The sequence below is a fragment of the Mus musculus genome, chromosome 13 (assembly GCF_000001635.26).
Source record: "Mus musculus strain C57BL/6J chromosome 13, GRCm38.p6 C57BL/6J".
Lineage (NCBI taxonomy): Eukaryota > Metazoa > Chordata > Mammalia > Rodentia > Muridae > Mus > Mus musculus.
This window is the reverse complement of record NC_000079.6, coordinates 15,353,986-15,426,074: the sequence shown is the minus strand read 5'-3', so window position 1 is coordinate 15,426,074 and position 72,089 is coordinate 15,353,986. Positions and strand designations below refer to the sequence as shown.

General features: G+C 40.0%; 1 long non-coding RNA gene across 1 annotated transcript; it reads right to left on the bottom strand.

The window, feature by feature from the left end:
• Positions 1-12,974: 12,974 nt before the first annotated feature.
• Gm20043 lies at positions 12,975-50,451 on the bottom strand. The gene is made up of 7 exons (XR_105531.1): positions 50,301-50,451; positions 43,387-43,531; positions 31,266-31,408; positions 20,837-20,951; positions 19,485-20,165; positions 19,126-19,179; positions 12,975-14,250 (listed from the first exon to the last, which is right to left on the bottom strand). It is a non-coding gene; the product is annotated as a predicted gene, 20043 (long non-coding RNA).
• Positions 50,452-72,089: the final 21,638 nt, after the last annotated feature.

Sequence of the window (72,089 nt, the reverse complement as noted above, 5' to 3'; positions counted from 1 at the left end):
TATATTACGGAGCATAGCACTTAGTCTCAGGAGCGAGATACCTCCACAGAATTTGGTCGACGGGTCCCAGAGGCCTTGAAACAATATATACTTGTCAATTCTCTGTATTATTCTCTCACTGGAACTGGAGGGGTAGATCATGTCGCAGAAGATTCCACACACTTTGTTGTAAGATAGAGAAAAAGAGAGCAAGAGTTAAGCTGGAAACATCCTTCCTGCTCTCTAGTGGGTTGCTGTGAAATGCCATCCTCTAGACTTGATACAATCATTGTAGTAGTTAGTGTACAACAACTGCAGTTACAGTACATGGCCCAACCAAAACTGGCTCTGCCAGCAGTCAGTCATGGAAGGGAGAGGGGCTCTTGGGGCTCTATCTGTTAGACCTGAACTATTGGCAATCATTATCTCTTTTGGAAGGGAGGAATCACTGTCTTTAATTGTGTACCCATCACTGAACCAGCCATCCTCAATAGATAATTCTAAACTAATGCTGGTAAAGATTCCCTTGCTTAAACTGTGACTCAAACATAATCACACACATGTACATGTATATATGCTCACACATATGTGTGTATACATGCACACATACATATGTACACACAATCACACTTATCACATACCTGCACACACATATACAATGCACAAAAATGGTAAATAGTAACTTTCTTACTGCTGTGATAAAATCCCATGACTAAAGCAACTTTGATAAGAAAGCATGTTATTGGGCTCATGGTTCCAGAGGGTTAGGATCAGTAATGGGTGATGGTAGATGAAAGGCATGGTGGCAGGAACAAGTGAGAGCTCACAGCATGTACCATGGATGGGAAACAGAGCGCACACTAGGGAGTGTTTGAAACCTCAAAGCTTATTCCCTTAGTGGCATGCCTCCTCCAGTAAGACCAAACCTCCAAACAGTTCTACTAACTGGGAACCAAGAATTCAAGTATATGAGTCTATGAGGACTATTCTCAAACCTCCACAAATGCTGATGAAGATTAGAGAGATCTGTGGGCAGTAGGGATCATGGAACAAGAACGGTGTAGAGAAGTGAGAAGGTAGGTAGTGAGAGAGTAGTTATTGTACATTGAGTACTATGTGAAATTGTCTAAAAACCATAGAAGACTATGCAGTAAAATAAAATGAAGATAAATCCCTAAATAACATAACTTGAAACTTTATTTAAAAACTTATGTGTAGATTTTAATATATATTAAATATATATGTATATAGATAAAATGGAAATATAGAAGAAATAAGTTTACAAAATGGTAACAGGATAGTTAAACCATCTTTATTCTTATTAAGTCTTTTTTTATTTTTATAACTGAATGAGGTGGCACACACCTGTAAGCCCAGCACTTGGAAGGCAGACACAGGCAGGTCTTGAGTTTAGGGCCAACCAGGACTACAGAGTAAGTTCCAGGACAGCCGGGGTTACATAGAGAGACTGTTTCTCAAAAAAAAAAAAAAAAAAAAAAAAAAAAAAGAAAGAAAAGAAAAGAAAGAAAGCAAAAAAGGTTTTTTATTACATTATTATATTGCCTTATAATTAAAACATACCTTCCCCCCATTAATGGCATAATATTTAGTGCATAAACCTGGATAATGGAGAAAAATTTGAAGAATACAATTACCTTCTCTACTGCTGTCTGCATTTTAACTCACATCGTCCCACTCTCTGTGTGAGCTGCACAGTGCACACAGGACTCATATGAATACACACCATTTTAACTCACATTGCTATATTCCTCTCTGCCCTGCACGTGACACACAGAACTTCTGTGCATCAGCTGGCATTGTCCTGCCTTCAGTTTCCCTCCCTGTAAGTGTCTTAGGCTATATCAGGTTTTGTATTCCATCTTTATCCTTGATCTTTTGATGAAAGATTATTCTCCCTTTCCTGTGAGCTTTCCATTCCTGTCTTATTTGAAACGTTCCTGTGCTCCTTGGCGGTAGCAATCTTCAGAGTTGAGCCGTGGCTCTAACATTTTAGCTACTTCTCTTTTTCTGCTTGAGGGCTATCCTCCCACAGATCCCACGCCTCTACTTAATTGGCTTCTCTTTAATTACCTTTTAATTAAGCGAGACCCACCTAGGCTTTGGTCACCTGCACCTATCTCTAAGCCTGTGGAGATTTCTTCCGATGGAAAGCAGCTGAGGTCAATGAACTTCTTCTCCTGAGAGGCACTTTTTACTCGGTTCTTCTGGATTCAATAGGAATAGTCACCCACTCTCTGTCAGTTTCCCCAGAATTAAGGAAACATTTAAATTCTATAAATATAGAAACTGTCTCCCACAGATACACAGGTTACACTCGCAGCACAGGGAACTCCTAAGACTCATGACTGCCTCAGTTACAGCCAGTAGGAGTTTACCTGAAAAGAAATAGACAAACACACAGACATGGTATATTATCTTTGGCTTCTTCTGTTGATTAGCACACAAATGAGCCTGCATGCATTGTTTCTGTCATTGATTCACATGGTAGAGGATCAGCTATAAATTGAGGTATTTCTTCCGTTTAGTGCCAGAACTGAACTAAGCACAAGATCCCTTGTGATATACTGGGGGAATTCTAGTCATAAAGCAGATATTGTTCTTCAGTGAGATGAAACCTTTAGACACGTGCAGAAAAAGTGTGCCAATAATCAGACAGACACTATTTGCCTGGAAAGTGCAAATCTTTGTCTCATATTTGTGCTTGGAAGTGAGAGCTGAATAGCTGTTCTTTTCTCTTTTTCATTGAATCTAAACTACTGAGGCTCCACTAGGAGAAGATGGTGTGAGAAGTCTATGTTTTTCCTACCTATTTTGTGAGAGAACTTACATTTCATATGGTAAATGATGCAGAAAATGTTTTGCTTCTCAACCCACTTCCCAGTACATATGTTTGTTGAAGAGTTTTAGGAATGTCTCTAATTTTTAGAAAATTAAAAATTTTTCTGAACATTTATTTATGAGCCATTTTTGTGTGCTGTTTTAACTCTTCTTTATTGTTTACTATAAAAGAATGGTGGGATGAACAATAAAACCTGAAAGTCTCTAATATCTTATTAAAGGTTAAAAATGACTGCTTTCTGAACTTTCTGACTTCTTAAACTTTCTTAAATTATATAAACACTCACAGATATACCTAAAAATTATCTCCCGTCAGGAATTTTTATGAAATTCAAGATTAATGAGAAGGGACTTGAGAACAAGGATTGGTGATTTCTCCACCTACCCCTTCATCCATTTGTCAAGACACAATATTTCTGTTCAAAAAAAAAACAGTTGACAGAAATAAGGATGTAAATTTTTTGTCTCTTCCTGACTTAGGGCCAATATTTCACTTAAGCACACCACTGCTTAAAGCCATCTCTATACTATGAGTGTCTTTATCTGATAGACATTTTTCTATTCAAAATTTCCTAAAGTTCCACAGGAGTAGCAAGCATAATAGGGGCAAAATCAATTCCAGGGAGATACTTAAAAGATAGCACATGGTTACTTTAAGAAGAAAAGAGATTACCATTGTTGTTGTTGTTATTATTATTATTACTGCTACTACTATTAGTGTGCATACTCATGAAACGGGGTGGGGGCTCGCATGCCATGGTATGCCTGTCGGGGTCAGAGGACAGCCGCGTGGCGTTGGTTCCCTCTGTCTGCATTTACACAGCTTCTGGGATTTGAACCTGGGTTGTCAGAGTTGAGCAACAATTGTTTCTACCTGGTAAATCATCTTGCTAGGCTCCAAAGGCTGTTTATTTAATTCATAGTTTGGAGCCCTCTAGTGAGGGCCTCATTCCTCCAGTGAGGGCCTCACGACAGCCAGTCTTACAATGGCTGGAACAGAACGTGTATAGAAAAGATCATATGGTAACACAGGTAATTCAGGAGCCATCTTGCTTGGTTTTTATATAACAATCTATTCTTATAAAAAGTATCCTGCTTCTGTGAGAACTACATTACTCCCTTCCCAGAGATGTGCCTGCATGACCTAATCACCTTTGACTAGACTTTACTCCTTAAAGACTCCGCTGCTTCCCAAAACTGCCACAGCAGGGACTAATGCATCTAGCCATGAACCTTCAGAGATGTCCTCAAGCCACATTCTCAGCAGATGGATTTTTTTTTTATATGCCCGTGATTCATAATATCAGAGAAGCAGCTGTAGGGCTGAGTGATTCTTGAGTTTGGTGTCAGAGCTGAACTGAAAACAAATGCCTCTTACAAATGGACAGGAAGCTCTGCCGGGGAAACAGATCTTTCACTGAAAGCATAAAAATTGATTAAACCATTACCTGGACTATTTATGGAAAAATCTTCAAGGTAGCATAATGCTGTATTGAGGCTTTAAAATAAAAAAGAGCATGTTTCATTTCATTTAAAATATCAAAAAAGAAGAGGGAATACCAAAGCCGAGGCAGAACGCAGCATGCTGCGACAGAAAAGAGCAGGCAAGAACAAGAATGCCAGAGCTATGCCTGTGACTCAGCCTGGAACAGAGGCAAAGCATTAAAACTGGACCTCTGAGGTGGGACGCTCGCTGCTGCTCGGAGCATCCTGTGCCGAGGGCAGAACAACTTCTTCCGAGGAATGAAAATTCCTACGCTCCTTCAGCCAACAGGGAAGCTTGCTCTGATTAAAGTTATTCAGAAGTAAATTCTCTGTGGAGTCAGATGACCAGCCTGAGGAGTTAGGAGATTTCCTTTGCAGGGAAGACAGAGCTATGCATGCATGTTTGTTGACAACTTGTTTATGAAGTTTATGGGCAGAAATAGTTTGGACGGGTCTCCATGTACACACAGCTTTAGTTATCTGGCATCTGCATGGACTGATTTACTCTAGAGAACAATGTGATTTTGGTAATCTAGAGCACTACCCATTTATTATTCTCTCTCCAACTCTGTCTTTTTAAAGACGTTTGTTAAAAAAAAAAAAAAAAAAAAACTAGACATTCTACCACTGCTAGCTTTAAAATAAAATATAATTTTGGGATAGCAAAAAAATTAAAGAATGATAAACTACAGAATTAAACTTGGGAGAAACATGTAAGAACTGTTTATTATTAACTAAAGAGATGGCTTAGCAGTTAAGAGCCAATACTGCTCTTGTCCAGGACCTGGGATCCATTCCCAGCATCTACATTAGGTGTCTCACAATTACCTATAACTCCATTCCTAGGAGATCCTATGCCTTCTAGCATCCAGGGGTACCTTCATGCATGTGGGACACAGAGATTTATACACACACACACATATATATACACACAGGAAAATAAATACATCCATCTTTTCAAATGTTACATTTTATCAAAATAATTTATTTACTGGATGGATTAAAGCAAACACTTTCTGTGCAAGGTTTTATGTTATAAATTAATGCTCCATGAACTTTAAAAAGCCTAACAACTAATTCATAATTATCTTGAGAGTACAAACAATGAGACATGCAGGGCTGTACTGTGAGGTGCTGGCTGGTTTCTGCACGTGCCTCAGTGATAAAGAACAAGGCATGGGGACAAGAGTCATGGCTCGGCAGTTAGGGGAAGGTGCTTTCCTTCAAAGGACTTGAGTTTGCTGCCCAGCACCCACAACTGGTAGTTCACAACTGAATGTAATTCTAGTTCCAGAAGATAGAAGAACCTTTTCATTGCACGCATGGTGTACACAAACTTGTGCAGGCACATAAACAATCAAGAAATAAATCCTGAAATCATGAGTTATGTATAAATTTAGTACATGTTAAAGCTCAATCACTGGAAATTTTATGTCAGAAATCTTGTTTGAGGCAACATGTCTCACCATACTATAGGATTAACCAGCCAACCTATAACCAATGCGTTAATGACAGATTAAATAGTAATTTATATTTATAAAAGTAAAACTAGCAGCATTTAAAAATTACAGCTGATTCAAAGTAGCAAAAAACAAACTAATACCCCTATCGCTCCCAACTGGAAAAATTTCCCATCTGTGTGTGCGTGCATAAGGGGCCTTTGTAGTGTCAGAACCTGTGTTAGCAACCACATTTTTAAAAGAATGCTGATCTAGAATCTTTGATGAAGTTAATGAGCTTGTTGGTGTTAGTCTATGAATGCCAAACTGTAGTCATATTTCATATGTTAGGAAACTACAAATAGAACATTGGGTGCCAAGGCTCTGTGGAATCATCAATCAGTCATCCCCAGGAATTTACAAATGGACACTTACATGGGACCCTAAAAGCAGTACTTCAAGAACAATAAAGCTGGAATGCCCTTGGTGTAGGAGGCTTAGAAGACTTTGTTGGCCTGTCAGTAGTTTTTCCTAGAGCCAACATTTAAGGCAAAGAAAACCTGACCCCCAGGGGAAATGACATAGAATTGTGTAAAACACAAGTTGAACATTACTCTTTAAATAACCACATTTGGAAGAAGCATTTTTAAATGAAAATTATGCTGAAGATGTGCACTAATCATTTCTGTGCCTTTTAACTAGCATATTCTCCCAACAATTATGTGGTCTTTGTCATCACTATTAATATCAGTTGTTGCAAGACACTGCAATAAAATGATACCCACAGGGTTTCCTGAGAGTTGAATACTTGTGCCTAAATTACATAATCTGCTCCTTGACTGGAGTTTTAATAGTCTGTTTTAGTCTTTCTTCCCTTCTGTCAGCTTGTCCTTCCTTCAACCTATCTTGTCCAGCCTTTTAAATTGCTGCTGTTAATACAAACTTAAGAATACTATCTTTTAAAGAACTATAATAGTCCAATACATGTTTTAAATATGTGGGGATTTTTTTGTAGGCAGAAAGTTTAATATTTTAATTTTCTAAATGTACTACAGGAAATGTACTACTTTCTTAGATTTTGTGACATTTTTTTGTTGCACCAAAAATAATTTTTGAAGTTACATATTTAATCTATTGTAGGTTATCCTTGATATTACTAACAACAACACAGTGCTTTTCATTTTCTGGTATTCTTCAGTTCGTAAACATTTTATCCATTCTCTTTATACAACCCTTGTCAAATTTCTCACAGGAAGGTAGAACTAATAGATACATATTATTTACTTATTCATATAATTAATTAATACTGCTGGCCTGGATACCACACATTATAGAAAAGAGAAATATGTGAGATAACATGACATGGACATAATAAATCTTATAAAACAATTCTAGAGCTCTTTGCATAGTTGTATTCCATATTATATGGTCCCTAGGTAACTTTATTACTTAACTTTCTACGTTAATTTTCTGATGTAGGTACTTCCATTAAGCTCCAACTTAGACACATGCAAGGTCAAAGGCCACTTATACAATCAAGGCCAGGTTGCTCAACCTGAGAAGCCATTGATAGGGTAGGATAATGGGCCAGAATCGATCACCATATAGTGCATGTTTCTTATGTATACCGTTTCACTTGGTTTTTTATTTTTACCTTTGACCTTTGATAATCCCAAATAGAGAAAAGGACTTCTTCCCACTCTTTTTCTTGGTGTTAAGAAGACTTTTTAGCTACTATGGAGGACATGTGGCCCCCTTCCAATGAGTAACCCCTAAAATTCTCCATGACCTTTATTTCATATTCTGTAAGATCTGTATAGCCTGCTTGGACTCCCCCAGAATATTTCTAGAAGGTCTTTGATTTCCACGTCTTATCAACTTTTCTCTTGAAAAATAATTTTCCTTTAAAGACATACATGCTGACTTCCTGTCCAGATGTATCTATATTGGAATTTGGGGATGAATTTGGCTTCTTCAATATGCTCATTCCTCCAGTGATAGGGGCCAAGGACCCTCTTCAAAGCTGGAAGTAAACTGAGTTCGACTCATGCAACAAGAGTTTGGAAGGACCCTGGGGAACTGACCCTTCAAAGGCATCTCTGTCTCTTGGAGAATGAATTACTGGGAACGTTGCAGGACTTACCCTAGGGGTTGATCTCCCTGCTTCTCTCCCGTGCAGGTATGGAATGTTCAAGAAAAGAGGAACTCTGCCTAAAAGCATACTTTGTGATGAAGCTATGTGGAGCATGTGGGAATTGAAATAGCACTCAAATGGTATTGGGCAAGGAGGTTTTCAGATAGTACAGGAAGTAAGATTAGCAATGAACGCTGGGTTTAGAAGAAAGAAATCAGCCACAAGTTGCTGCTGCCTTCATGTATTGACTACTCAAAGTCAAAGAAATTTTAAAAAGTAATGATAATTAATGGCTGTCTGAATTGCCATAAAATATGGAGTACAAATAATCATTGTTTTAGAATTTAATTAAAAATGTATACTTAAATATAATATTTTCTGTTCTCTTGGTTTTGCTTTTCCCTTCCTGGCTCTTGGGTCTTGAACTTGGGCCTTTCCTATGCTCACCAAGTGCTTGACAACTGAGCTGCCCCGTCAGCTGATGCAGGTATTTCTCAGTGCTGTGCTGACGGCTAACACATGAGTGTTCATTCGTTTACGTCTCAAAATGACACTGTGAAGTATTATTATTTTGCCCTGGTAATGTACACAACAGTTAAAGAATTTGCCTGTGTTATTTCTCTAATGACAGAATAAAATGTAACCCTGGCTGCTAGTTCCTGAACTTCAATTTCAAGCAGGGCACTTCTTCCCTTCCACTCAGAGAAATCATCTCATAGTCTGTTTCTTTCAAAAGTGTTTCCTTTGCTTTCTGTCTTTTCAGAACAAGCCCATTTTCAACGCTGTTTTACTTAAAGTGGAGAGAGAGAGAGAGAGAGAGAGAGAGAGAGAGGAAAAGAAAGAAAGAGACCCTTTAATCTCTCTCTCTCTCTCTTTTTCCTGAAAGTAAGGCAGGCTTTTCAGTCAGAAAGTGCAAGAGGGAGGAAGAGGTCAGGACATTAGGATAACCTCCTCTGGGTCCCTGGGGACCCTACAACTGCAGGATAGCAAAGGTGTTATTTCCATTGCCAAGGAAAGAACAATAAGATGACCCTGTTCTGTTATTCCTTGACAAATATCAGAACCACATTCCTCTATGTGGCATTGACTAATGATAACCCATAAAATCTTAATGTACAAAAAAGGGCCACACAATGCTGGGCTTGGTGGTTCTGATTTTTAATTCTAGCACATGGGAGGCAGGGGCACGTGGATCTCTGTGGGTTTGAGACCAGCCTGGTCTATGTAGTGAGTTCCAGGCTGACCAGGGCTATGTAGTGAGGCCTGTCTCAACAAATGAACAAAGAGACTAACTATATCAGACACAGGACAGAGATCCTTAGGACAGCCAGGGAACTCTGCCTGATCTGACAGTGACACATTTCACTACATATATAGTGACACATATCACTACATATATGTCCAAACCCATACAAACTTCAACCCCAAAGGGGAATGTTGGCGGTCCTGCATGATAAGGATGTGTCAGTATCGGCTCAGCTGTTGCAGTAAGTATAGCACTCAGGTGTTGAATGTTGCTGATAAGTGGATGAAAGTGGCTATAAGTGGATGAAACCGAAAGAACAGAAGTTCCTCTTGCCTTCTTGCCTGCAGGGAAGCCATTCTTCTGTTCCCCATATCTACCATGTCCAGGCCCCTTCCTTAGAATCACCTTCAGACCAGATCAAGCATCTCACTATGACTCTGCTTGTGTTCAAGTGACCCTCACTTTACTAGATAAAAACAATACTTGAGAATATGAGACGGATGCCGGCAATTTGCATATGCCAAAGAGAAACTGTAAATTTCAGCTTCTACGGAGAAGGTAGAAATTTATGTGTAGAGAAAATGATGGTACACGGTGTGTATAAAGAAATTTTACTCCTGTGATGACTTTTAAGCATTGACTAGCCTTTTGAAAGTTGCCCCTCATGGATGAAAGTGAGTACTGTGTAGAAGTTGGCATATTCATTTTATCTTGCTATGAACATAAATCTACTCTGATAATCATATCTATTATAAAAATATAAAATATAAATATAATATAAATAAAATATAAAGAAGTAGCATTTTAAAAAGCCAAGCACAATCAACTACAGACTGAATGATGGAATTTTATGAAACAACCAGTATAAGTGAATCCAACAAGACTGAGTGCAGTTCATTAGGAGAGGGGTGGAAAGCAGGTGTACTTAATTGGTACAGGATTTCTTGTTTTTTTATTTTTATTATTATTAGGTATTTTCTTCATTTACAATTCAAATGCTATCCCAAAAGTCCCTATACCCTCCCCCGATCCTGCTCTCCAACCCACCCACTCCTGCTTCCCAGCCCTGGCATTCCCCTGTATCGGGGCATATAATCTTTGCAAGACCAAGGGCCTCTCCTCCTAATGATGGCCGATTAGGCCATCTTCTGCTACATATGCAGCTAGAGACGCGAGCTCAGGGGGTGCAAAGTGGTTCAAATTTCAGCAGCCGCTGGAGAAATTACACAGCATTGTAAATGTGCTAAATACCACTGAATGGTGTACTGAAAAAGAGGAATTTAGTGAATTTTGTTTCCTGTTAATTTTTTCTCATTTTAAAACAATGCAGTAACACAGTACACGATAAAGAAATACCACTTTGAAATTTTAGGATGAAGAATGCCTTTAAAGATGATTTATTTTGAACAGTTTAAAAAAGAAACACTTTTGCTAAGTTTTGACCTGAAAACTTGTGCTTTCAGAAGCAGTTTTGGAGGGATGGGATGGATTTGGGTATTTTCTGAGGGGTGGATGAAGGGGTTACATAAAGTGAAAGATGATTGAGACATAGAGGGGTTGAAATGAAATCAAAGTCACAAAATTTAAATCTAGTTAAAAGTGGTCAAAGCTGGACTGACAATGTGGACAAGAGGATCATTGACAGAAAAGAAGGAGTTAAAACCTTTCCCCTGGAGTTCAAAGAGATAGAATGCACAAGGCAAGGCCAGGGATGTGATACAAGAGGGAGAAAATGATAGAACTCAGAACAAAAGCAACAACCAGAGCGCAATGGGAAGACAAGGCCTAGAAACTGAAGATCTCATGGAACATGGATGAAGACAAGAGTTTGAAAGCATGTCTTGCAATATTTTTATTGAAACAAAACAAAGAAAATATTAAGTACAATTTCTCAACAGCACATACTGGTTGTCTGCAAAGGAGTAAAACTAAGGCTAGGAACTGATTTCTTTAAAGCACATTCTCTAAGAAGACATTGGAAGCAGTTATACAGAATTTGAAGAAAAATCTATCCTGACGCAAGCATACTTTCCCTGTCAGTTTATCACATATGTGACGCAATAAAAAGACATCCTAACATAAGCAAGAGCCCATAAAACATAACCCATACCTTTTTTCTTGAAGTTGGTAGAGGAAAATTGTGCAGACACCATGGAAACAGCTTGGCAGTTTCCTATCAACTACCCATACCATGGCCATATGACCTAGCAATTACATTCTTGGCATTGATCCCAGAGAAATGAAAACATATACAAACCTTGTAGGTGAATGTTCATATTAGCACAGTTAAAGACCTCAACTATGTACAGCTGGACATCCTTAAAGATGTATACTTTTATACTGTAGTACATCTCTACTATGGAATATTACTCAATAATAGAAAAACTGAACCTTGGTGTTTAACTCAGTGTTAGAACATTACTTAGGATGGTAGGCACATATACAACTAATATATTAATATCAATCTTCAAAGAATTATACTGAGTGAAAAAGATTCTCAGAGGTCGTATACTCAGTAATTCCATGCATACAGCATTCTTAGTTTGAAAATCAAAACGGATTTGCCAATTCTTTGTGGATCCAAGTTGTAAGGCACCTGCCACCTCATCACCACCTTTATTTCTCAGGAGAAATTGGCAATGACTTCTGTGGACACTGCAGCCTGCACAACTCCCCCACCTCATGGATGGCAGACCCCAAATACGTGCCTTTGTTCCAATTATTGGGCTGAGGGTCCAGGAAGATAATTTTGGTAGACAACCTTCTAATCACCTTTCCCCCCCAGGCCTTAATCGGGCAGTGTGAGGATTCCTCCATAGGATTCTATTTTCTGATACCACAGGTGATTTCACATAGCTTCCTGCACCCAGGTTGACCAGAGTCCCTACAGAGGGCACCATGAGAAGTGGTTAGGAGCCCTCACTTTAGTCCAGTCGTGCAAATTTCCATTAGGCTGCTTAATGCGCTCTTTGGAGACTGTATATTAGTTACATGTTCATTGCTATGAGAAAAATACTTAACAGAAACCACATGAGGGAGCAAAGATTTGTTTTTGTTGACGGTTTCAGAAAATATAGTCTGCCTCAGCAGAGAAGGCATGGCTGAGGCAGGAGAGTGTGTCACTACATTTCATATTGTGACCAACCAGGAAGCAGAGAACAAACATCACCGGAAACCAAAAGCATGTCCCAAATGCTCTACCACTTCCCAGTCGAGTGTCATTATTTAGGGATGAAGTATCAAAACTGATGACGCCCTTTGGGGTGCATTTCAAACTCAAACCATAACAGAGCAAAATGAAATATACTTTCTACCTTCAATTTGAATGGCTTAACCCATTCTCTGTGGTGGGATACTTAATGTAGCACCAATCTTACCTTGCTAAATACCCTCATATCTTGCCTATCTGACTGCTCATATTCTTCTGCTGTAGACTAGTTCATAAATGTCTCTAAATGTCCATGTGTTCAGGCCTTAGTCTTGAACTTGAATAGCCTTGAATAGACAATAGCACTATGACCGGGTAATAAAAACCTTTCTGGAAGTGTGACCTTAGAAGAAATGTGGGACCTTGGCCTCTTCCTCACTCTTTCACACTTTGGTTGTGAGGTGAGCAGTTTTGACCCACCATGCATGTGATAGGGTCCCACAGTCGCAAAAGCACTAGGGACAACTAAACACTGACTGAAGTCCCAATCTATGAGTAGTTGTGAGTACATCTTACAGTAGTTGGGATCTGACTGACATAGAGATCTTTTTATTAAAAGTCTATTTGATGATATACAATTTTTTATCTCCATGGGAAGCCTTTTCATTTTTTATTTTTCTTTTTCACTTTCTTTAAGTGCACCCTGTGTTTTCACCCAGTTTCTAACAATAAGCACATACAAGGACCATCACTGAATTTAAGATCTCTCCACACTTTCTCTCCTAGTAAAGGGAGCTGCTTCAGGAAGGGGACTTTGTTTTTGTCTGTGTTCTTGCAGAGGATTGCTGCATTACTGTTTTTTCCATGAATGGATGGTCTGTGTAGCTCTTCTTCCGAGCTCCATGCCCATTAAGCCAAGTGGCTCTCAGGTTTTGGCAGGCATAAGACTCACTTGGAGAGCTTGTTAAAGGGTAGATGCCTGGACTGCTGCATCAGGAACCTAAAAACGTTTCCCAAAGTTAGTGAAGCTGCTTCTGCGAGGCCCCACACTAACAATGCTAAATAAAATAGATTTACTTATTTTATGTGTATGTGTGTGTGCCTGAGAGTATACATGTGGACCATCTCATTTTGAAGTCTGCAGAAGACAGAAGAGGGCATTATACCCCCTTGCAATTTGAGCTACAGATAATTGTGAGCCAACATGTGGGTTCTGGGGACTGAACCCAGGTCCTCTGCAGAAGTTTCAAGTGCTCTTAACTGCAGAGTCATCTCTCCTGCCTTAAAAAAACAAACAAACAAAAAAACCCAAAACCAAAAAAACAAAAAACAAACCCAACAAAACAAAGCAAAACAAACAAACAACCCTAGTCACTGAATTAATCCAAAATCTGAGCACCTGAGCCTCCACCCCAGTCCCATACGTGGACGATATTTTACTCTTTGTCTTCCCAGGAGGACATCTGAGCCTCCGCCCCAGTCCCATACGTGGACGATATTTTACCCTGTGTCTTCCCGGGAGGATTTTCTTAAGAAGGTAAAGTATGTTGACAGCTGATGGAAACATGGATCTAGTCAGACATTCCCTTTTACCAAACAAAACTAGTGGGCAGGAATGTTGATTTTACAACCCTTCTTGTGTGGGTGTGAGTTTTATTAGTATGAGTTATTTTCCTTGTGCTTTATACACTGCAGAAAACTGTCAAATCCACTTTTTATTCCTCATTTGCCTGAGATGTAGCTTTTGGAACATGTGAACCCCATTTGGTGGTGGCATCCAAAGAGCCACTCTGAGCAGCTTTTCTCCTGTGCCTCTGTATCTTCTGCTTCATCGACACTCCAACAAATGACATATTCTTTCCTTTCTAATCATTTCCAAAAACTGCTTCCAGAGGTACATCCATTAGCATGCAGTGCTTAGAAGCAGAATGGTATCCGTGAACAGTTGGAGCTTGGAGGACTATTTGAAAAGGACAGATGTAAATCATAGCTGTTATCTTCAGTAGAGAACCGTGGAAATGCAGAGGTCTGGGGTAGTGGGGGAGGGGCTGCTTGGCCCTGGGCTTCCTGGAGGGTAATTCATAAGAAAGATGTAAGGTGGGGCGAAAGATTTTAAGGAGAGGAAACAATTCTGAGGAAGAGACTAATTACCCTCCAGAGCTGGCTAGTAATGAAGGTCTGATTATAGCTGGGAAATTACCTTCTTTTGATTCTCATGCATTTAATGGTGCTCTATGGAAAGAGTCTTGGGTGCTCTGGCCCCTGTCCAGGACAATCGCATTTAAAATAATGGGTGTTCAGTTCTGAAACTTGTGGAGTTTGCAGTGTGGGAGATGGCTCACTAAATCTCCTTTATGTTTCTTTATACCCCTCATTCCCAATGACTCCAACATGTTATTTATCTTCAGAGTAAGCTCATAGTGTATGTGTGTGTGGAGGTATGGCAATAGGAGTTACAAATGGGAAAACATATCAGGGGGGCATATCAGCTGAAATCCAACCTAAGGCTGTCATGCCAGTAGTGTCTCTCCCTAGCAGACCCTGAGGAATAGCCAAGGATTGCCAGCACATTCAAATTCATGTCATAAGAATGATTCATTTAAATAACATACAAGTACATGCTTTACACTGCTTCACTGAATTACAGGAAATGGGGACAACAAGCTGGCTTCTATTTGTGTCAGTGATTGATTGCACCCTTACCAAAAGGCTTGGGTCATATTAATTCTTAAATTTGTCACATATATTCCTCTAAATTCTTCTCAAGAAATGTGATCAGTGTAAAGTAAAAGAAAACTGTTCTTGTTTTCTACCATCAGGATAAGGAGATACTTTAGAATGGAGATTAAGAGCTAAAAATGAATGATTTAAAACAGCAGCAGCAACAGCAACAACAAATACCCTGTCCCAGGCAGACCAGAGAAGCTGTCATACACCAGAGGCCTCAACTTTCCCTTTGGGTAGTTGCTAAATCTTGGACATAGTACATATCTCAAAGGCCAGAGTGTTAAAGACTCAATCTTCTGGGCATTATTGGGAGGTAGTGGAAAAATTTTAAGATGTACGATATGGTGAGAGGTCTTTTGGTTATTAGGGCTGTGTCCTTCAAGGGTACAACAGGATTCTAATCCCTTTCTTTCCTGTCTCTAAATTCCTTTTGCTCTGTGCAGAGCTTCTGCCATGGAATGCTGCCTCTCTGAAAGCTGTAAACTATGACATCAACCAGCCTTGGAATGAAAAAACAAAACAACAACAAACTCAACAAAGCTCTAGAACCAGAGCCTGAATGACTTTGTCTTTTAGAGATTTGATTACCTTGGGTATTATTATTACATTATATGATGCTGACCAAAGCAGCGGCATGATATAAAAAAAGCTGGTTTTTCTTAGGCACTTTGAGAGTAGCATTGGCAAGGAAGAAGGGATCAATTCTTTCCTCCCTTGGGAGTTTGTGAGGAGTTTTGTATAGTCAGGTAGGGCTGAGACTCATCAGGGGTCTTTAGCTCTTGTCATGAAGAGGCCAACTCTGTAGTTTTCCTATCCTATAAATTGGAGCAGTAACAACTTCCTTCCCTTAAACCCAGAGCTTGGGGAGCTAAGTAGGACCTCAGTTACAGTTCACAGGAAGATAAAAAAGTTCTTCCTGAATTTTAATTTTCTCTTATGTGGGACCTCAACAGCTCTTTCTGACATTTATTTACTCCTTCAAGATAATAAATTTGGGGTGGCTGGGCATATAGCAACTACAATAAGACCCTCAGGAATCAACCAATTAAGATCATCCAAATGCATTGCTTCTCCAAACCAATGCTTACAAAAGAAACCCTCCAAAGACTACCTTATTTGCATGTTAAATTTGAGTCATACGCTGTCTTCACTACATCTCTGTGCTAGCTAGTCCTATTTCAACTTGATGCAAGTTAGAGCCATTTTGGAAGAGGGAGCTTCAATCAAGAAAATGATTGGCCTGTGGAAGAAAGCCAGTAAGCAGCACTTCTGCATGGACTTTCTGTTAGCTCCTGCTTACATGTTTTTACCGTTTGAATTCCTCATTGTTGAGGATAGCTCTGGGGCTATTTGTAATTTGATGCTAATTCCATTCTCCTGTGAGTGGTTGTGAACCAGAAATCAGTCAGCACTCAGGTGATTTCCTATAAACCTTCTTCCCACCTTAATTTGTAACATAAAGCCTAGAGCTGGTGATTGAGCAGATATTGGGAAGGTGGAGCTGAAAGGAGAGAGAGGGGGGGGAGTAGGAGAGAGGAGACGGGACACAGAAGAGGAGGTGGAAGGAAAGCAAGCAGAAGCACATGGCCTGGAGATACTGCAAGTTCTAAGGAGTCTCATAGATGGGGAAGATGGTAGTGTAGTGGTAGATTTGCCCAATCTTGGCGCACAACTTGTATTCATATTAATTGTGTTGTGTTTTCATTGCTGGGGCATATTTGTGTTGGAAAATTACTACAACACCTCATTGATAGACTGTGATGTGGAACGCTAAGCTGAAACAAATCTGTTCCTCCTCAAATTATTTTTCTTATGGTGTTTTATCAGAGCATCAAGATAATTTCCTCTCAAAGTCCTTTGCTTGCCTGAATTAAAGTGTTAACAATGTCACCTACTATATCAAGATCAGGACCAACCTTCACACATAAACATATCATTATCTTCTCCTCAAGATCTTACATTAATATTAAATTATAAAATACTGTCCAACTTCAAAAGTGTCAGTGTCCTTGAAAATTTTGAATAGTTTAAAAGTTGAAGACCTCAAGCCCAGCCTAGTCTACATAATGAGTTCTAAGACAGCCAGAGCTACATAATGAGATTTTGTCTTAAACAAACAAACGATTCAAGTTCTCTTTAAAAAGTCCAAAGTCCCTCAGCTGTGAGCTCCTCTAAAATAAAATAAATTATATACCTTATTATTTCAAGAGGGAAGAACCAGGCCACATTCATACCAAAGTCAAATCAAACTCCAACACCATGAATAGCTCAGTATCCAACTCTGGAACTCATTCATGATCTTTTGAGCTTTAAAGGACTTGAATAGCACCAACTCTCTGGATCTGCTATCCAAAGTACACACAGCATGTGTAGTATGTTCATGCTGGCTCCTCTACACACTTGCTGGTCTACTGTTACCCCATCATACCTGCATGTCCAATATGCTGGGTAACCCCTGTAACTCAATGACATCAATGCACTCAATGACCCCTTTATGCCTGTAAAATCAGTACCAAAATGGGAAACTAACACATTGCCAAGTTCTGCTTCCAGCCTTGGACACAGGCTTGGCTTTACAGGACCACAACTTTTGTGTGTTGCCCATGAGGAAATACTTCCCAGAAGATTTCACTTTAGTGATTTGGTCTTCTATTAAAATCATAGCTTATTTTTCAGGCCTAGGTAACCAGCATTGATTGTTCTGGTAAATCAAAGATTTCAATTTAAGGATGCTGGTTTCTTGTTACTCATAGTTGATTCTTCAGCTCAAGCTGTCCAGAAACTATAGAGTATTAAAGCAAAACATCACACAAACAACTCTGATAGTCTTTGCTTTCCTCTGAAAACTTCACAAGTCAGGCATCCTTTATCTTGCTCAACATTCCTAACTTTTGAGTTCCCACAATCCAGAAATCTCTAAACAGTCAATAGCTTCTCTAGTCCAAAGCTCCAAATATCTCCATGATCTCACCCACCCTACACCACAAAGGCAAATACACAAAGGTTCACTACAGCATACTCTTCTTTTACTACCAGTTTCTGTTCTAGTTTGCTCGCTCTCTCTCTCTCTCTCTCTCTCTCTCTCTCTCTCTCTCTCTCTCTCTCTCTCCTTTCCTACTGTTCTAAAACACTGACCAGAAGCAAATTGGGATTTAAAAGAAAAAAGTTTGTTTGGCTTATGGCCCATCCCTTATGAACACCAAGACAGGAACTCAGGGCAGGAATTGAAGCAGGTCATGGAGGAATGCTGTTTACTGGCATGATCCTCATTGTTACTCAGTTTGCTTTTAATACAATCACCTGGTTACCTGCCTCCTGGTTGGCACAGCCCATGGTAGACTGGGTTTTCTCAAATCAAAGCTTAGTCAGGAAAATGTCATATACACATGCCCAGAGGCCAATCTGATGGAGGTGATTCTAAAATTGCGGTCCTCTATTACTAGAAGACTTTAATTTGTGCCAAACTGACAAAAGTTAATCAACACAAGGCCAATTACAGTATCTCTAGCTTCCCATAGTTTTCTCTCAGAGAAGAGTCTTAAATAGTAAGGTTTCCTCCATATTTTTCTATATCATCCTGATTTGAGGTTGTAGCACTGGTTTTTACTGTTGTTTTGGTTTGGTTTTGTTGTTGTTTTCTCCGTTATGTACTCACACACTAGCTACACCATGGTCCATGCTTAGTCTACCTCTACTGTGGTAATGCCAGTTAAAAGCCTCTAGACCATTAAATTCAGGCACATATTAAAGTTCACAATTGTATGACTCTAAATACAAAACAACAACAATAACAACAAAAACAATAACAACAACAAAAACCAGAAAGCCTTCAGAGGCACCTCATTGTCATTGTAGGCCAAAGGATGCAAACTCCTTGCCTATCTGTTTTACTATTTAGCAGAATTTGGAAAATTATTTATCAAAGTACAAAACCATCTTCCTGACACATTCATTCAGCAATACTTTTGATGAATGTATCACCAGGACTAAGAATTTTGGACCAGTAAAATAAAACATAATATGTTTTCATGAGAAATGTCAGAAGTTTAATTTAACTACCAATAATTTATCAGGAAGAACAATGGATACATTTGAAAGATAAGCTTACCACTGAAGAGGTCAACTCAGGAACTGTGAAAACTTCCACCAGACCCCTCTTCTCCTGGAAGAGAAAAGTCATAGAACACATAGGCACCCCTCCTTTTCAGAAGGGAGAATCTAATTACATTATTCAGACCACAGGTGGGACTGACCACCTGCAGATAGGGGAAGCCCAGAGCAGATAGGGGAAGCCAGCCTCAGGGCTGAGGGACCGTTGCCCCCCTTCCCTGTCACTCTTCCCATCCCCCCATCCAAGGAAAGCCTTTGCTACCTCATTCCCTAAAGACCAATCAGTCTAAAAGATGTACTGTTCCACCAATCATATTGTGTCTAGTTGCTTCTGCTCTAAAAACTATAAAAACTCACTGAATGGGCTGCCTGAGGTTGCCACTTCTCTGCCGGGTGTAAAACGACCCCAACATGTTGGAACAATAAATTCCTCTTGCTTTTTGCATTGATTCCTGGCTCCATGTTGTTCACTCAGGGTTCCCCAGTAAGCTAAGGCTCCTCAGAGACTTACATTTGGTGCATTGGCTGGGAATCTGACCTCCTGTGGGGATACACCTGAGAGTGGTGAATTGGACATCTCAAGCAGGTACCATGTTTTTTGTTTTTGTTTTTGTTTTTGTCTGTCTTGCTCTTTGTCAAAGTTTGAGTCTATAATAAGCCTGAATGAACTTTTGGTTTGCTTGCAAGCCTCTGGGGAGCTCTGAGAGCCCATGGTGTTTGGGGCAGTTAAGAGTGGCAGGCTGACGTGTCTCAACGTCAAGACGGAGGGAGCCTGAAGGACGCTTCAGATCCCCTAGAGAAAGTAGGGAGGGCTCCCCTCCATCAGACCTGGTCCCAGCATAAGCTTGCCGTGTCACCTGAGTAACTGGATTCTTCCATCAGTGATGGGGCAATTTGTCTGCGTCTTGATTATCTTTCTGTGTGTTCTTGGACTGGGGCTGATGAAATTTTTTGGACATGGAACAGCAACACTCTACTCTGCTGAGGATTGTCCTGAGTCATGGGGATGATTTCCAGTGGTGAGCATGTAACCTGTCACTGGAGGTAAAGAAAAAGACGCTCAGGACTTTGTGCTTATCAGAATGGCCCACCTTCGAAGTTGAATGGTCTCCGGAGGGGACCTTTGACCTCCCTGTAGTTGTGGCCATTCAGAAGAAGGTCTGCTACCCATCTCTTTCAGGTGCCCTATATTGTGGTCTGGAGGGACTTATTAACTGACCTTCCCTCTTGGATTAGGGGTTCCTTCCTAACAGGATTCTAGTGCTCCAGGGACAGACTGTGCTGCCTGCAGAGCCAGGCCATAAGAAGAAAGTTCTCCAGGATCCATGGACAGTAGACATTCTCCTCTTGGATCCTCCTCCTCTGTAGGCCCCTGCCCTTGCACCTAGTGCTTCCCAGATACCCCAGGAGGATACTTCCATGTCTGTCCCATCCCTTTTGGCTCTCTACCCCCTCACTTCCACCACCAAAGGGGAATCCAGGTCCCACCATGGGCATCAGGAGCAAGAGGGCCACCCCTCCAGAGATGACAGTGGCCCTCCACCTCCAAGCCTATGGTCCCATAGATGAGGATGGAAATCCAGACATGTAATATTGGTCTTTCTCTTTGGCCAACCTGTATAACTGGAAGGCTCAGCACCCCCCAGCCCCCTTTCTCAGACAACCCTAAAGGGTTGATTAATTGTTTTGAGACTGTCTTGTTTACTCACTAGCCCACTTGGGATGATATCCAGCAATTCATAAGAGTGCTTTTCACAACTGTAGAGTGGGAGAGAATCGTGCCAGAAATGATTCCAATTTCATGAAAAATGTTCATAGATCAGGCTGTGAGAGACATTAAGAAGAAATTTTAGAGACCAGAGAGATTGCAAGGTAAGTCTTTGAGAGAGATAGTGCAGGTAGCAGAGAAGGTATATCATAATAAGGGAACTGAAGAAGAGGAAGAGGAAGGAAAGCAAGAAGAGGCAGAACAGAAATAACTTAGAAGAGAAAAGCATCAAGACAAGAACCTACAGAGAATTCTAGCAACAGTGGTCAGGGGAAACAGAAGATCAGGAACCTCAGGCTAGATGGCAGAGGCTCCCACTTGAGAAAGAACCTTGTGCTTACTGTAAGGAGTGTGGCCATTGGGCCCAGGAATGTCCCAACAAAAAGAAGCAGGGGGAAAAGCCCCAAGACTGGGAAAAGTGCCCCCAGATTCAGAAGATATTAGCCCTAGGCGAAGAAAGCAATTAAGGGGCATGGGGTTCGGAACCTGTCCCCAAACCCAGGGTAACTCTAAAGATGGAGGGGAAGTCTATTCAGTTTCTGGTAGACACTGGGGTACAACATTCAGTATTATTCCAAACACATGGGCCCATGTCCAAAAAGGCATCATGGGTACAAGGTGCCACTGGGACCAAACAATATTCATGGACTAACTGAAGATCAGTTGATCTGGGCAGGACTGGGTATTTCACTCTTTCATGGCTATCCCAGATTGCCTCTACCCCCCTCCTTGGCCGGGACCTGTTCACCAGAATGGGAGCCCAGATCCATTTCCTCCTAGAGGGGTCCCAAGTTAAAGGTCCCCAGGGAGAACCACTCCAAGTCCTGACTCCAGGCTGGAGAATGAGTACAAGTTGTTTGAGACCTTGGACCGGGCACCCCATGATTTAGACTGGTGGCTCAAGGCCTTTCCCCAGGCCTGGGCTGAGATGAGGAAGGCCAACAACCAGCCCCCGCATCCATGTGGAGTTCAGAGCCCAAGCCTCCCCAGTGTCTGTGCGCTAATATCCAATGTCGAGGGAGGCCCAAGACAGAATTAGGACCCACATTACCAGGCTTCTAGAATAAGGGATTTTGCAGAAGTGCCAGTCAACTTGGAATATTCTCCTCCAGCCTGTGAAGAAAACCGGGACCCAAGACTATTGCCCAGTACAAGACCTATGGGAGGTAAACCAGTGAGTTGCTGATATACACCTTACTGAACCTAACCCATATACCCTATTGAGCTCCTTGCCACCCTCTAGGACTTGGTACACCATCCTGGACCTCAAGGATTTCTTCTTCTGCCTAACATTGACTCCCCAAAGTCAGGACTACTTTGCATTCGAGTGGAAGGATCCTGAGCAGGGGGTGAATGGGCAACTCACATGGACCAGGCTGCCCCAGGATTCAAGAACTCACCCGACCCTCTTTGACGAGGCCCTACACTGGGACCTTACAATCTACCGTGAGTCCAATCCATAAGTAACCCTTGCCCAGTATGTAGATGGCCTTTTGATTGTGGCTGAGACCAAGGAGGACTGTCTAGAAGGGACTAAATGCCTCTTAGAGGAACTGGGAGGATTGGGATACAGAGCCTCAGCCAAAAAGGCCCAAATCTGCCATAAAAAGTTATTTGGGCTACCTGCTGAAAGATGGCCGGCGCTGGCTCCCCAATGCTCAAAAAGAGACCATCCTGCACATCCCTCCTCCTCAGAGCCCCAAGCAGGTACTAGAAGTCCTGGGCATGTTTGGGCTCTGCCGGCTATGGATTCCAGGGTTTGCTGAATTGGCTGCCTCCTTCTACCTTCTGACTAAAAATGGACAGTCTTTCCATTGGGAGGAAGAAGAGCAACAGGCTATTGACACGATTAGGTAGGCTTTGCTTGAGGCCCCTGCTCTAGGACTGCCTGATGCTAGCAGACCTTTCTACCTTTATGTGGCAGAGAACAGGGGGATAGCCCACTCAGCAGCTGGGGGCCCTGGAAGTGCCCAGTTGCCTGTCAAAGAAATTAGACTCTGTCGCTGCTGGGTGGTGGCGGTTCTAGTTAAAGATGTTGATAAATTGACTCTGGGGCAAAACCTGACCATGACAGCTCCCCATGCCATGGAGAGCATTGGTCACAAGCCCCCAGATTGATGGCTGACTAACACCGGCATGACTAATTATCAGACTCTGTTGCTAAACTCAGATGAGGTGGCCTTCATGTCATCAGTGGTCCTCAATGCGGCCGCTCTGCTTCCTGAACCAGACATTGACCCACCAGCTCATGATTGCCAACAGGATTCTGAGGACCAAGGATGGTGAAAGGACCTATCGGATCAGCTGCTCCCCAATGCAGAGGTGATCTGGTTCACTGATTGCAGCAGCCACCTAGTAGAGGGACAACAAGGTGAGGGCCGCCATTGTGGATGGGTGCCAGGTGGTCTGGGCAGAACCACTTTCTCCGGGAATGTCAGCTCAAAAGGCAGAGCTAATAGCTCTGACCAAAGCCCTGGACTTGGGGGCAGGCAAAAAGATCAACATCTACACTGACAGCAGGTATGCCTTTGCCCCCTCACATGTACAAGGGGCAATTTACCAACAGATGGGACTTTTAACATCAAATGGAAGAGAAGGTAAGAATAAGGCTGAGGCCTGGGAGGTGGTGGCACACGCCATTAATCTCAGCACTTGGAAGGCAAAGGCAGGCAGATTTTTGAGTTTGAGGCCAGCATGGTCTACAAAGTGAGTTCCAGGACAGCCAGGGCTGCACAGAGAAACCCTGTCTCAAAACAAACAAACAAACAAACAAACAAACAAACAGGCTGAAATCAAGGCCCTCCTAAACACCCTCCTAAGGCCAACCAAGGTGAGCATTATCCACTGTCCCTGCCACAATAAGGGGGAGAGCCATATAGCTGTAGGGAACAACCTAGCTGATAAAGCAGCCAAGGAGATAGCCTTTAAAGACCTTGTACCTGTGCTGATACAATGGAAAAAGCTTAACAAACCAACCAGCGGAGAAGTTAAAGAATGGCCTCATTGGGGCAGTGCCCGGCCCCACCTAGTCTACACTAAGGAGGAGGAGGCCCAGATCTCTAGCTACCCTACCAACTACTATCTCAAGAGTGAAGATCAATGGAAAACCCAAGAGGGAAAAGTCATCCTCCCTTGGGACCAGGCCGGAGACTTGCTATGACAGATACATAAATGGACTCACTAGGCAGCAGAAAGCTGATAGAAGCCATTAAGGGATCCAGGATGTTCATCATGGACCTAAAATACCTGGTAGAGGAAATATCAGAGAGCTGCAAAGTCTGTCAACAAGTAATGCCTGCCATACCAAGATAGGTACAGGGAAGAGACCTAGAGGAAATAAACCAGGAGTCTTCTGGGAGGTAGATTTTACAGAGGTTAAGCCTGGAAAATATGGTTATAAATAGTCACTAGCCTTTGTAGGTACTTTTTCAGGATGGGTAGAGGCTTTTCCCATGAAACAGGAGATGGCTTCAGTCATGGCCAAGAAGACCCTAGAAGAGATTTTTCCCAGGTTTGGGATACCCAAGGTAATTGGTGTGATAATGGACTCACCTTCATCTCTCAGTTAAGCCAGGGGTTGGCAAAAGTATTTGGGACAGATTGGAAACTTCATTGTGTATACTGTTCCCCGAGTTCAGGCCAGGTAGAAAGGATAAATAGAACCTTAAAAGAGACCTTGACTAAACTGACCTTAGAAACTGGCAGAGACTAGGTGGTACTCCTTCCCTTGGTCTTGTTCCCAGGCCAGAGCACCCCCTATCATTTCAACCTAACACCTTTCAAGATCCACTATGGAGGCCCAGCTCCATTGGTGGCCACTGGGCCTATAATAGAGATCTCCCAAGAAGGAGATCAAGACCTTGTCAAAAGACTGGCGTCCCTTGAGGCAGTTCAGAGAGAAATATGGTCCCAGTTGTCTGCCATTTATGTTCCAGGAATGACTGAGGTGCCACATTGGTTCCAGATCAGTGACAGTGTCCGTGTTCGCTGACATCAGATAGACAAAGTAGATAGCATAGTTGCCTGGATACATGCTCCTCACATGAAACCAGTGACCTGTCCACCCCCTGGAGACCACCCACCTTGGAGCGTGAAGAAGACAAGCAACACTTTAAAGCTCAAGGTCATTTGGTAGGCCACCAAGGATGAAGAATTTCCTGACCCTTATGGGGTTTCTGATTCTGATATGGTATAAGGAGCTGAGTGCTGAATCTAGCCCACATCAGCCCACCAAACTGACCTGGAATATATCATCAACCCTAACGGGCAATGAGGTGGCCAGGGTAACCCAAGACCACTCCCTTTTACTTGGTGGCCCCCTCTAACTTTTGATCTGTGTGACCTGGCAGCCAGATTGGACACCTGGGAAATTCCAAATCAAAAGGTAAAGTGGGGAGGGTCTTGCCAGAATGTCATAGGAAAGCATCATGTTCACTAATGCCATGCCCAGGAAAAGGGCTGGGAGGAAGGAGCATAGGATGCGGACACCCCCAAGTAAGAGACCACCTATGTGAGGTCCCAATTCATGTATGCCCACGAGATGAGAGATCCAGGTCCTTAGCTTATTAGTGCAGGGGCCCAGAAAATTTCTACTGTGCTGCTTGGGGCTGTGAGAGCTTGGGTGATACCTACTGGAATCTGAGCTCAAGCCGGGATTTAATCCCAGTGAGCAGATCCTCTGAAGGAAGGGGACTCATGAGTAGCAATTGTGGGGGATATCACAAGTCATTGGAGAACATTCATTCAGGAGCACATCCAGAAGTCTCCTGGGGAAGCCAACAGCCCTCAGGAATGTGGGCTGGAGAGGATCAATGCCTCAAGTTTTCTTGCAACCCAATCACTGTGCAGTTTACTCAGAAAGGGAAAGAGGCCAAGGATAGGTGACATGGGGCCTCAGACTATACCAGGAAGGATATGATGATAAATTTTTTTTTTTCCCATCAAACTCAAGATAGAAACCTCTACTAACCCTATGGTAACCAGTAAGTAGGTTATGAGTGTCTGCCATAAGCTACCATGCCCAAGCCCCCAGCACTAACCCAGGTACGGTTAACTACTGTCATGATCCCCAATATCCAGGAATAACCCTCCCTTTTCTCTCAGAATTGGCCCCACTGACTGAGCTTATCAGTAAGACCTTCCCAGTACTCAGTGAATCCAGGTCCAAAGTGACTTGTTCTTGCTGGCTCTGCTATGATATAGCTCCCCTATATTATGAAGGGACTGCCTTTGTCTCCCCCAATATTAGCCTGTCTAACAAGTCCTCTTCCTGCTGATGGGCCCAGAAGTTGGGTGTAGGGATCACCCTACAGGCAGTGACTGGCATGGGAATCTGCCTGGGCAATGTCCCCTCCTCCCAAGGGTCCCTTTGCTCAGCTGGGCTCACTCATCCCCTCTGTACACCCCCGTGTCCTAAGTATATCTAGAGATTTTTGTATATTAGTTCAGTTGGTGCCCAGGCTGGTTTACTATCCGTATGAAGAACTGTTAGATAGATGGGATGGGTACTATTGTACCAAACAAGAACCCATCACTGCCTTGACAGTGTCTCTCTTACTTGGACTGGGCACAGCAGGAGTAGCGACAGGGACTTCTTCCCTGGTACTACAAGGCAAAAGCTCAGGGCTGTCATAGACTTAGACATAGAGAGGATCGAAGAATCAATCACCCACTTTCAAGAGTCCCTACCCTTCCTCTCTGAAGTAGGCCTACAGAACCACTATGTTCTAGATTTACTCTTTTTACAACAGGGAGGGCTTTGCGCAGTCCTAAGGGAAGAGTATTGCTTTTACCTTGACCACTCAGGGGTGGTTAAAGATTCTATGGCAAAGGCACAAGAGCATCTAGCCAAGAGAAGGAGAGAAAGAAAACAAGCCCAAGGATGGTTCGAGTCTTGGTTTAACAGCTCCCCCTGGATTTCTGCATTGTTAGGACCCCTGATCATTTTGTTCCTGTTTCTGACCTTTGGCCCTTACATTCTAAGTCACTTAGTTGCTTTTATAAAAGATTGCATAGGTACAGTACACTTGATGTTCCTGAGACAAAGATATCAAGAGCTAAATACAGAGGACCAGAGATATGAGCTGCATAGCTATCCACAATAGCTTCAGGATTGAAACATGCACAATGAAAAGGGGGAAATGAAGAGGTCAGCTCAGGGACTTTGGGAAATTCCACCAGACCTCATCCCTTCCTAGAAGAGAAAGGTCACAGAACACGTAGGCACCCCTCCCCTCCAGAAGGGAGAAGCTAATTACATTCCTCAGACCACAGAGGGGATGATCACTGACCACCTGCATACCAGGGAAGCCCAGAGCATGTAGATACATTCCTCAGGGCAGAGGGACTGTTGCACCTCTGCAGCCAAGGAAAGCCCTTACCATCTCATTTCCTAAAGACTAATCAGGTTTTTTAAATTAGATATTTTCTTTATATACATTTCAAATGCTATCCTGAAAGTTCCCTATACCCTCTCCCCGCCTTGCTCCCCTACCCACCTACTCCCACAATGGCCCTGGCATTTCCCTCTACTGGGGTATATAAAGTTTGCAATACCAAGGGGTATTCCCAATTCCCAATTCCAATTCCCAACGATGGCCGACTAGACCATCTTCTGCTACATATGCAGCTAGAGACACGAGCTCTGGGAGTACTGGTTAGTTCATATTGTTGTTCCACCTATAGGGTTGCAGACCCCTTCAGCTCCTTGGGTGCTTTCTCTAGCTTCTCCATTGGGGGCCCTGTGTTCCATATTATAGATGACTGTGAGCATCCACTTCTGTATTTGTCATACGAGACAGCTATGGGTCCCTTCAGCAAAATCTTGCTGGCATATGCAATAGTAAGACTAATCAGTTTAAAGAATGAACTGTTCTACCAATAATATTGTACCTATTTGCTGCCACTCTAAAAAACAATATAAAAATTCACCTAATGGGCTGCCTGAGGTTGCCACCTCTCTATCAGGTATAGGACAACCACATCATGTTGGAACAATAAATTCATCTTGCTTTTTGGATTGATTCCTGGCTCTGTGTTGTTCACTCAGTGGGTCCCTGGTAAGCTAAGACTCGCCAGAGTCTTATACCACTAGAGTCTAACTTTACCTGAGAACTTAAAAACCAAAAATTAAAGAGTCATCTTAATTTAGATTTTATCCTAACTTTTTTATAGGAATCATAGAAACAAGCTACAATGATAAAGCTAGAGTCACTGGCTATTTACTCTAGATAAAGAATGAAATGTTTAAGAAATCCAACCATCTGCTGTTTTAAAATTCTTCTTAAGTATTTCTGGATGTTCTGGTCCTAGCCAGCTATTATCTCTTCTACTTTTGATCTGAAAGTTTGGAGTAGACTTTTCTTTTTCAGTTCATAGGGAAATCATTTGTCCTAAGAATGCAAATGTCAGTTTTCAGGCCATAGTAAAAAAATACTTTGTCAGCATCATGTATAAAAACCAAGTAAAGTGGAGTATAAACATAAATAAAAACTTACAAGTATAAAACTGTCGCGTCAGCTCTCAACCAGCAAGAACGACACGACCACCAGTCCTTCTAACAGCAGTTTATTCAGCAAACTTCAGTCTTCATCTCTCTTCTTTCTCTTCATCTATATCTCCCTCAAACCCCAGGCCTCTCACTCTTATATACTCTCAGTCCCCATCCACTCACAGCAGGCCACATCACCTCACCAGGCACGCAGCTTCAGCCAATCAGGGCGGCAGGGGCATGTCTCCACCAAATATGGACTTGTTTAAACCGCCAGCATCATGGTGCACCTGTGCAGCTCTCACGATGGTCGTGGCTTATTTTCAGGTGTATGAGGAAGTCAGGTGCAAGTCATAAGACTTAGCTGCAGTCCCGGGCGCCATCTTGGGACTGCTGCCACACCCGCTCCTCACATAAAACAACTTGGATAAAGTTTGGAACAAAGCCTTTGTAATATTAGATTAGACAAAGATATAAACTCGGGATGATAAACCATCAAAGAAAAAGGGGGAACTCAAACTCCCTTTGCCCCTCTTACTATATTAAATACTTTGATTCTCTGGCAAACCCTAGTGAAAAAATGAAAAACAGGTTATAGGGACAAAAGACAGCCATGTGTGCACACTGACATTTCAGTCAATGGCAAACCTCATGCATGACAGATTTCTTAAAACTATGATGCACCTGACACTGTCCTATAGTATCCTGACATGATAGTTATCATGACATGTATAGAAACACTTGAGTTTATGGTAATGCCAGTGTGAACAAACCCTCTGTGGTGTCAGACATAGAGAAGTTTAGCCTGTATAATTATGGATGTATACAATGCTTGATAACGACAACAAACAACTCACACTGGTTGTTTATTGTTTTGAGTGTATACTCCTTCTGTTTACTAAAAGAATTAGCTGTAAAACACTAAGCCACGCGGTACCAGCAGCCACCTCTTGATGACATCAAGAGGTCCTTTCCAGTGACTGACCACACAAACCTGTGTAAGTCTACTTCATGGTGTCACAATGCACAGCTGAGGATGCATCTGTGTTGATAAGCAATGCAGGATAGCAAAGAAGAGACCTGATACTGCTCCTGCTTCCAGGACATGTAAACAATTCTGAAAACTCAATAATGAGGAAGAAAGAAAGAAAGAAAGAAAGAAAGAAAGAAAGAAAGAAAGAAAGAGAAAGTCTAGCCACTCAATTGAAAAAATCTGAAAAGAGAGGTAAGAAGAAAGAGATCATGGATGGTTAATTGCTGTAGAATGGTATAGAGGGCACAATTAGCATCATGGGAATACAAATTAAAACCATAGGGAAGTACTACTATGTATTATGAGAATGGCTAAAAACAACCTCACAAGGAACAAGAAACAAAAGAATCATGCTAATACCATTGACTTTGGGGAAAATCATGAGGAACTGGAGCTCTCACTTATTGTCTTTGTAACATTGCAAACTATTACAAGTCTTTGGAAAGGCATTGTTTGTTTATAAAGTCATACATGTTCCTACTGTGCTGCTCAGCAGCACACTCTTCCTCAGGCATTTACCCAAAGAAATGAGATTGCTATTTAGAGGAAACCTATGTGCATGTGTTGGTAGCAGCTTTATTCATAATAACCAAACACTGGAAGCTAATTAAATGTCTCCTGCTTATCGTCCACCCTTTCCTGTCAATAATTCCAACTGAAACTCTCCCAGGACTTCTGACGTATCATGTGATTTTGATTCCATCCATAAGCAGGCTCCTCCTTACTCTGCATTCTCGTCTAGCTCATCCAGAATAGTGTTCAGTTTATACATCACGTGAATTGAATAGCAACCTCTGGATGGGAGGATGCAAATGGCAGCCTCAGCACTAGGGGACTACAGAAGAAGAGCCCCCCCCCCCCGCCCCCACCGCCACCATTTGCGTCCTTGTTCAGCTCAGAAGTTGGATGAGCCACAAGCCAACTGTCAATTTGGGTTTACCTCCCTCTCCTGTAAAATCATTTTTTACTCTTTTTTAAAAAAAGTACATAAACAAAAGGGCTTGATTGTATGGATGTGATACTAGGAATATAAGAATGCGAGTGTCTAGCCCCTGTGCAGGCCACCATACCTGCTGCAGCCTTCTCTCGCCTGCACAAGATTCCGACAGGCACCCTGCTGATACATTGTCTGTGAGTCCCTAGTGAATAGACAATCCCCTAGCCATTATTTCTTACCTGGGAAGTGAGTTAACATCAAAGGGATTATTGGCATGTGACACATCCTGCTCCCCACCCCCTTCTCTGCCTCCTGCCAGGGAATCCAAGCGCCTGGCTCCAGGCTCTTGCTGTGAAACCTCCCCCATCCTCAGCAGCTCTGCAAAGAGCCTCCCTCCTCTGCCCCAAGTGCTCAGGTTTCTTTCTCCTCTAAGCCCTGCCTTACTGTTGCCTCTCTGGCTGGCTGGCTGGCCATGGCTTAATAACTCTTCTAATAAACTCCTTGTTCCCCAATAATCTATCTCAGTGCCCTCTTGAACTTTTGCCACCCCTTTCCAAAACCTAACACACAACAAAGGACTTGCCAAAGCAGGCAATAATTCTGACTGTATGTTAAATACATGTTGTTTATGAAAGTGGCCATATAAACACTATAGTTCCATTTCTACAACATTCAAAGGGACAGAGAGTAAATGCAAAAGGTTGGAGTAGGAAGAGGTGGTAATTGCAAGAAGGCTCTGAGAAAGATTTGGGGGTGGGGGGTGAAAGAATTGTGCCATGTGTTCTTTCTACACTGGTGAAAATTAATAGATCTACTGGGGGAAAAGATGTGTTTTGTTGTCTAAGATTTATCTCAATTAAAATGGTCCTATAGTTATTACTGGAAAGTCATAGTCTTAATTGGGAAAATACCTTCTTTTTATGCTTGTTTCATTGTCAGAGCTCCATGGTTATTCAATACACCCCTGCTGCAGTGAACCATCTCAGAGAGTCTTGCATCAGCCTCATGGTCTTTAGATAAAAGGTTCCAGCTTTGTTCTGATTTTTATCATCTCCTGGGGAAAGATATTGAAATCATTGTTTAACTCCCTTCTAATTTCTTTGACCATATTTTCTTAATTCACATGCAATATCAATTTTATCTTAATGATAATACTATCATTCTATATCACTGCAAACCTCTATGTGCAGCTCTGTCCCCTGGAAAGTCTGAAGTCCTTTGAAGTCTCACTACTGTGCACAAACTCTGTTAAACTTTATTCCCAATATTGTGAGTAAACTTTATGGCACAATATTGTCTCCTCTGGCCAGGATTCCTCCTTATATCTTGTTACTCTAGGCTAACTTCTACTCATCTCTTAAGTTTTGGCTAACGGCAGAGCATAGATACTTACCAGTCCTTCTATCATATTCTAGACATAAGAGATTAGTATATTATTATTATTATTTTATAATCTTTGTATCTGTTCAGATTGTTTTGTCTTTGAAACTTTATTCAAGGCCCTTCATATTGATCTGATGCAAAACCCATTCAGTAGATGCATTCTTCATTACTCATCATGGCTTTGTGGACCATCTATGGGATGGGCGAGCATGTGACTAGCAATCAAACCACAGAAATAATTCAAATGAAGGAAAATGTACCTGCAGACACATTTTTCTGATGAGGAAGCCCTTGAGCATGTTTTTTAAACTTGTTGATTAAATATGACTCTTTCGCTCTTGTCTTAATGACTTTACTGGGCTGCTGTAATATAACATCTGACAAAAGTCACATAAGGAAGACAGGGTTCATTCTAGCTCATCGTCCACCATGGTGAGGCAGTCGCGGCTGCAGGAAATCGGACAGCCAAGGCCATGGCATCCACAGTCAGAAAGTAGAGAGTGATAAATGCTTCTATTCATCTTTTTTCTCCTTTGAATTCAGTTTCAGGGGTCCAATCCACAGAGTGTTTGTGAGTCTTCCTACCTTGACTATCCTAACCTAGATATCACAAGCATTCTCAGAAGCTAACCATTTCCTCACAGGCATGCTCAAAAGCTTGTCTTTTGGATGATTCTAGAACCTATCAAGGTGATAACTTGGACTAATCATCACAGGCCTCATTACTCTGCTTCTTAATTTTGGTAAATGATTGGTTTTCATAGCATGTTATAGCCAGCCAAGGTTTTTAGCCAGAGCCTTTAGAAAATTTTCAGACAGGTTTTTTTTATTGTCAAGTTATGAGTAATAGATATATTTTGGATGCAGCTTCCTTGTAAGATACATGATTTGCAAATATTTTATTTCAGTCTCTGGGTTGTGTTTTAACTTTTGGATGTCCTTTAGGTATACGTCTTTAAACATAATACAAACCATTTCATCTATTATTCTTTTGTTGTTTGTGCTTTTGTTGTAATGTTCAAGAAAATGCTTTTTACTCCAAGGTCTCAGAAATTTATGGCAATATTTTTGTCTAAGAATTTTTAAAAAACCACCTCTGCATTTAGATTCAGTGCTCTGATTCATTTGAGTTAAATATTGTGCATGGAGTAGAGAAAGGTGTGGTGGTTTGTATGTGCTTGGCCCAGGGAATAGCACTATTAGAAGGTGTGTCTCTGTTGGAGTAGGTGTGTCACTGTGGGTGTCGGCTTAAAGACCCTCATCCTAGCTGCCTGGAAGTCAGTATTCTGCTAGTAGCCTTCAGATGAAGATGTAGAACTCTCAGCAACAAAGTCTTCCATATGCTTACTCTGATAGCCCATTAAACCCCCATTTAAAGCATTCCACTGCTTTCCAAATCCAGAGTCCTAAAATTCACATTCTGGTCAGGCCAATCACAGCAATACCCTAGTCCCTGATACAACTTCTTAGTTAGGGTTCTACTGCTATGAACCATGACAAAGGCTACTCTTATAAGGACAACATTTAATTGGGGCTATCATCAAGGCAGCATCCAGGCAAATATGGTGGAGGAGGAACTGAGCATATACAAACTATCACAAACGGTCTAGCCTCATTCTGGTGTGGATTAATATCCACTAATAAAAGAATTTTTTATTTCTTCTATAATCCTATTTTTAAAAGCTAGTTTTTCTAGCTTTTCCTCCTCCCATATGTCAGAAATATATAAAACCAACAGTTCCCAAGTTTATATGTTATGGTTGTTACAGTGACCAGTGGGAATGCTAAACCCTATGCATAGTTTAATATCACATCCCAGGGAAGGGGCTCTGACTGTCAAACTCTTCAGAAGTATGGTCTTGGACTGACAGGAAGAAGGGATTAAGTCATGGGTACCAAGAGGACCCTGGGGCAGGAAACTTACTCATTAGATATCCTACCCATAAATGTGGCCACTGCAAAATGTTGTAGCAATGTCAAAAAGAAAGAAGAGCATTGAAAGTAAGGGTCATTTTCACCTGAGTATAAACAAGAACAGTTAAACCAGATGTGGTACCATATGTCCATAAGCCCAGCGCTCTCAAGGCTCAGGAAGGGTAATGAGATTTGAATGCCAGGCTCAGCTACTTAGTGAGACCCTGTCTCAAAACAATGAACAACAACTTGCCATTAAACACTTTATTGGTTACTTGTCTCATTGCTATGACTAAATACCCAGCACAATCAACTCTAGGGGGGATTTTATTTTGGTTAATGGTTTAATGGGATACAGTCCATCATGGCAGGAACATGCAGAGGGAGTCTCTGTGGTGGTGCATGACCAAGGCTGCTTGCTCACACTGCATTGGATCAACTGACAGAGGCTGACTCTGTACTAAGCTAGTTCATTCTCTTTCTTTCCTTTTATTTGTTCTAGGACTACTGTATGTAATGGTGCCCTTCACATCCAAAAAATGACCTACCCTCTCAGTTAATCTTCCTCAAAAGCCCTAATACACACATAAAAAAAATGTATGCCTCACTAAAGCCATAGCTATTTATTGATCCAACAAATTGACAGTTGAAATTGATCATCACAAATACATTAAATATGAAAAGGCACACATATAATGAGACTTTCAAGGAAACTTTTTTTGCTATCAACTAAAAAGTTGAAGGCAGCTTTCCATGTTGGAGTGCAGATTGGAGCAGGACACTGATTCCAGGAGAATGGGAGCCTGAGTTCTGGACACACAAACCCTGGCTACCACGTTTACTTTGTAGTAAAGATACATATCCAAGTATGAGGGTGAGGGTGAGGAACACAGGCAGTGTTATGGAAACTAAAGAACACCAGGATGAGAAGAGCTTGAGGAAAAGGGTTGTTACTGAGGTAGGTGTTGACATGAAAGTCAAGGAGAATAAATGAGGTGAATGATGGGAAGATTAGACTTACAAAAGACAGCACCGTTGCACAGTGTAGCTGTTTGTGGGGAAAATGTTTCTACTTTGAAGGGCAGATTTCTTAAACTCTGCACCATTGATATTTGAACTGACTAGCTCTGCTGTGGGGATTTCTTATGAATGGTAGGATGTACAGCAGCCCCTCTGGTCTCTACTTCCTAAATGCCAGATTACCCTTGTACTGTGAATAAATTTGTTCTTCACTCCCTTGGTTGGGAAGCAATAGGAAATGGCAAGGGTGGGAGTGAGTATCCCATCCTGGTTTTGGTGTGTAAAATGTGATGGCTTGTGCTATCCTATCTCAGGTCTTGGATGAACTGTGCAAGTCATGTTTCACAAACTGGTGACCCTGGATGATCTTGTAGATGGATACTCAGTGGAATTCATAGGGACTGGAACTCGTCGGGATTGTAAAGGGTGCATTTCTCAAATGCTTTAGCAGCTTTGGCATTGCCCATATATTTTCTCTCACCTCTCTGCTCCCTTGCCTCAGTAGCAATAAACTTCTGAGCCATTTCTCCATTTGATTGTATCTATATGCACAGTGGTCCCAGAGCCAGAAGTGCTTGCTTTCACCTTTCTACCAAGATAATCCCTACAAACCCTTTTGAGTCTATCTAGCTCAAACATCCTTTCCTTGGGGAATCTTTTACTGAGAACTTTGGATGCACTGATGTATGCTTCCTTTTTACTTCTGAGATACTGGGTTATTATTGTCATTGCACAGTTTTGTACTGGAACGAAGCACTTGCTCAGTTTTTTCCTCTCTCTTTTCACACTAGACTGAATTCCTTAAAAGTAGGGTCTAACATGATATCACTTTTTCCCAGTCTGCTTTGTCTGGAATCTCATAGGGACTTAATGTTAATCAATGTGTAAAGGATAGAACTGAAGTAGCTAAAATAATCCTTTTTCTACTGTGGCCACATCTGGACAGTGAGTTGGGTATTTAGAAATTTCCATTCTTCAGCAACTTATGAGGTTCCTTGATTAGTGATACTGACAAAAAGGTAAGAGGGGTGGAATCAAACAGAAGCAAATGAGCCTATGAGCAAGGCACATATAAATCTATCTCCTAATTAATTTAAACATGCACAAAGCTAATTATAATATGCAGAGTACAGGTAAGATCTTGTTTAATCACTCATCTTTCCTGGTTAGTCACAGTGCCCAGAGGCCATGTCTGTTAGTATGCTTTTGTGGGACTCAGCCCCACCCTCGGTGGCTGACTCCAGACCTACGCTTTGGGATTGTTTGCTTCTTTGGGTTTTCCGTGTCCCACCACCACAGCATGTTCCTGGCTTGTCTAGCCTTCCCATTCTTGACATGGCATCACCTTGTACCCAGAAAGAGGGCCAGCAGCTCCTAGGATCAGAGCTCCATTTCTGCTTTGCTGGCAGCCTTGCTAGGCCAACTGTGAGTTATACTAATGTGGCCTTGGCGTGGACCATCCTTCTTCATCTTGTGGCTGTCTAATTCCCCAAGGTCTGTGCTGTGCCCCTCTGGATGTGTTCAAACCATGGCTGCACATCTGCTGTTTGCTTTTCTCAGTAATCTGGGAGGGGCTGTTTATCCGTCCTGAGGTTTCTGGTGGGAAGAAATAGCTTCAGGGCAGAAGCTTATGAACAACATGTCTTAGAAACAGACCTCTTTCTCCTGTTTTCTTCCTCCTCTGAGCTGGAGCCTCCCTGACTGTATTTAATCAGTGAGAATTATGGTCCTTGTTACAGGCTTACCCTTGGTCAGGTGGAATTGGGGAAAGCCTCAAAAGTCTTCAGAAACATTTTACTTAAAAACAAAACAAAACAAAACAAAACAAAACAAAACAAAACAAAACACGAAGAATGTGTGTAATGAGCTACCAGTTGAGGGGAAACAAAGGAAAACACATACAGGCATAAACACATGCAAATATTTCTGTGCTTATGCATCAATTTCTTTGGAAACAAACATGGAAAAGTAATGGAATTGGTTATTTATGCGAAAGGGTACTAGGCAGTGAGAAGATGGAATGGTAGAGAAATTCTGAATTGTATTACTTTTTATAAACCATACTATTCTTACTTGGAATTTTTGACTTCTGATCTAAGAAAATGCATTATCTATTCCAAATATAAGTGGGGAATTCTATAAATAAACAGTTCACAGAAAAAAGAAAACCATGTTTATAAAGATAAGATGCAATAAAGCTGAGCATTCACTTTTAACAAAAGAAATATACATTTAAACCAGAGAATGATTTTTAAATATTCAACTGACAAACACGGAAGCATTAAATAATATAGAGCATGAATGTGAATTTCATAAAGCAAGCTCTCAGGGGTGGCAGAGGTAGTACACGCTTTTAATCCTAGCACCCCAGGAGTCAGAGGGACCAGATTGCTGTGAGTACCAGACCAAACTTATCTACAGAGTGGTTTCCAGGATAGCAAGAGCTGTACAGAGAAACTCTGTCTAAAACAAAAACCAAAAGGATGGGGAGAAAGAGAGAGAGAGGGAGAGAGAGAGAGAGAGAGAAGAAAGAAGGAAAAGAAAGAAAGAGAGAAAGAGAGAGAGAGAGGGAGGGAGGGAGGGAGAGAGAGAGAGAGAGAGAGAGAGAGAAGGAAGGAAGGAAAAGAAAGAAAGAAAGAAAGAAAGAAAGAAAGAAAGAAAGAAAGAAAGAAAGAAAGAGAGAAAGTGAGAGAGAGAGAGGGAGGGAGGGAGGGAGGGAGGGAGGAAGGAAGGAAGGAAGGAAGGAAGAAAGAAAGAAAGAAAGAAAGAAAGAAAGAAAGAAAGAAAGAAAGAAAAAGATCTTTCAAACACCATTGTCAGGGTGTGCACAGATTCTGATGACCTGACAATCTCTCTCCCAGAGATGTACCTGTGTACATTTTCATATATCACTGAAAGTCATATAAATATGTTCATTGCAGATATTTGTATTTGTATATGACTGAAAGCAATCCAAATCTCTCAATAATGAAGATGAAATTCATGGCATATTTACTTGGGTTTGATCTTCTCATTAAAAGAAGTATGATCTGATCTATTTATATAAGAATATATTAAAACATTTCTAAGATATTTAGTTCATTGAGAAATGTTTGATGCAGAACAGTCTGAATTCTGGACTTGACTTTGGCTGTTTCTTCTTTAGTCCTTCTCCTTTTTTCCCCAGGTTTTACTTTTGATATTTTAAAAGTAAGGCATCTAAATAATTCAATTACTTTAATTATAAAATTATTCTTAATTATTAAATTAAAGGAGTCTATTTGATTGCAAGCATGTTTAACAAAATCAAGATAAATGTTGCCTCTATTAAGTCTTTGCTTCACATGTTGTCATGAACATAATATTTTTACTTTTTATATGAATTGATTTTCTTAATATTACCATTGTTTGGGTGAGGGGTTCCCAAAGGTTAAGGTCATCAATATGTTGGTACAACTGGGAGATAGTGAAGCCTTTAGAAGGTATGACCTAGTGGAACAGAGTTAGGTCTCAAGTACACCCATTATGGAAGTCCGTATTATAACATTTTCTTAAGAATTTTTGCATCAACATTTGTGAAAAAATTCTCTAGCTGTCTTTTAGTTTTAGGTTTTGATCTTAATATTATGTTGGACCCATAGAATAAATATGGAAAGTTTGTTGTGGGTACTTAGAAAGGCAACTGATTTTGTATCCTAGTATTTTGCTGAAAGGATTTATCAGATCTAAGAGTTTCCTGCTGGAGTCTTTTAAGTATAGAATTACATAGTGTGCAAATAGGGATAATTTGACTTCTGATCTGTATCACTTTCATTTATTTTGTCTTACACTCTTACTTTGGCTTTGAGCATTGCATCTGATGTAAGAAGAGAGAATTGGCACTCTTGTATCATTCTAGGTTTTAGAGGAAACACTTCCAGATTTTTTTCCTTTAGGGAAATAATGTTGGATATAAATTTGTTAAACACAGCCTTTACAATGTTGAGATCTGTTCCGGGTATGATCCTGTGACCGCTCTCTCTAAGACCTTTTATACGCTCTTTTATAAACTGTATTGCAGTATCAATTTTGGTGTGGTGAATCATCCTTACATTCCTAGAACAAAATCAGCTTGACTATGGTGTGTAATCTTAAAAATGTAATTTTGAATTTGGTTTGCAAGAATTTTAATGAGAAGTTTTGCACCTATGTTCACAAAGGAAATTGGTGTATAGCTGTTTTTTATTTATAGCCAGAACTTACTTGATTTTTTACATCCATTACAGTTGTCTTTATGAACTTGAGAATCCCAACATTTAGTACATATTTATAATTATTATATATTTTCAATGATTTGTCTTATTAATTAAATGTAGAGATTAGCCATTTCTCTTCTGCATAATTTTAATTTGTGGTTTACTGAATTGCATTCAAAATAGCTATGTCAGGTGGTTTTTAGCTTATATTTGCTTTATAAATTTTATGCTACCACATGGCCCTCAGCCAGTGGGTATCTTTACCAGTGATATTTCTTGAAGACAACATGTAGAAGAAACTACTTTTTTTAATCTGACTATCCAGCTTGGATTATTTTATTGGTGAGTTTATTATTTCAGTTTATTATTAATTTTTCTTCTAATAATTATGTAGTGTCATCCCCTCTCTATTCTGACTGGTTTTGGTTTGATGTTTGTTTTGTTGGATATTGAAACGGCTACACCTGCTTGCTTCTTGGTATCATTTGCTTGGTAGAACTTTTTCATCCTTTTACCCTAGAAAGAACCATTCAAAAACACAGATATTTACATTACAGTTCATAGCAGTAGCAAATTTACAGTTATGAAATAGCATCAAAAATAATTTATGGTTAGGGATCAGGACAATATGAAGAAATGTATTAAGGGGTCACAGCATTTGCAAGGTTGAGAACCATTGTTGTAAGGTATTGTCTATTCTTGGTGGATTTCTTGGAGGCAGCAGAAAGATGAATCTAGTTTTCTAATCCAATTTGTTAGTCTATGTTGTTTGTTTTTGTTTTTGTTTTTTGAGACAGGGTTTCTCTGTATAGCCCTGGCTGTCCTGGAACTCACTTTGTAGACCAGGCTGGCCTCAAACTCAGAAATCCGCCTGCCTCTGCCTCCCGAGTGCTGGGATCAAAGGCATGAGCCACCACGCCCAGCTCAGTCTATGTCTTTTTATTGAGGTCATTAATATTGAGAGTCATTAAGGAGCAGTGCTATTGATTTCTATTATTTTGTTGAGGTGATATATGTATCCCTTACATTTTGATTTACTGTTACTTAATTATTTATAATTTGTATCCTCTTGGGTATGGATAGACTCTTTCAGGTTTCTTTTTGGAGCCTTGGGTAGAATGAGATTGATAGACAGAAATTGTTCAAATTTGGTTTTATTGTGTAATGTTCAACTTTTTCTGTGGATTTCGATTGATAGTTTTGCTGGGTATAACAGTTTGGGATAGTATCTATGGTCTCTCAGATCTTGTTCAGGCCCTTCTGACTTTTCAGAGGCCACTTTTTAAAAAAGTCAGCTGTTAGTATAATGGGCCTGCTACTATGTGACTTGGTTATATCATTTCTTTGTTCTATAAATGTAGTGTTTTGATTATTATGGGTTCCAGAAAATTCCTTTCATGGTCCTGCATGTTTGGTGTTCTGTATGCACCTAGTTAGGCATGTCATTCTTTAGATTGGGATTTTTTTCTGATTTCATTATAAATCTGTTCCTATGACTTAAGTTTCTTCTCCTTCCTCTCTTGCGTGCGCTCGACTGGCCAGGAAGAACGACGCTGCAACAGGATCCTTCTGCACACGTTTATTGGGAGAGCTTGATTGTAGAGGCGAAAAGACTTCGAGCCCAGAACTGGTGCTGCTTTTATAGGCCTAGGAGGGGCGTGTCTCACACCCGGATTGGTTATGCACTAAGCCTCATTTGCATGTTCCTCATCTGATTGGCTACTCTCTCTCAGTACCTTACAGAACCTCATTATCATACCTCATTTGCATGTCTCACATCTGATTGGTTATACTCTCAGTACCTTACAGAACCTCATTATCATGCCTGGGCCAGGCAGTGTCTTTGCAAAAAACTTTACTGCATATGTACACATTGGTTGTTTGTCCAATCTTATGCGTGGTGGCCAGCAGTAGTCAGTGCCACTCTTCAACGGCACATGTGGCTTCCCACATTCCTCTATACTCATTATTCATAAATTTAGTTATTTCATGGTTTCCCAGACTTCATGGATGCTTCAGATTTCTGAAATGCCTAGACATTTTTAGATCTAATATTTTCGTTCCCAGAGTTACCTATCTCTTCTACCTTGTCTTCAAGATCTGAAATTCTTTCTTCTACATTATATAATTTCTTGGTGAGGGTTATCTCTGAGTATTTTGTTTGTAATCTTGAGTTTTTCATGTCCAATTTTATTTCAGTTTTCCATTTCTTTAGTGATTCTATTTTGTTGTTGTTGTTTAAATTCTACTTTTACAGCTTGACTTGTTTTCATTATTTCATTCAATTTTTTTCATTTAATGTTCTCTCTTAAAATATTTATTAATACCCATGTTAAGGTCTTTGAACATATTCATGATTGCTATTTTGGTCCTTGTCTTGTATTTTAACTAAATTGCTTTTCTCAGGCCTATAGCAGAAGGGTTGCTGGCTTCTAGAGGAGGTAAACTACCTTGGTGCTTTTTTTGAAGGGCAGAGTTCTGAGATTTAGGGAACTGGAGTTAGGATATTTGAAGGGTTTCTTGATTTAGAAACTAAATTTTGACAAACTAGGTAAAAACACAGTAAAAATTATTTTCAAAAAGTAATGCTGGAAAACTAGATATCTATTTACAAAAGATGAAATTAGGTTCATATCTTTTATCTTGTACAAAGAAAATCAACTTGACGAAATTTGGTTTAAAACCTGAAATACTAGAGCTAATAGATGTAAATATAGAAATTACTCTTTTAGACACTGGGTTAGGCAAGAACTTTCTGAACAAAACTCCAAAAGCCCAGGACTAGTGTGGTTCAAGTGGACTGTGACACACATAGAAGGCTGAGTGAGTCATAACCCGGGGAATCTCAGAACTTAGAATGGTAGGAGTGGAGCCACTCCCTGCCTACCTCTACCAGCTCTGGAACATATAACTACAACAACTCAGTGTCAACCATGGCAGTCATGTAGCATAAAAACCTGGAGTTCTCCATGCTATTAAGTTATCTAGCTAGGTCCCAAAGATTCAGCCAATGAGCTTCCCTTCCTGGGCATTCCTTTTTGCAAAAGATATTTCATCCCTGGTTCACCCTGAGTAAGGTATATACATTCACATTGCCATCAAATAAAACAGTTGAACAAGCAAGGACTGTCTTTTCATCAAGGATCACCTGAGGGTGGGGGTGGGGTGGGGTAGGGGGACTTCATCATAAAGAGGTTTGCTTAAATTTCCCAGAGAAGGTCTTCTCTCTTCCAGCTCCTCTGTACTCTTGGCACTCATTCGGAATCAAACCAGGTTCCACCCCCATGATAGATTCTGCCTTCTCCTTTCTGCCTGGTGTGTGGGTGCCCTTAGGGGAAGCATAGTCCAGAGACCCCTCATTCTGCCTCCCAGCAGTAAGCCAGCAGTGCCTGGGTACAATGGGAACTGGGAACAGCAGCCATTGTCCCAGATTCCAATGTTTCCCACTCTGGGAAAACACAGACTGAGGACCCCATTATGCAGTAAGGCAGGTATGCAGCCAGGCAGACTAGATCCTAATGACAACAGATGGGATTACATAAAAGTTAGAATGTATATGCACAACAAAGGAATTTATCACAAGAGCAGACAGTCCACAGAATGGGAGAAAATCCTTACCTCTTATACTTCGTGTTAAGGCTAATATCCAGAATATATAAGAAATGGAAGAAATTAGATGGCAAGGAAATAAAAATTTCAATCAACAAATAGGATAATGCATTAAACAGATAGTTTCCAAGAGCAAACCCCAAATAATCAATAACTTTTTAAAAAAGTGTTCATTTTTTCTAATCATAATGGAAATGAAAATTAAAATGACTATGAAATATCGCCTTATTTTGGGAAGAATGTCTATTATCAAAAAATGTGACAATAACTGTTGGAGAGGATACAGGGAAAGGTACATTCTCATTTCCTGCCTGTGTGAGTGGAAATGATTACAATCATGGACATCAGTTTAAAGTTTCCTCAAAAAAGCAGAGAACTGCCATATGACTCATGTACTTACTCCGGGGCATATACCCAGAGAACTCCATATCCCACCAAGGCAATATCTGCACAATCTTATTTATTGCTGCTCTATTTATAATGTAGCAAGGAAACAGAAACAAATTAGATCCCCATCAACAGATGAATAGATAATAAAAATGTGGTAGGTACCTATACAAAATGGAATATTATTCCGTTAGAAATTTTAAGAAAAATCGACAGACTGAGAATGTACAGTATTAACTGAAGTCACTCAAAACTCAGAAAGAAAGGAAACAAGCCAGCAAGAAAGCTCATATGTTCTCCCTCATTTGTGGATCCTGGCCTATACTTGGGTCTATGATTTCCCTAGATATGAGCTTTTCTTCCAGGTTTATAGTGCAAGGCATAAAACTTTTTGTGAAACAGGCGAAACAGGCCTCACCACCAGCCAAAATGCGGATAATTAACCTATAAGTATCAGACCACTATTGCTCCAGTGGATGAGGCTTTAGTTTACTTTTTATCTTACCTCCTTTAATCCTGTGTAGTCTTGCCTTTGGTCTATTGATTGGATACAAGAGTTCTTAGACAACATGTTAACAGTTGTTTATGCTTTGTCCATATATAGAAATTTCCATTCTTCAGCAACTTATAAGGTTCCTTGATTAGCGATACTGACAAAAAGGTAAGAGGGGTGGAATCAAACAGAAGCAAATGAGCTTATGAGCAAGGCACATATAAATCTATCTCCTAATTAATTTAAACATGCATATATATGTATATATGTATGTATGCATACATACATATGCATACATACATATGCATGGGGGGGAGGGTATGGGGGACTTTTGGGATAGCATTGGAAATGTAATTGAGGAAAATACGTAATAATAATAATAATAATAATAATAATAATAATAATAAAGCTGTAAGTAGAAGAGCTGCAAGTAAAGAAGGAAGCTGCGGAAGCTGCAGAAGCTGCAGAAGCTGCTAGAGAACCTGTCTTGGTGTCCGTGTTGTTCTTGTCTCCGCAGGTCAGAGACTGCGGCACTTGGCCTCAGTGTTTTTGAGTGCAGTTTGTTGGAGGAGTTCTGTTGCTCAGTTTTCTCACATTCCTGTGTTTCTTCATTGTGATCTGCACATCTTTTGATTTGTGTATCACTCTCGGTCGATGTGGGTATATTTTTAGTTAACAGCCTTGCTAACAGCAAACTGGGAGCATCAATAATGATATCAAATTATGCAAGGTATAGAAAAACACAATCAATTGAAATCTAATAATATATTATTAATATTATAAAACATATAAAATATAAAATAGAAAAACTAGCTTGGGGTGATTTAGGAATTTTAAATTGTTTAGGATATGCATTTAAGTAGCAAATGAATGAGATAATGAAAGAGGAGGGGCAGGGGAGAGTAGAGGAGAAATAAGGATAAATTAAAAATAATAGGGGCTGGAGAGATGTCTCAGTGGTTAAGAGCACTGACTGCTCTACCAGAGGTCCTGAGTTCAATTCCTAGCAAGCACATGGTGGCTCCCAACCATCTGTAATGGGATCTGGTGTCCTCTTCTGTGTATCTGAAGAGCGTGACAGTGTACTTATATAAATAAATTATATTTCAAAAAAAATAATAAAAATAAAAGAACGTGAAAAGAATATCATTGAGAGGAAAAGAAATTTTTTTTTTTTTAAAAAAAGAAAAAGACTTCCCAATGATGAGACTTGAAAATAACATTAGAGAAATGTTAGACTAGAAATTAAATCTGAAAATATGGCACAGTAGAATGCCTCCTTGGCGAAAGACACTTACTCTGAAGCCTGGTCACCTGAATTTGATCCCTGGACCTTGTGAGGTGAAATGAGAGAACTGAGTCCCACATATTGTCTTCTAATAGCCGTGTGTTCCCTGTGGCACAGAACATCCATGAAATGTTCATATATACACTCATATATGCATGAACCCCATATACACTCATAGACACATGAACACACACACACAAACACACACATATGTATGTATGTATGTTTAATTTGAAAAACATTGAAAATATAAAGCTTTAATTTTGTTGCTTAGAAAGTAGGATCAAGGGTTAGATCTATAGGTTTGTGGAAAGTTCCCATATCCCAGCAGCTCCAGGGGGGCCTGTTGGCCCAGAGAGTGGACTATGACGAGATGGGAGTGAGGCCTACGGTTCTAGAGGAATTCCACATCGTTCAGTGGCTTGAGAGGAAGCTACTAAGCCAGACTGTGGACTGAACTAACTCTGGGTTAGACATGTGATGAGCCTGTGAAGAGTTCCAGACTCACAGTGAAAGATTCAGAGGCAGGTAGGAGGCCCAAGCTAGCTCATCTGAATACCTAACCCTCCCATGAAAACTGGAGACAGAGTCTCTGGCCCTAAAAGCCAGTACTTCCAAGGAAAGAGATGCTTCTTCAACTTTACTAGGACTTATGCCACCACGGAAAGAAATGGACTAACTGGAATTTTAAATTTAAAACATAAAAATACAAAGTAAAAGAGGAAGAAGATTTAACCAACAAATCTTTATCCAAATAAATCAAAAGAAGACTCAAATTAATAAAAGCAGCCATGAAACGGGAGACATTTCAACAGTCACTGAGATCTAGAGAATTATAAAGATTTACTTTCAAAAAATCTGTGTTCTAACATAGCAATGGAAGTGTATACATCTTTAATCTCAGCACATAGGAGGAGGCAGAGGTGCTGGTCTGTGTATTGGAGGAGGCTAAGCATGGAGATCTCTGGCCCGACCTGGTGGGAGGGTTCAATCGAAGGGGAAAGGACACATGCAGATGGAGGAATTGCCTCCATCACCTCTGCTGCTGCCACTACTGCTTCTGACACTGCTCTGACACTGCAGCTCCAGCTGCCACTGTTGCTCTGAAATGCTGCACTGGCTCCGCTGGGCGCTGAGCCAGTGAGGGGCTGGCTAGCCATCAAGCGTAGTGCACGGGAGCTTCTGGTGGCAAAAGCTTTGGGAGAACCTTCTCTTCCCAGGCAGTGTTACAGCTCTTATGACAGATGCTCTCCGATGATGGAGTAATTCTCACACACCTTTATTGCTTCCAGATACGATCTTGTATACAGTTTTGGGGTAGGTTGGGGTCTGACAGTGGGTGCTTCCCATTGGCTTGGTCTGAGATAGGGGCTTGGGGGCTGCCCCTATGTAACTGATGGCTACACTTCTCTTTATGGGAGGCTGTAGCTACATGACAGGGGCCTGGAGCCAGAAGCAGGAGAAGCATCTACCTTCCCTTCAGAGTCAAGGTGAAGTAAAGAATTTAAAGAGAGCAAGAGAGCAATAACAAATGAAAGAGAGGCAGTGTCTTCTAACTGAAAAGAGTCCAGGTACATACAGATTCAGCATAGAACTCTACCTGACGTCCAAAGAAGCCATAATACCAGCACTCATCAATTTGTACTGTAAAACAGAAAAAGCCTTCACATTCATTTCATGGAGCCAGTGTTACACTGAGAGTGAAAATCTGACAAAGACCCAACCATAGAAAGAGAAACATAGACCAGTCTCACCAGTGAATTTATAAACAGAAATTCCCAATAAAATAATTGCTAATAGACTTCAAAAGTACACAATAAAGGACTATCTACCTTGATAATTCAGCTTCATCACAGAGATGCAGGGATGGTTCAACAAATAGAGACCAATAAAAATGTAGTCCACCACATAAAGAGACTCAAGGTTAGAAATCACAGTATCATCTCTTAGACGCAGAAAAGGCCTCTGATGATAAAATTCAACATCCTTTCAGGATAAAAGTTCTGGAGTATCTAGGGCCTATATCTCAACCTAAAGAAGATATCACACAACAAGCTCTCTACCAACATCATACTAAACAAGGAAAAAATGTGAATCATTTTAACAAACATCAGGGACAAGACAAGTGTGGCTGCTTGTTCTACTCCTGTTTAATATAGTGATTGACATCTTAGCTGAAGCAATAAGATAAGGAAAAATGGATAAAAATAGGGAAATAAGAAGTCAAAGTATGTTTATTTGCACATGATGTGTAGCAGTTTCCTCCTAGATAAAACCATTTTGACAGAAGGATACAGGATGCTCTAAAGAATGGTAAAATGCTGTATTCTATAAGGAAGCACTTTGAGACATGGAGTAATAGTTAAATTGTTTTCATTAATGTGTTCTGTCTTTACATAATTTCCCACCCTTGGTCTCTTTTCTTTAATTTGTCCCATGCCCCCCTCTCCCTCCTCAATCTCAAAAATGTGAATTAGAACTAAGGGTATTGATATAAGTTCACACACCTATAGCAGTGTTAAAAAAACAAATATTGTAGATATAAATAATGGATTATGTTGGGAAAATGTGATTTAACTTGTAGAATAAAACTTGATCCTTCTACCTTATTATGCATAATAGGTCAAAGATCTCCATGGCAGACCTTGAACTTCTAAACATTTAGAACAAAGAGTAAGGAGTAAACTTCATGATATAGAAACAGTAGGGCTCTCTGAATAGGACTCTGGTCAACCTCAAATCAAGACCAACTATTAAGAAATAGGATCACTTGAAATAAAAAAAAAGTCTCTCTACTGCAAAAGGCAACTGTTAACTGAAGAAGAAACCTATATAATGATGGGAACTGTCTTTGCCAATTACAAATCTGGCAGAGGGTTATTATGTACAATATACAAGGTACTAAAAAATCTGAATGTCAGGAAGACAAAACCTCAATTAAACAATGGGCTACAGAATTTAATAGAGTTCTCAGAGAAAATTAAAATCCGAAAGAATGTTTTTAAAAAATGTTTATCCTTGGCCATCAGAGCAATAAGAATTAAAACTATTTTGAGATTTCATCTTATACCAGAATTATGAAACAAAAGACAGGGCCATATTTTTATGGCTCACTTAACCCGTGGTGGCTTCTTCTTTTCCCCCCTCGTAGTTCTCCTCTGACCCTCAAAGTCAGGAACCCTAAACCCCACCTATGTCTCTTCTGCCCAGCTACTGGCTGTTGGCATCATTATTTACCTATCAGAAATAACTTGGGGCAGAGTCACACTCGGGTCTGCAAGCAGACTCCGGGCCACACTTAGAATTACAATAGACAACATGACCAAACTTCAACACTTCACTTTATCTTCTGTGCTCTAGGCAGTTTCTCTACACTCTTGAGATTCTTTAGGTTGTAACCTCTGAGGTGACTCAAGTTCTAGCTGGGGGGCGGGGTTGTCTTCCATGTGCATTGTGGGTAAGAGGAGGCAACCACAGCACTGCCTTCCTATGTCATAGGCTTTAATAGATATAATTTCATTTTCCTTTGATTACAGGAACTTTTAAGTTTCTTGGATTTCAGTTATTACTCAACAGTGTTGTTAGTCTCCCTAGGTTTGGCTTTTTTTCTTGTTATTGAGCTCTACCTTTATAATCCTATTGTGATCAGAGAGAATACAGGAAGTTATTAACATTTTCCTACATTTATTTAGACTGTCATAGCCTAGTATGTGATCAGTTCGAGAAAACACCCCATGAACTACTTCGAGGGATGTATATTCAGTAGTGAATGATTGACATCTTCATTAAATATGTGTTAAGTCCATTTGATTTATAGTGTCAGTTAGCTCTAGTATTTCTCAATTAATTTTTTGCATGTATGGTCTGTGACAGTAGGATGTTGAAGTCACACCTACTATTACTATGCTATGTTAATTTGTGACTTTAACTCTAGTAGTATTTGTTTTAAAGTATTGGGTATATCTGTGTTCAATATATATACTGAACACAGATATACCCAATACTATCTATCTATCTATCTATCTATCTATCTATCTATCTATAACACAGATATATGCAATATTTTGCCCATTCTAAATATATATATTTATATATTGTATTATATATATATATATATATATATATATATATATATACACACACATAGAATGGCAATGTTCTATTGAGGGACTGTTCCCTTGATTTGAATGAAGTAAGCTTATTTTATTTGAACTGTGTCCATTGAAGATAGTAGAATAACGACTTCATTTTATTAGAATAACTTTGCCGATTGTTTCACCCTGTCTTTAGTTATGAAGAGTGTTACTTGATGGCAGCACAAAGCTGATCCAATCTGCTCATCAGCATCTTTTGAGTAGGCCATTGAGTCTATTGATAGATGGTCAGAGTTATCAATGAAAAATATGCATTAATTCCTCCCGTTTTCTTGATGTTGTCAAGATTTCTTGGTCTTCATTTGCTTAACAAAGATCTCAGCATCTTTAATGCTTTTTCTGAAGCTTCTTAGATGTGTTTAGCATTTTGTCCCATTTGAAGTTTTCATTCCAGTATCTTCCATAGTGCAGGCATAGAACATTGTTCTAGCCTGCCTTTCCCATGGAAACTTTCTGTACCTGCTTATGTTATGTCACATAGCAGTCTGGGCTGGCAATTATAATCTTTGGAACCTGAAAGACACTCTTGCATGCCTTTCTCACTAATTTTTAAAATCAGACATTATTCTGATGGGTCTGCCTTTATATATCAATTGTGTCTTCTCTCTTGAAACATTCAATATACTTTATTTTTTTTAATGTTTAGTGTTTGATCTATAATAGGACATACTTAATTTATTTTATGCTCCTGTTTGGTTTTCTGTATGCCTTGTGTTTTCTCATAGTGCCAACTTGTCTGGATACTGTATGCTATTCTAGTACCACTACTGCTATTACTATATTCTCTGTGTATTTTGGAATATTGCTTCCTGGAGAGGGGTGACATAGAGTCTCATCCTATAGCCCATTTTGGCATAAAGCTTATTGTGTAGCCCAGATTGGCTAGAGACTTAATATTCCTGCCTGAGCTTCCTAAGCATTAGAAATGCAGATGTGATCCGACATGCTTGGTTTGGGGAATTATTTCTAATTATTTAGTCATTTATTGTTATTGTATAAATATATGTGCTTGTGTGTATGTATATATATCACAAGCATTCAAGGTACTGATAGAGTTCAGAAGAAGATACTGGAGCCCCTGGAGCTGGAGTTATAGGTAGTCATTAGTATCTGATGTGAATGTTGGGAATCACACTCTGGTACAAGTGCTCTCAACCACACAGCCATCCCTCCAGCTCTGGAATAATCTTTTTTACCCCTTCTTTTATGAAAAAAAGGAAAAAAAACCCAGCAACAAGAGTAGGCAGGTAATGATTGCTTTAAGTGACTTATTATGTATCTTAAGAACACTCTTGATTTTATAATAAAGTATAATTTTAAAATGGTGCCCTTTCTGGAAACAGTTTTCATGTTTTCCGAATTTGAGAGTGTTTTTTTTTTCTTTCTGAAGGCCTTTAATTTTCACTGCTAAACATTTCTTATTTCCCATGACCACCGAGACTATAAAATACAACTATTGCTTTCAGAAAAGTGGTACCACTTACCTCCAAAGTGGTACCTTCCTGAGATGCCAGTCTCTGTGGTTCTTTCCTTCTCCTTTCCTCTATTCCCAGGTCTAGCCAGGTCTCAGACTTATTTAGCATTTCTTAATTCAGATATAAACTTATTCTGAGAGAAAGATTTTTAACACTGTCATGGAGATGCACCAGAAGCCTGGGAACTCTAGTGTGTGTGTGTGTTTCATCTGTATGAATGGAAGAGGCAGGTTTATTGCATGCAGCTGAATGAGGAGGCAGGTTTAGCTAATCTCAGTAGGAGGTCTCTACAGAGGAGCAGATTCAGGCTATAACCATCCGGAGACTGCTGTCTGTATTTTCTGCACACCTTGTCATTATCCATATACATAACAGTGGAAGACTTGGTTGCCATTTCTCTGGTCCTGACCTGGTAGTCTTTGACACTGAGGCCCTAGACATAGATGTGCTCACGTCAATACGAATTCACTCAGGACTTTATCTGCTCTGCACAGTTTGTGGAATGCATTGTTTCTTATTTGTGATGCAGGCCTACTTAATGGTGGCTTAACTTGCTATCGTCATTATTCTCTGTCATCTTATTAGTTTCAGGTTTAGGTGGCTGATTGTATACTACCAATGTCCTGGAGATTTTTCTTTTTTGTTTCTTCAGGTATATTTTTCTATTGGGTTTAGATCTTACTCTTTCTGTTTGGAAGTTAGAAGTCAAAACATCACTCTGTAGACAGCAACTACTTCTGTTTCTCTGACAAGTTTTCTTACTTCCTTAGTTTTCTGTTTTACCTTGAGGTCTTACAATTCTATCCCAGTTATAGTTCATCTGGTTCTTTTTAAACTGATGGCTTGATACCTTTAATCTGTTCACAGCTACTAACATTTTAAATAATAACAAACCACTTTCTCTCACTTCCTCTTTTGAATTCAAATTACATGTATTTTATGCTCCAATTCTTACCTGTTCATTTTTACCTTCTTTCTAGGTATTATCTCTTGAGCTCTCTTACTAATTTTATCTGTAGTGTGACTATGAAGGTTAGTGAATTCTTTGTTTGTTTCTATAGATTCTATTTGTCGATCTTACATGCTTTTATAGCTTTTGGTTCTTCAATGATATTCTTACTATTGTCTGGCCAATCCTCTTCTTTTTCTGGAAATTTAGATTTCCTGGGACATACCATTTTAAACACACAGAGTTGTGAGGATTTAATCAGTTTACTTTCATTTCTTCATTCATACAGAAGATAATTATATATTACATCGAGGATATGTGCAAAACTTCAACATACACAATCTCTATCATCACATTTTGTTATGGATTTGGTCTAATGCTACTTATGTTAATTTGATCTCCAAAATTACACAGAAATCTGTACTTCTGCACATAAGACTGTGAGGTACCCTGCCCCCAGTTGGTTTTGATTGGTTAAAAAAAAGTTGCCAGCAGCCAGTGGCTTGCCAGGGAGACAGAGGAAGGACTTTTATGATTCCTGGGCAAGGGGCCCAGAGAGAGAGGGAAGAATATATAGCTGCCATGCTGAGAAAGGAGCAGCTACCATTCCTGAGAAGGCAGTACAGAGAGACAGTCAAAATGTAAGAGCTGGGGAAGACTGGCCCCGTCGGCCCCCTTCCCCCACTTCCCATCCCGGTATAGGGCAACAACGAAGGAATATAGATTTTAGTAAGTAATAACTCAAGAATATTGGAGAGAAAGTGTTAGTTACATGGAGGTTTGATACTGGCCCAGTAATTGAGCTGTTTAAGGCATATTAAAATATAGGGCTGCATGTGTGTTTCTTTCATTTGGGAACCCAGAACATTGGGGTGGGTATCGAGGAATGCGTTGCCTTTGCTGGGTCAACTAGAGAAGAGATTAATTGGCAACAACAACAAAAACAACATTTTCATAGTGCCTTTCTTTGTGATATTTATATTCCTAGTGTACATGATCATTTTTAATATAGGGGACAATGTGTTTTCAATATGACTTGTAAAGGAATATGAGGTTATTTTTTTCTCAAAGAGGATTATTTTTGTGTCTGCCAGATGTGTGAAGCCATCATGATCTTGAGAATTCTGATACATCAGGGAACAGGATCACCTGAACTTAATCATGATTCTAAGCTGGGCTGAGTCTGTAGCACCAACCTTATTATATCAGTTCATTCTTATTTAAGGTTGGATTTACTTATTTTATATGTATGAGTGTCTTGCCTGCCTGGATGTATGTATGTGCACAATATGCATGTCTGGTACCAAAGGAGGTCACAAGAAAAAAAAAAATGCTCTTTGCAACAGATGGAGACCATTATAGAAAATCATAGCCATAACTCTCAAAGTAGAGAGTTGTGGAGCTCAGTCTCAATGGATACATCTACAAAACATTTCTGCACCTAAGGCTCAGGGCACATTGAAGAATAGGAGACAGAATGATTGTAAGATCCAGAAGATCAGGGAGTTTGGTCTAAGATTAGGTCTCCTAGAAATGTCAGAAGCTACGTCCAGCAAGACTCACCAACATGACTACCTAAATATGAGCTGAACAAGAATAGCATCAATGGACAGGTGTTAACAGAGAAAAGCCACAAGGCCTCAACCTTACAAAAAGAACTCCAGGCAGCTGAGTGATGGTGTGAGAGGGAGGAAAAAGTCTTCTCTAAGGAAGAGCACACTAATCCTTCTCCAATACTAAATGTTCTGAAAACATATATAGGAGCAACATTATACTGAGTAGGTTTTATTTAGAATATATATACGTGTGTGCATAGTTATTGAAAAAAGAGGGCATGAATTTGGAAGAAAATCATAAGTGTATATAGGTTTGTTTAGAGGGAGAAAAGAAAGGGAGAGATGATGTAATTATATCACATTCTCATAAGTAAAAGAAAAAAAGGAAGGTAGCATGTGCTCCCCTGGGATTTGGAGTCATAGATGGTTGTAAGCTGTCATGGGGGTGCTGGGAACCACACCTGGGTCCTCCATAAGAGCACATGTGCTCTAAGCCTCTGAAGAGCTCTCCATTTTTTCCATTCATTCTTACATGGAAGATCAGTTCTTTGTGCTTCAGAGTAAAGTTTGGAGAATGAGACAGTGCTACTAAATTTAGATCTCTAATTCTATGAGGCAACTGAAAGTGTTAATTAACCTCAGGCCATTTCCTCAATCTTCAGTAAATGACCCCCAAGAAAAACCTGCCTCCAAAGGCTGTACTGACTTTCTTTGGACTTTAGTTTTTTTTTTTTTTTTTCCAAATATTATTCAGGATACAATTTAGGATCCAAATAAGGTCCTAGCATGATAGCTTATAGTTATCTCCTTAGCTGTCCGACTTTCTGACTTTCTGAACTGCTTTTTAAATTATTTTCAGAGAAGTTGGGTCTCGTAACTCGATAGTCCTTCACTGTTTGTGTAATACTTAAACATTTCTGAAACATATTTGGTTAAAATAATCTTTATCTTTCTTCCTCTAAAGGTGTTATGAAGTGCAAATTAAGGTGTATGGGGAGTGAGATAGTGGTTAAGTCTGCATTTCTAGAAATAAACCACTAACAGCTTCTTACAATTTTTAGAGCCTGTTTTCATGCTGTAGGAAAGGTTTTAGTAGGGTTCCCTTTTGCTTTAGCCAGTTCTTAAATTCTAGAGTTATTTTCAATTTATCAGGTAACCCAATAACTGCCATTGTTATTGGGATTAACAGCCTCTGAGGTCATTTAAGATGCTGAAATCTACCCCATGGTTGGCCTTCGACCCCTGAAAGTTTAAAGAGCGGGAACCAAGACTCTGGACTCTCTAATTTACTCAGTATTTATCTCTCTCACTCGCTCCTCTTGCTTCTACTCCTTCTTTTTCAGATCTCTATGAAGTTCAAGTGCTTTCTTTCTTCATGACACCTGATTGTTATACAAATAAAAGCACTGGTGCACACTTGAGGTCCCCTAGATAGGTCCACTGGAAGATACCCCAAATATATAACATCTGGAAGAAGCTAGATCTTTCATTACTCAAATTCTCTAATGGCAGTTGAAATTCTCTTCAGAAGGAGGAAGGATGAAGATAAGAGATAGAAATGGCCAAGTAATTTAGGGATAAGGGCCTTGATTTATACCTTTGGACAGAACTAGAAACACCATTTATTCTATCCTGAAAGCAGAAGTTTTAGAAGCACTTAGGGGCTTTGGTCCTTTGACTGGTTTCTAAGTGGTTTTAGGGTTTCAACTCTGATGTGGGACTATTTCAGAGATCAATAGATTTGGAGAACATTGAGGGTGAACCCCTACCCCTACCTTCCATGATGGATTTTGAATTTCACCTGCTGTTTCCTTGGTAACAATAGAAAAGTAAACATCAGCTCTCCCCCACTTTAGGGTCTAAATTACTATCTTATGAGAGGGAAATACTAGGGCTTTGTTGAGGCCCATTAAGAGAAAGCTAACTTCCTTTGGTTCAAGGGCAGAATCTAAATTCTACCTCAGGCTCTGGGTGGAGCCATTCTAAGCTTCCTCAAAGCAATACATTCTATTGTCTTTTCCTTAAGCCAGCTGGACCAATCAAGCACCAGAAAACTTGATTCACCAGAAACTATGCTAAAGGATATTATGTCCTTATTGAGATTTATACTCCCAGGAGACCTCTCCTTCATGCAGATGCTGACAAAAATTCCTCCAAGAATACTTCAGAGACTGCCCAGTTTTCTCAGTTATCCAGAAAGTCCAACTTCCCCCTTTTTGTGTAGATGGCCAAAGCATGCTTTTCCTGATGGCCTGGGCTTTCCCTATCTGGTCTCTGAAGCGCCCCTCCCTGTACCAGTAGATGTTGGCTTACTCCATTGAAAAAGACATGACATTCTCTCTTACATGTCCTCCATCTCTTTCTCTCTCTCCCTTCTTCTCTCTTGGGCAGCTTCTGAGATTTAAACTTTGCCTGGCTTGTTTTTGTCTTAAGCTCTGATAAAATTATCTTTGAGCTTCCTTATGAGTCTGTGTTTTAAATTATTTTACTAACGAGACTAAGAACTCCAAAGAGAGAATTCATATTTTCCTACTGTGACAGGACAAGACAGTGCAGAGATTCCTCCATCTTGTATTGTTGTTGAGGCCATTTTAGGTTTAGCTAGAATTTGATCTCCTTGATGGGAAGTCTCATGGAAAATTCTTCAACTCTCTTGTGCTGCAGCTAACTTTGCTTCTGTTAAACTGGCTACTTGTACAAAACTTCCTCCTGTAGCTGCCGAGTGAGATACCAGGATGTGGTTTTTGTTTTTAGAATGCCCCTCCTCTAAATGTTCAGCATCATACTTCTGTTCCAAATGCTTGAGTGTAGTCCCAGCTGGCTAGAATAAAGACTTTCAAATGGCTATAACTGGGTTTGAGTGGTTGTTTCTGGTGGGCACCCAGTAACATTTTAGAGGCTGCAGTGAGATCTGCAGAGACTGGACCCTAATACTTAGGGGTTTTGGGACCCCAGAAGTGGGGAAAAGAGCATAAGTTGGAGAAGACTCCTAGGGAGTGGATACCCTGTGATGTTCCAAGACCCTGGGAAAATCATCTCAGACTGATCACTACAATGCACTCTGGAGGTACCTCAAAATTCATCTGATCTGAGTACTTCTGGGGATAAATTTGATCTGCAGGAGGGCATCTAGTTAGGACACAAGATGGGAGGCCAGTCAGATGTGACCTTAGATCCTGTGTGGTATTCATGTGAAACCTTACTGGACTCCCCTGGTCTAAGTGTATGAATATATATGGTGGCTGACCTTGGTTATCTTTATTCTGTGTTTATCTGACTGTATCTTACTGTGTGTCTCCTTTTGTGTTTCTGTCAGTTTTGTTTGTTGGAGTCTTGAGATTGCAGTCACTGCTTCTGAGATGACACACAACTTCATGCAGGCTCACAGCCCATCAGACTGCATACCAATGCTGTGTTGCTCCTTCTTCCAGAGGCAACTGTGGCTGCACCAGTTCCCTTGGCTTTCTCTGGAGGAAGACCCCCTTCTTGGCTTAGACCTGTGTCCTCTTGTTGGGAACCTGAATACTTTTGGCTCATCTAGGTTGCCCAGAAAAACTCCATACCTCCTAAGATTCTCTCAGCTCTACGGGAGGAGATTGGCAACCCTCTCCACTCCAGAACATTTGCTTACAGTTTTATCTACAACACTACCAGTACCACCAAGTGTAGAGCCACCTTTTAAGCCCTTCAATGACAGAGCCAAGTCTTTGCTCTGTCAAAGGGCAAAGTGGCTAGTGGCCAAGTCAAGGCTAGAGGCCCTTTTGCTTTCTAAAACTGATCCCCAGAATTGTTTCCTCCACTTCTCCCCTCCCCTCTCCATGCCAGCTAGGGCAAGTTCAATTCAAGCCTGTCATTGTTCCCTATTCTCAGGGACACAGGATAACTCAATTTTAAAAGCCAGGTTTTAGGGAAAGGCTGGAAGAAGTTGAGGAGGAGGGAAACCTAATAGGAAGACCAGCAGTCTCAATTAACCTGGGTCCCTGAGATCTCTCAGACACTGGCACACCAACCAGGCAGCATACACTAGCTGCTCTGAGGCCCCCGGGCATATATAGCAGAGGACTGCCTTTTCTGGCCTCAGTGAGAGAAGATGTACCTAACCCTTGAGGGTCCCAGGAACAGGGGAGGTCTGGCAAGGTGTGTGGGAGTTGTGGGGGTGTGGGACAATCTCTTGGAGGTGGGGGAGGAAGAATGAGATGAGGAACTCTCATATGGTATACTGGGAGGGGAATAACAACTGTACTGTTTAAAAAAAAAAAAAAAAAAAGACAGGTTTCCTCTCAAGATGGTGCCAGACCCCTGACCGCCATGCAACACGGATGACTACATGGGATTGTTTTCATCACTGTTCTAACTGGTGCAGCCATAGTTGCTGTGAAGATATACCACGACAAAGGCAACTCTTACAAAGAAATTAATTGGGGTCTACAGTTTCAGAGGCTTGGTCCATTATCATAGCAGGGACCATGGAGATATACTAGTAGTTGAGGTACTGAACCAGTAGCTGAGTTTTCTATATCCTGGTCTATAGGAAGCAGGGAGAGAGAGATCTGGCTTGGCATGGACTTTTGAATCCTCAATACCTCCAACAAGGCAACACCTACTGTAACAAGGCCATGCCTTCTAGTCCTCAAATAGGGTCACTCACTGATGACTAAGCATTCAAATACATGAGACTACAGGGGTGTTTCTTATTGAAAGAACCACAGGAATCCTTCTCCACCAGTAAACCATATGCTGGAGGAATCAGGGTTGTCAGTAAATCCTTCAACTGGTTGTATGGTTCTCCTGAGGGTAGGCTTGCTGGTCTGTTTCTTTTCATCATGGCTACCTGGCTTGCATTTTGAGAACAGCTTGCTTTCCCTCCCTGAGCCTTCCAGCCATTCAGCTAGATCTGTGTTCTGCTTGGCTTCCTTCTGTTCCATGTTCCACCCCACATTTTTTTTTAGCTATCCTATCACAGCCTTTGGGACTTTCTGAAACTCATCTTTTCTTCTGATTCTTCTACCCTGGATCATAGAATGGCTGTTTCTAGTCTACCATTCTATGGAGAAGTCTAACTTGTTGGCAAGCAGTTAAGGTTAAGGTTAGGGTTAGGGTTAGGGTTAGGGTTAGGGTTAGGGTTAGGGTTGTGCTTGGGTTAGGGTTAGGGTTTAGGGTTAGGGTTAGAAGGGTAGGATTAGAGGGGTAGGGTTAGAGGGTAGGGTTAAGTTCAGGGTTAGTAAATCAGACCCTCCCTTTTCCTGTGCAAACATTTGTTTTCCTTTAGCATTTTATTTCTATGATGAGGCAATATGGAAACTCTTCATGTCTCACCAGATCAACTACTGTCTGGTTTCTCAAAGTTACTTTTCCTTAAAGTAAAACACACATTGTGATAGTAACTTTTTCTGATCCGTGCTGGAAAATGTACTGCAGATGGTGATGGAGGTGTTTTTTCTAACAACCAGAGCATGATAGATAGGTTTGCTTTGGTGAGAGCCTGAGAAGCAGCTTATGCTTTGTCAAGACTAAAATAATGGACAGTCCCCCATCACCTACCAATTTCTAAACTGTAGTGATAAAGATAATGGCACTGCTTTGTGGAGACTAGAGGAATCTCTGCAACTGTGTACTCCTGAGTGTGGCTTTGACAGGGTCACGGCAGTGTCTAGGACCACAGCTTCAGACCTGTGGGAAGGCAAAGGCTTTTCCCCAGGGTGAGGCTCAGAGAATCAGCAAGGCCTTCCTGTAGTTGAAATGTTAGTAGTAATAGTTTGTGCAAAAGATGCCCACCATAGCTTATCATCCCCCACTACAAATGTTTACCTTTGAAGACTGCTTCCTTACTTCTACTCACATTAGTTGAATTTGTCTCCTTGATCTAGCTCTATACCATAAGCCCTGCCTCCTGTTTATCTGCATACAATAACTCAACCTCCCTGTTCAAGTGTAGGCAGTAAAACACACTGAGTTTTCTGGGTGCTGCTTTTTCTCCATCTGAGAGCCAAGTATACTCACCCTCAGCTTATCTGACTGTGTGTCTTTTCTTCATTTCTGCACGGCCCCAGTCAGGTCCATCCCTGGAGAATGCTAGATATGGTGCTACCCTTGGAAATATTCTTGTAATCTTCCATACCCTTTGTGCAAAAGGAGGCATAGATGCTTCTGTTTTGGGGACATTTCAAAGGAGTTGGTTTAAACTTGGAAGAATGTTTGTGTTTATAACATCCTGGGTTTTCCTTGATTTAGACACCAAGGCTTTGTGTAAGAAAACACAACTCAAGCAATAAAACTACCAGACACATGAGCCCATGGGACCACGTGCTCACCTTCCCATTCTGTAAGTGTGACACCCTCAAACTGATTACTACAGTTGGAAAACAGAGATTCCCGTTCTTCCCTTAATAAAACTAAGAGTTGGATTTGAAGTCCCTTTCTTAGTGATCTCAGGCTTAGTTTTATGTTAGATTTAGTTTAATTTCTCTTTTACCTTCTACTTTTTAAAAATTAGATTTATTTAAATGCAAAGAATGTACTCTTTACTTAAATGTTATCTTTACGTAGAGAAGAGGTGGGTAGAATTCAGATTGCTTTCATCGCTGCTCCACTTCAGAGCTCTGTGGTTTGCCTTTCCTCTTTTGGGTGTTAGATCTTCCTGTCCTGCACACATGAAACTGCTGTGTGGTGAGATGCTTTCACAAGCTGTGCCACATAAATGTTCACTGTGCAAACAACTGCTCATCATCATCATCATCCATCCATCCTTCATAAGATACTACTAATGCATGCTTTCTTTTAAAAAAATCTTTTAACAACTGATTTTCTAACTACACAGGCTTTTCTTTGTATGTTTATTGGAGGTTTACTTTTGTTGGGGCAAAGACCATGAGTTGGGTGTGTACTGGGTAGTCTTTGTCTTTGCAATGCTGCCACAGTTTTCAGTCTCTTGCAATATTTCTTTTCTGCTAATCTTTAGCTTATTTTAAAAAATTGATAATCGTTTCCAGAGAAGAAAATTTTAGTTTTAGTAGAATCCAGGTTGTTAACTCTTTTTTACCCCCCAAGATCATGCCTTTGATATTATAACCAGAAAGTTATCACCTAATCACTGATCATGTAGAATTTTCTCCTGTTACATCTAGGAGTTTTATTTTATGTTTTAAATGTATTTCTGTGATCCATTTCAGTTAATTGTTGTGAAACGTGTAAGGCCTACACCTAGATTAAATTTTTTTATTGAAAATAACAAATAAAAATTGTATATGTTTATATTGTACAACTAGACTACTTGAGGACAGTTAAATCAGGGTAACTGTGAGATGTTGTCCATAGTATAAATTACAGATTTATAATAGACATACAGGGTTTTGTTCTGTTTTTTTGTTTGTTTGTTCGTTTGTTTTCTGTTTGTTTGGGTTTTTTTTTTGTTTTTGTTTTTTTTTTGGTTTTGGTGTGAAAGCCTTTAAAATCTATCTTTTAAACAATTCTAAGTATATTGCATATTCTTGTTAGTATAACCATCAGTTATTGTACAGTGGATGTTTTAAGACTTCTCTCTCCTATCTAATAGAAAAGTGCTCTTTTAGAAATTCCCTCTAACCCATTTCCAACCCCCAGCCCTGATTTCTATCACCTACTTTTTACTTCTATGAGTTAGTTGTTTTTAAATTCTACATATACATATGGTAGTAAGACATTTGTCTTTCTGTGCCTGGCTTATTTAACTTTGTACAGTATCTTTCAGGTTCATTCATGTGTAACAGATGACAAAGTATTCTTATTTCTAAAAATTAAATATTATTCTAGATCTGTACATATTTTATTTTTATTATCCGTTTCTATCAACTTGTATTGATTCCATATCTTGACTATTTAAAACAGATTTAAAATGCATGTTGCTGTCCAGCTATCCCAGAATCACTGCTAAGAGCATTGTCTGTGATCCTTTGTTGAGGATCAGTTCATTATATTTAGGCGGGTATACTTCTGGGCCTCTACTCTGTTCTGTTATTGGCTTACCTGCCCCTTTCAGTCTTCTCTGCTGCCTTGATTCCTGTAGTTTATATGTAGCTTTTAAAATTGAGATAAGCATTCTCCCAATTCTGTTGTTCCTCAATATTATGCTGATCATTCTGGCCCTTTTCCCCTCCCCTGGTTCTTTAGAATCAATTTGCTGATATCCACAAAATGAGTTCCTTGGGATTTTGATTGGGATTTTCATTGATTACATATGTTACGGTGGGAAGAAGTAACTGTTTTATATTGAGTCTTTCTACCCACAGATATGGAACATTTCCCCACGTATCTAGTACTTCTTTGATTTCTTTGATTAGAATCCTGAAGTTTTTCTTGTATAGAGATTTTACATATTTTGTTAAATTTATACATAAGCATTTTTAATTTTGGAGAGGTACCAGTATAACAACTGCTTTTCATCTAAACATTTACTTGTTCATGGTTGGTATTTAGGTAAGTACTTGCCTTTGTAACATTGAGCATGTTGGTTCCTTTAGACTTGCAATCTGGAATGTGTTCCAGGAGTTTAGTTCATTCCCTTGGATTGTCTTCATAATCAGGTCAGCTTTGAAAAAAGACATTCTTTCAAACCCACATTATTTTCTTTTTCTTTTTCTTTTTCTTTTTCTCTTCCCTCGTCCCCCCACAGAGTTTCTTTATGTAACCTTGGTTGTTCTAAAGTTTTCTCTGTCTGGTCTCGAACTTATGGATCTGCCTCTAGAGTGCTGGAATTAAAGATGTGTACCACTACCACCCAGCTTCAAATTTGTATACTTTCAGCCCTTCTTTTTTCTTTTATTGTTTCAGCTGAGATTTCTAATGTTATGCTGAGGAGTAGTGGTGGAGAGACCCTTGTTCTAATGTCAGTGGGGATGAGTCTAGTTTCTCAGCATTAAGTTTATTAGTTACACACAGAGAAATTCTTTGTTAAGTTGAGGAAATTCCCCTTTATTTCTAATTTATAAAGAGTTTTTAGATCATGGAGGGGCATTGAAATTTTTCAACAAAACAAGTTTATATCCTATAAAATCCATATGCAAAATGTACAATTTTGTGTTTCTTAGACCATTCATAGAACTGGGCACATTTTATATTGATATTTCATCCTAAAGATGTCCTGTTTTCATAAGTTATCTCCCATTTCCTACTCTCCTAGCCAGAAGCAAGGCCAGTTCTTTCTGTTTCTGTGGATGCTTATTTAGGACATTTTTTTCTTATAAGTGCAATCATGCACTGTGTTGTCTCCTATGTCTAGTTCCCTTCATGTAGCGCAATGTCTTCAGGGCCCATCTATGTTGAAACATTGATTAATAGTTCATTGATTTTTATTTTCCAATACTATTCCACTATGTGGTCCAGCATACTGTCTTCATTTACTCAGTGAACAGATACTTTAGGTTCTTATCACTTTCAGGTGAATATAAATTATGCCATTATAAACTCTCATATGCAGGTGCCTGAGGAGCCATACTTCATTTGGTTTTGCTGTACCTGGAGATGGAATACTAAGCATATGATACCTCTGTGCTCACATTTTTCAATAACTGACCATTTTCTCCCAAGGTACGTATGTTATTTTATATATCTATCAGTGACATATAAGCCCCCCTTCTTTTTACATCCTTATCGGCACGTATTGTTTCTGTGTTTTGTTAGTGTCCTAGTGGATATGTACTTGTATTTTGTCATAATTTGCAGTTGCCTCTCTTTAGAGACCACTGGTGTTCAGATCTTCTCTTGTGAGTTTTGTTGTTTTCATGTTCTTTGAGAAATACTTATTTATTTTATCTCCCTGTTTTTAAAGTTGCATTAGTTTTCTTTTTGCATTTAAAAGAGTCTATTAACAATCATAATCACTAACAATGATCTAAGCATTTGCCCTTTAAACAGCACAGTTCCTAACAACAATCTAAACACTTGTTTTTATACCCACAGATAACTGCAGTCTTCACTACTCATTAAGGAAACTTTTCTCTGCAACAGCTGGAGACCATTACAGAAAACCACAACCAACCAAAATAGAGAGTTGTGGAGCCCAGGCCCAAATGGATACATCTACAAAGCCCTACTGCATCTACTGCTCAGGGAACACCGAGGGAGAGGGGACAGAAAAACTGTAAGGCCCAGAAGATCACAGAGTTTGTTTTAAGATTTGTGTCTCCTAGCAATGTCAGAAGTCACATCCATTAAGCCTCACTAACATGACTATGAGCTGAGTATAGGCATGACCAACGAACATGCCAACGTGGATGAGGAGAAGCCCAGGAAACTTAAACACTGCATAAAGAACTACAGGAAACTGAGGCATGCTGGGAGGGGGAGAAACCATCTTCCTCAGAAAAGTACACATAGGTTAATTATCCAATAACAAATGGTCTTCCCTGAAAACACACATATGAATAACATTAAACAGACTGAATATGTTATATTTAGAAATATATATGTGCATATATGTTATATATGCATAAAATAAAAATTGATGAAAAAGAGGCCATGAATTTGAAAGAGAGAGAAGAAGGGTATCTAGGAAGGTTTGGAGGGAAGAAAGAAAAAAGGAGAAACGTAATTATAATCTCAAAAAAAGTAAAACTTCTTTTCCTTTTCAATAATTATTTTAACTAATTAAATTTGTTGACATTACATATACACCCATGTATTAAATTCATTCTAATTGCTCCTATCTCTCACTCCATCATTATCCCCTCCTCCTTATAAATCCATTTCCCACATTGACAGGCATTTTGAGATATTTTCTCAATGGAAAGAATGTTCAAGTTCATAGGCTTCATGATTTTTATACTGATTCATTTCATATGTGCAATTAATTGTTTAAGGCATTTCATTGATGTTTACAAACCAAGGAAATGTTCTAGTTTTGGAATAAAAAGCCATATATGACTTATATAGAGATTCTGGTCTTTAGAAAAAAATGTTAAGGTGATTCTTAAATATTTCTACCACCAACACTGAAGGCTTCCTTATATCAGATTTATATATCCCTCATGTGGGTAGAGTAGAAAATAGCTAACTATTAATGTTTAGTAACATAAATAGGCCTGTTTAGGAAGCTGATTCTACTATATAGAGTTCTGTGACTTGGGGCAGGATACTTAATCTTCTCCTAAGTAAAATGAGGATAACCAGGAGCATATTATTGTGGGGATTAAACTGAGAATGAAAAACAACTTACAAAGTGACTATGTATTGTCTCTATCCTATCTAACTATCTATCTATCTATCTATCTATCTATCTATCTATCTATCTATCTATCTATCTTCTAGCTATTTCTACCTATTGTCTATCAATCTATCTACCATCTATCTACCTATCTATCATCTATATACTTATTATCCATCATCTATCTACATATTTATGCATCTAACATCTCTCTCTATCTTTATCTATCATCTACCTATCTATCTATCTATCTATCTATCTATCTATCTATCTATCTATCTATCTATCTATCTGTTCAACAAATCCTTGCTTTCCCTGTGCTTCTATGATTTTGCATATTTATGCCACATCATACCCTTAACATTGTGAATGCTCTAGCAAATCTGCAGGTGTGCAGTCCAAACAGGACACTAAAAGATTTGCAGGTTGATCTACCCTAGCACCAATTTCCAGAACTATTTTATACATTCTTCTACTGCTCTGAGCAGTGCAGGCACAAACTCAGATTGTTTTTTATCCTAAAGACAAAGCAACTCTTATCAGTGAAAGTTTACTTCTTAAAACTAAACTTTTGGGGAGTAGAAAGATAGCTCAGCAGTTGAGTGCTTACTGCTGTCGCAGAGAACCTAAATTTGGTTCCTAGTACCCATGTCTAGTGGCTCACAACTGCCTGTAACTCCAGCTCCAGGGGATGGAAAACTTCCAGACCTCCATTGCTACCAAAATGTAGATGCATATATTCTCACACAGACACAAGCATAAACACAATTATAAAGTAAAAGTAAAATAAAGAAACAGATCTTTGACATCTTTCTTTGATAACACTGTCTTAATGACTTTCTTTTTGAAGTGACTTTTGGGACTTGTCATATTTTCTGGCTTTCACTGGCTACACCGTGATCTCTTTTCTGTTCATGTTTAGTGTAGTTCCACTCTGCATTCTATGTCTTTCCTTTGTTAGATTTCTGCTTCATTTTTATACAGCGTACCCTCAGTAACACTTTTCAGAACTGGTATGTAGAAAAATCCTGATGGTGTGCTAGCCTTAAAATTTTAGGTTCAAAACTCTTGTTTTCCTGAAATTTGTTTTCCATTTCTAGCATTCTCCTAAGGACCTTACTATTGTAATTCATGCTCATTTGTGAATAAACATGAATATCTTTCTCCCGTCTGAAGATTTTTATGCTAGATTTCAGTTTTATTTAAACATTTTGAAATTATTCTATGTATAGTAGTATATTGCCTGCATGTAGGTCTGTGCCCCATGGGTGTGTGTGGTGCCCACAGAGGCTGGGAGAGGACATTAGATTCCATCAACTGAAGTTATAGTTGATTGTGAGTCACTATGTGAGTGCTGGGAATTGAACCTGAATCCTCTGGAAGAGCAGTCAGTGCTCTTGTCTGTTAAGCCATCTCTCTAGACCGAGAGAGAGTTCATTTCTTATAAGTTTGAGAAGTTTCAGAGTGAGTTTTTTTCCCCCATAGTTTGAAGACTACCATTTTATTTTAAATCATTTTTCTGGCTTTATTGATTTTCAATTATTGGGGGGATGCGAAGTGGTATTTTGATAGGCATGACAATGGAGAGGAGATACAGCAGCTCACAGGCCTCTTTGTTGTATGACGAGAGTTCTGTAGATTCACACTCTTGGAAGATATTAGCAAACATTCAGTGATGCTGGCCCTGTCAGTCAACATTGAGCCACTGCAGGCTGACATGCGTAGGCATGTGTTCCCCAGTGTTGCTCATTTTCCTTCATTCTCTCTGAAGGTCAACTTTATATTATTCCCTTCCTGATTCTGAGCTTGAGACTTCTCTAGCAACAACTGCTCCTTTTCTAGACGACATCCAGCCCTACCTCACTGGTGGATTTTCTAGAAGACAATAAGCCCCTCATTCATTTCTTTTTCAGATCGTCCTGTTTACAGGAAACACAAGCTCCGTGTTCTTTTTTTTTTTTGCGATGTAGGGAGCTGACTGACTTCTGTGGCTTTGGCTTGAGGTTATATGACCTGGCATGTAAATGACTAGTGATGTTTGTCCAGCTCAGGAGATATTTTCAAGCTCACTGAGCCACAAAAACAAGGCAGGGTTTCCAATGAGTTCTACAACTAACAGAGCTTTCCTTTTGGTATGTCTTACTCTTGTTTCTGCTTCTCGACTGACTGTGAACGTAAAGAAGACTCCCCTTGCATTATACTACCTCATGAGAATTTTGATTGCCAATAGCACAGTTGTGTGCTTGTGCAATAGAAATAAATACACACCCCCAGCCCCCACCATAAGTCTAGAGGCTAGAAGTCTGAGATCAAGGTGTTGAGGGCTTGTTTCTTCCGAGGCATTTGGTTTATAGATTTATGTTTCTATTCCTTCATTTGGTTTTTGCTCAGAGATTGTTCTTATTTTCTCCTAACAGTTTCAGTTGTATTAGGTTTGGAAATACTCTAATGACTTCATTTTTAAAAAACTTTTTATTGGATATTTTATTTATTTACATTTCAAATGTTATTCCCTTTCTTAGTTTCCCCTCCCAAAACACCCTATTCCAACCCTCTCCCCCTACTTCTATGAGGGAGCTCCCCCACCCCACCACCCACTCCTGTCCCACCTCCCTAGCATTCCCCAACACTGGGGCATCAAGCCTTCACAGGACAAAGGGCTTCCTCTCCCATTTGTGTGAGATAAGGCCATCCTCTGCTTCATATGCAGCTGGAGCCATGGGTCCCTCCATGTGTACTCTTTGGATGGTGGTTTAGTCCCTGGGAGCTCTGAGTGGTGGTAGTGGTGTTCTGGTAGGTTGATATTATTGTTATTCCTAAGGGGTTGAAAACCCCTTCATCTCCTTCAGTCCTTCCCCTAACTCCTCCATTGGAGTCCCTGTGTTCAGTCCAATGGTTGGCACCCCATCTGTATTGGTCAGGCTCTGGCAGAGCCTCTCAGGAGACAGCTATATCAGGCTGCTGTCAGCAAGCACTTCTTGGCATCAGAAATAGTGTCTGAGTTTGGTGCCTGCATAAGAAATGGATCCCCAGGTGGAGCAGTCTCTTGATGGCCTTTCCTATAGTCTCTGCTCCACTCTTTGTCCCCGTATTGTTTTAGACAGGAGAAATTCTGGGTTAAAATTTCAGAGGTGAGGGGTGGCCCCATTCCTCAACTGGGAGTCTTGCCTAACTTCTGGATATGGTCTCCACAGGTTCTCCCTCCCCTTTGTTGGGTTTTCAGCTAATCTCATCCTGGTTGGGTCCTGGGAGCCTTTTGCTTTCCTGGCATCTAGGACTTTCTGGTGGCTACCCCCAGTTCCCCATACTCCATTACTACACACCTCTGTTCAATTTCCTGACCCTCTGTACATAGCTCCCTTCTCCTACCATACTTAATTCTGCCCCCTTCCCCCTGCCCCTCCTCTCTTCCTCCCAAGTCCCTCCTACCCTCTATCTCCTGTGATTATTTTGTTCCCTCTTCTAAATAGGACTGAAGCGTCTATACTTTAGTCTTCCTTCTTCTTGAGCTTCCTATGATCTGTGAGTTGTATTGTGAGTATCCCAAGTTTTTTGCCTAATATCCACTTATCAGTGACTACATACCATGTATGTTCTTTTGTGACTGGGTTACCTCACTCAGGATGATATTTTCTAGTTCGATCCATTTGCCTGCGAATGTCATGAAGTCATTGTTTTTAATTGCTGCATAGTACTCCATTGTGTAAAAATCTCGAAAACTGAATCCAAGAATACATCAAAATGATCACTTACCACAATCAAGTAGGCTTCATCCCAGGGATGTAGAGATGGTTCAATATATGTAAATCCATCAATGTAATCCACTATATAAACAAACTCAAATAAAAAAGGCACATGATCATCTCCTTAGATGCTGAAAAAACATTTGACAAAATACAACATCCCTTCATTTTAAAAGTATTGGAGATATCAGGAATTCAAGGTCCATATCTAAACGTAGTAAAAGCAATATATAGCAAACCAGTAGCCAACATTAAATGGAGAGAAAATTGAAGCAATCCACTAAAATCAGGGACTAGACAACGCTGTACATTCTCTCCCTACCTATTCAATATAGTACTTGAAGTCCTAGTCACAGCAATTTGACAACAAATGGAGGTCAAAGAGATACAAGTTGGAAAGGAAGAAGTAAAAATATCACTATTTTCAGATGATATGATAGTATACTTAAGTGACCCCCAAAATTCCACCAGAGAACTAGAGCTGATAAGCAACTTCAGCAAAGTGGCTGGATTTAATTAACTCTAACAAATCAGTAGCCTTCCTGTACTCAAAGAATAAATGGGCTGAGAAAGAACTTAGGGAAACAACACCCTTCACAACAGCCATTTTGATTTTATTACCGCTTTGAACGGCCTATTTTCAAATGCAGTCCCAGTGTGATGTAGGTTAGGAGGTTACCATGAGTTTTGTGAGGACACAGCTCAGCTCACAGCAGGTATTACTTGTTAGAAGCTAATACCAACGTTGTACATAGGGACACATTTTTCACTTTTCAGCTGTATTTTTTAGACGTTATCATATTTAGAAGCCTTTACTTCAAAAATTCACCAGAATGACTTAACTACACGGGTCTGGTATGTAATGTTAGTAATATAAGCTGATATGGGAAGAAGGCATATCCCATTATAGCCTGGAGTACAATGTGACTACAAAGCTTTCACCCATGATCACATTTCCAAAAATACATATTTGAAAAAATGTGCATGTTGTTAGTTATTCTGATGACTTAGTTTATATTTATGCAAAGGAATATGGCTTGGAATGACAGAATACCTAGAGTTGTCAAGCCATAGACAATAAACGCTCCTGGAAAAGGTTAACAGAAAAAGAGAGTTGAGGCTGTGTCTGGTTTTGTAGTCAGAAAGCATGCACATCGAAAAGGGATTATCTCGGTGGGACAGAGTGGAGGATGCCCTTCATCTTCCGAGGCTGACTGTTTAAGGCAAGGAGTAGTACTGATTGGGTAAGCTTTTCTGGGGAGAAGATATTATTGTAGGCTTTTATGAGCATGCTCGTTAAATTCAGAGCAGAGGTTAAAAGGAGCAGAACCTTTCATCTACAAAGACAAAGGGGAGAACGTACAAAGCAATTTCGGTTGGGGGACAGAGGGCTTTTGGAAGGGAAGATGGGGAGCACAAACTAGAGCAGATAACTGAAAAAAACCCACCTTCCTTTTCTAGGGGAATTTTGTATATATAGGCACTATTCTGTAAGTGCTACAATTATTCTGAGTGACTGCAGGAGATGGAGAATGTATTCCTGAAAGGTGGCAGAGTCAGCTTAGGTGGCCAGCTCTTGTCTCTGCTCTTCTGTTGGTTTCTCCCTGTTCTGACCTATAGTCATCATCGTGCCTTAGAGCGTTACTTTCTGAAAAGCACTATGCTCCTAAAACCAATTATTTTAATTTCTAACATTGTCTTTCAGATTGCTCTTGTAGGTAACTTCAATGAGTCTGCTTGCTCAGCCACCATGTACATCCAAGAGATTAGGAGACAAGGCTTAGGATCGGCCATTGATAATTAAAGAAGAATTTGTGAAGATGCCCTTCTTCAACGATTTTGATCCCGCCACCCATTAACACATCGAAGGTCCCTCAAGCACACCAGAATGCTGGCTTTAGATACACATTAAGTAAATAGTCAGGAGTGTTATATAGTTTCTTCTTCATCAGTTAAAGAACAGGCACTAATGGAGAACCCTATAAAATTCAGCCTCTTTTTATTTACCTTTGAGTTCTTTAGTTCCAGGAAAATAAAATTCCTTTGATCCAAAAGAGTTGTGAAGGGAACTTTTGAAGTTCTCTTCCCACATTTGTTTGGAATCTTTAATCTTTTAAGATCATCAAAGTAAAAAATTATTGTGAAATCATCATTTGAATTTAGGACTAATAAGGGTCAGGTTCTGGAGACTCTGGGGAGAATGCAGTGCATGAACGTTTCCTGCCGTGCTCCCTGTGTCTAACTTACAGGGCTCTTCAAACTCTGATTTTGGCTATAGTTATGTGAGCTATGCTAGCCTGGCCTTCTATGTCTTCCTTCTCTACCAAAGCAATGATATGATTCTTTACATACTGATTCCATAGTAGGCAAACAAGAATAAAAGCAAACCAAAATAAAATAGAAAAGTTGTGAGTATTATTTATCTTATCATATAAAGGCCTAACTATGTCTGCTACTTATATGCTTTCAAAGATCAAAAAACACAGGTAGATAGCTTTATGTACTTTCATAAGACTGTCTTGTGTTTTTTGTGTGACTTACTTGAGAACTGCCTGAGTCCCACAGTTTATCCGTGTTTACACAGGTAATATTTATTTATTATGTATTCAGTTTGGGTTCATGGTGACATTACAGAGCATTACCTTCCAACTCAAACAACTCTCATGGCATCAGCTATGCCAATTGGAAAAGATCAGTGCAACTAGATTTCTTGATTGCTAATTTGTTACAATTACTGATCCATAAGATGGGCTGCATGTTTTTCCAGAATTAAAAAAAAAAGCTGTAAAGTTTAAGTTACAGTAGTCTGGGCACATCATATACGATTTGCAAAGGTCAAAGTTCAATACACTGATGTTAAACTTCAGCTTAAATCAATTGAATTATTTTTCAACATTAAGTAACAATGACAAGGATCATCTTAAGGAACAAAAAAGTATGTTTACATTCTTCAAAAACCTATTGTTTTATCTATCTATCTATCTATCTATCTATCTATCTATCTATCTATCTATCTATCTATCTATCTATTTCATGTCATTACAGACAGTTGTGAGCTGCCCTGTGGGTACTGGGAATTGAACCCAGGTCTTCTAGAAGAGTAGCCACCTCTCTAACTCCCACAAACATGTATGTCTAAGAAACATTTATTTTATTGTTTGATTTTTACTCTGGTTTGATCTAAATATTACACAATAATTGAAAGTACCAGACCGGTCTAACTGACCTCCTAGGTGTTCCCTAACTATACTTGGTGTGATATGAACGTGGCCAGAGGGCCTGAAAGAGAGAATATTCCCGCTTGCCCTCCACATTCACCTGGGTTTCAGAGGACTGGGAGGCATCTCTCAAAATGTTCTGTAATAGTCAAGAATTGTTTGTGCTCTTGCTTGGGGTATGGGCATGCAAACATCACCCAGGGAGCTCTAGTCTAGTCTAGAAAGAGGAGTTTTAATACAGAGGGAAATTTTTCTCCATTCTTCTAAGAAATCCAAAGTCAAGCAAGGTCTTTAATATCTATAGAACAACTGTAAGAAAATAAATAAATAAATAAATAAATAAATAAATAAATAAATAAATGACTAGAGGGGCCTCGGAAGCTTAAGTGACTCCTGAGGACCAGATTCTCAACTGGCTTTGACAGAAAACAATAGAAGTGAGTGATTTTAGCTACCTGCATGGCTGTAAACACAAAACAGGGTAGCATACTAAAAAAAAAAAATAAATAACATGACTGGTATGTTTTTTAATGTGTAAGTAAGCACAATCCCTAGATATGAAGTATAAATTCATATGAGATGCTGTTTAGACAACTATTTCTCACTAGTGGATAAGGAAATGCTATCCAGATATAAAACATTATGACATTGTCTCAATTCATCACTGATGCCTACCTGAAGCCAAGAGATAGATATGCCCATAATTGTTTAAACCTAACCAACAAGTGATAGTTGAATAATTTCCTTCTCCTCCTTTTCCTCCTCCTCCTCCTCCTCTTCCTCCTCCTCCTCTTCCTCCTCCTCCTCTTCCTCTGCTTCGTGGGAAGGACATTGCAGTGTGGTGATAGCCACTCCAATAGCTATTTATGTACCTGAAATCAGATATTGAGTTCATCATTCTCAAGACCAGCCTTGGAACAATTGCTACTATGTGAGGCATATCTGGGAATAGTCATCCTACTGTTGAATATACTATAATGAACTCCAACTTTCTCTTCTCTATTTCTTCAACTCCACTGGTCCTACAGGTGAATCTTGGGATCCACCACCTGCCAGAACTTTATCAAAGCACCTGGGCTGTCTATAGATACCTCATGAAAGTCACCCCTGCCTTTCTTGAACCAAGAACTACTAGACTCTGCACTGTCTCAACATG